At 37.7% G+C, this 72,089-nt stretch overlaps 1 protein-coding gene and 2 pseudogenes across 1 annotated transcript; all 3 read right to left on the bottom strand.

The window, feature by feature from the left end:
* Positions 1 to 24,286: 24,286 nt before the first annotated feature.
* On the bottom strand, positions 24,287 to 25,255 carry LOC126083568 (olfactory receptor 4F4-like). The gene has a single exon (XM_049897457.1). It carries the CDS (start codon positions 25,202 to 25,204, stop codon positions 24,287 to 24,289), a length of 918 nt encoding a protein of 305 aa, XP_049753414.1. The 5' UTR covers positions 25,205 to 25,255.
* Positions 25,256 to 30,985: 5,730 nt separating this feature from the next.
* Positions 30,986 to 31,918, bottom strand: LOC126083567 (olfactory receptor 4F15-like; annotated as a pseudogene).
* Positions 31,919 to 55,214: 23,296 nt separating this feature from the next.
* On the bottom strand, positions 55,215 to 57,278 carry LOC126084614 (sorcin-like; annotated as a pseudogene).
* Between the last annotated feature and the right edge of the window lie 14,811 nt (positions 57,279 to 72,089).

The following is a 72,089-nucleotide window of genomic DNA, read 5'->3' as shown; positions in this document are numbered from 1 at the left end:
ATACCAGGTCTCTGAAGTTCCACTTGGTCACTACCCAAGTGCAATTAATGTTGTTAATTAACTGTCTTTACTGTGGCAGCATTTTGTGTAACTCTTTGCACAAGGGAGAATTATGCAACAGACAGAAACATTCTGTGATTTTTTTAAAATAATTTTTATTGTGCTTTAAGTGAAAGTATCTGAGATGTTGTGACTCCCTGAAGATGTGTTGCTTTATGCCCTGAGTCAGAGGATCAAAATTTCCACTGTTCATTGTGAAGCAGTGTCAAAAATATGAGTGCACCAATGGGATTAGCCGCCTATAATGATTAGTTGAACGCAGGCCTGCAGACAGGGGTGGTCATAAGTTGGAGACTTTGTACTGCCGTTTGCTACCATGTTTTGACTTTGATTTTATTTACAATTTTTTTTACTGTAAAATAAAACACGCTGCAGAACACCACACTACACAAGTTTATAGCTGAATGAATTTTTATAAGGCAAACATTCCTGCCCCGTAATAATCACCTAGGTCAAGATGTGGAACCCAGCTATCTCAGAAGCTCTCTAATAGCTTCATCCCAATTGAAACCACCTTTCTGCTCAAAATTAATCATGATCCTGACATCGTAGTAATAATTTCCTTGTATTTCTTTTTTTTAAATTGTAATTTAGGCAAAAGTTTACAGCACAAGTTAACTTTTTGTTCAAAAATTTATACACAAATTGCTTTACGACATCAGTCGCAAGACCTGCAACATGTCAACACTCCCCCCTTTTCCCTTTCTACCTTGGGGTTCTCTGTGTCCATTCATCCAGTTTTCCTGTCCCTCCTTGCCTTCTCATCTTTGCTTTTGGGCAGGTGTTGCCCATTTGGTCTCGTATACTTGATTGAACTAAGAAGCATATTCCTCACATGTGTTATTGTTTGTTTATAGGCCTGTCTAATCTTTGGCTGAAAGATGGGCTTCAGGAATGGTTTCAGTTCTGAGTTTGCAGGGTGTCCGAGGGTCGTAGTCTCGGGAGTTCCTCCAGACTCTCTCAGACAAGTAAGTCAGGTCTTTTTATGTGAATGTGAATTTTGTTCTACATTTTACTCCTGCTCTCTCTGGGACCCTCTACTATGATCCCTGTCAGAGCAGTCAGTAGTGGTAGCCTAGACCATCTAGTTCTGGGCTCAGGCTGGTGGAGGCTGTGGTTCATGTAGTCTATTAGTCCTTTGGACTAATGTTTTCCTTGTGTCTTTGGTTTTCTCCATCTTTGCTCTGAACATGATGGGACCAACAGCTGTATTTTAGATGGCCACTCCCAATCTTTAAAGACCCCAAACACTACTCACTAAAGCAGGATGTAGAACCTTTTCTTTATGAACTACGGTTATGGTAATTGACCTAGATGTCCCCCAAGACAATGGTCCCCAGCCATTTGCCTCAGTAACTTGGTCCCTCAAGATGTTTGGAGTTTGGCTGTGTCTAGGAAGCTTCTGTGATTTTTGCCTTGGTCAAGTTGAGCTGGCTCCCCCAATATTGTGTGTTGTCTTTCCCTTCACCAAAGTTAACACTTATCTACTATCTTGTTAGTGATTTCCTCTCCCCCTCCCCCTTAACCATCAAAGATTGTTTTTTTCTCTGTGTAAATCTTTTCTTGGGTTTTTATAATAGTGGTCTTATACAATATTTGTCCTTTTGTGATTGACATTTCATTCAACATAATGCCTATCCGATTTACCCATATTGTGAGATATTTTGCAGATTTGTCATTGTTCTTTATCATTGCGTAGTATTCCATTTTGTATATTACTATATTTTTTTATCCATTTATCTGTTGATGGGCACTTAGGTTGTTTCCATCCTTTTTGGTATTGTGAATAAATCTGCAATGATCATGGATTGGTGTATATCTTATGGCTCTTATTTCTATAGACTGTATTCCTAGGAGTGGGATTGCTGGATCATATGGTAATTTTATTTCTAAATTTTTAAGGAGGTGCCGTATTGTTTTCCATATTGGCTGTACCATTTTACACTCCTACAGCAGCGCATAAGAATTCCAGTCTCCCCACAACTTCTTCAATATTCGTTATTTTCTGGTTTTTTTTGATTAGTGCCAGTAATGATGGGGCGAGATGGTATTATAGTTTTGATTTGCATTTCTCTAATGGCTAATGATTGTGAGCATTTCCTCATGTGTATCTGTTAGCCACGTGAATGTCTTCTTTGGTGAAGTGTCTGTTGATAGCTCTTGCCCATTTTTTAATTGGATTATGTGTAGAGGTGCTGGATTTTTCTATAGAAAAATCAGAGCTAAAATTTTTTTCCCAGTCTCTAGGTTCTCTTTTTACACTTTTGGTGAATTCTTTTGATGAGCCTAAGTGTTTAACTTTTAGAAGATCCCAACTATCTAGTTTATCTTCTGGTGTTTGTATATTTTAGGTATGGTTTGTATCCTATTTATGCTGTGTTTTAGGACCTCTAGCATTGACCCTATTTTTTCTTCTGTAATCTTTATAGTTTCGGGTTTTATATTTAGGCATTTGGTCCATTTTGAGTTAGTTTTCGTGTAGGGTGTGAGATATGGGTCCTGTTTCATTTTTTTATAGATGGACATCCAGTTTTGCTAGCACCATTTGTTAAAAACACTGTCTTTTCCTCATTTAATGAACTTTGTTCCTTTGTCAAAGATTTGTTTGTTTTTTCCTGCTTTTTTGTTTTATTTGGTTATATCTGGGCAGGTGGGCTGTGCGTGTTTTGTTGCTTGCTCATCGGTGAGCATGATAATTCTTACCACCTTGTCCAGGTGGGCAGGGCCAGTTGCTCAGCTATGGTGCAGCAGTGTAGGTCCAACAGGGCAGGAGGGGTGGGGATGGGTCGTCTGTGTCATGAACTGAGGCCAACAGGGTGGGGTTGGGGCCATTGTGGGGTGGTGGGCGGTGGAGGTCCAAGAGTCCTCGCCTGTACCACTTGGGGGCATGGCACTCTGTTTGTGATGCAGATAGTCAGGAGGAAAGAGAAGGGAAGTCATGTGCAGAGCAAGTGCTCTGTCTCCTGTTGGGAGCTCCGTGAAGCTGCCTTCCCATACTCTCTGTCTGACGTCCTTGGTGGTTGTAGTCCAAGATGATAAATCTGTGGCACATTAGCTGATAGAGGACCTCCACTCTAGCTCTCCTCATTCTCCTTTCTATGTCAGTTTCTTATTCCTACTGGTGCTTGATCAACTTCCTTCTCTTCACTTGGTGCTTAGGGTTCCAGGATTGGGGCTTCTGTTTTACTTTAGATTTTGGGGTCTTTCTACAGAGGGATGACATGGTACTTTTCTGTCTATAGGTCCATGTTGGCTCCGCCCAGCCACAAATACCTTTTTTCAACAATATTAATGGTGGCTGTATGCGTGTACTTAGCTGGATGGAATACACAGGAATCAAATTGACTACATCTGTGGAAAGAGATGATGGAGAAGCTGAAGAACATCAGTCAGAACAAGGCCAGGGGCTGACTGCAGAATAGACCATCATTGCTCATATGTAAGTTTAACTTGAAGCTGAGGAAAATTATATCAAGTCCATGAGAACCAAAATATGACCTAGGATATGTCCTACCTGAAATTAGAAACCATATCAAGAATAGATTTGGTGCATGGAACACTAATGATAGAAGACCAGATAGATGAGTTGTGGAATGACATCTTGGACATTATACATGAAGAAAGCAAGAGGTCATTAAAGACAGGAGAGAAAAAAAAAGCTGAAATGGATGTCACAAGATACTCTGAAACTTATACTTGAATGTAGAGTAGCTAAAGTGAAAGGAAGACATGATGAAGTAAAAGAGCTGAACAGAAGATTTCAAAGGGTTGCTTGAGAAGGTGAAGTAAAGTATTATAATGAAATGTGCAAAGAACTGCAGTTAGAAAACCAAAAGGGAAGTACATACTCGGCATTTCTCAAGCTGAAAGAACTGAAGAAAAAATTCAAGTCTCAAGTTGCAATAATGAAGGATTCTATAGGCAAAATACTGAACAAGGCAGGAAACATCAAAAGAAGATGAAAGGAATAAACAGAGTCACTGTACCAAAAAGAATTGGTTGGCGTTGAACCATTTCAAAAAGTAGCATATAATCAAGAATCAGTGGTACTGATGGAAGAAGTCCAAGCTGCACTGAAGGCATTGGTGAAAAGAAAGGCTCCAGGAATTGATAGAATACCAAGTGAGATGTTTCACCAGATGGATGTACCTCTGGAGATGCTTACTTGTCTTTGACAAGAATTTGGAGAACAGTTTCCTGGCCAACTGACTGGAAGAGATCCATATTTGTGCCCATTCCAAAGAAAGGTGAGCCATCAGAATGTGGAAATTACTGAACAGTATCATTAATATCACACACAAGTAAAAGTTTGCTGAAGATAATTCAAAAGTAGTTGCAGCAGTAAGTTTACAAAGAACTGCCAGAAATTCAAGCCAGATTCAGAAGAGGATGTAGAATGAGGGGTATTGTTGGTGATGTCAGTTGTCTCTTGGCTGACAGCAGGGAATACCAGAAAGATGTTCACCTGTGTATTATTGACTATGCAAAGGAATTCAACTGTGTGGAGCATAACAAATTATGAATAACATTTGAAGAATGGGAATTCCAGAACATTTAATTGTGCTCATGCAGAACCTGCACGTAGACTAAGAGGCAGAAGTTTGAACAGAACAAGGGGATACTGCACGGTTTAAAGTCAGGAAAGGTGTGCTTCAGGGTTGTGTCCTTTCATCTTACCTATTCCGTCTGTATGCTGAGCAAATAATCTGAGAAGCTGTACTATATGAAGAAGAAGGCAGCATCAGGATTGGAGGAAGACTTATTTACAACCTGGGATATGCAGATGACACAGCCTTGCTTGCTAAAAGTGAAGAGGACTTGAAGCACTTACTGATGAAGACCAAAGACTACAGCCTTCAGTATGGATTGCACCTCATTGTAAAGAAAACAGAAACCCTCACAACTGAACCAATAACAAATATGATAAATGGAGAAAATATTGAAGTTGTCAAGGAGATCATTTTACTTGAATCCACAATCAAGCCCATGGAAGCAGCAGTCAGGAAATCAAACAATTTATTGCATTGGGCAAATTGGCTGCATAAGACCTCTTTAAAGAGTTAAAAAGAAAAGATGTCAGCTTGAGGACTAAGTTGCACCTGCCCCAAGCTGTGGTGTTTTCAGTCACCTCGTATACATGAGAAAGCTGGACGGTGAATAAGAAAGACTTAAGTAGAATTGACACCTTTGAATTATAGTGTTGGAGAAGAAATTTGAATATACTATGGACAGACAGAAAACAAATCTGTCTTGAAAGAAGTACAGCCAGAATGCTCCTTAGAAGAAAGGATGGCAAGACTTTGGATATGTTATCAGGAGGGACCAGTACCTGGAAAAGGATATCATGCTTGGTAAAGCAGGTGGTCAGTGAAAAGAGGAAACCTTCAAGGAGATAGATTGACACAGTGGCTGCAACAATGGGCTCAAACATAATGATTGTGAGGATGGTGCAAGATTGGGGAGTATTTTGTTCTGTTGTACACAGAGTGACTATAAGTTGGAACCCACTTGGTGGCACCTAACAACCACAACACACTCTACTGAATCTATTAGTTCTGGTTGTTTTCTTGTGGAATCTTTGGGATTCTCTACATATAGAATCATATCTCTGGAAATAGGGATAGTTTTATGTCTTCCTTTCCAATTTGGATGCCTTTTTTTTCTTTTTTCTTGCCTTGTTGCTCTAGGTAGGACTCCCAGAACAATGATAAATAGGAGTGGTGATAAAGGACATCGTTGTGTTGTTCCCATTCTCAGGGGGAATGCTTTTGGTCTTTCTTCATTGAAAATGATGTTGTCTGTTGGTTTTGTATACCAAAAAACCAAACCAAACCCACTGCCATCGAGTCAATTCTGACTCATAGCGACCCAATAGGACAGAGTAGAACTGCCCAAGAGAGTTTCCAAGGAGCGCCTGGCGGATTCGAGCTGCCGACCTCTTCGCTAGCAGCCATAGCATTTAACCACTATGCAACCAGGGTTTGTATAGATACAGTTTATTATGTTGAGGAATTTCCCTTCTACTCCTATTTGATCGGGAGTTTTTATCAGGAATGGGTGTTGGACTTTATCTAATGCCTTTCAATGTCCATTGAGATGATCATTTGATCGTTTTCTTTTGTTCTGTACATGGAGTGGATTATGTTGGTTGATTTTCTGATGTTGAATCATCCTTGCATACTTGATATGAATTCCACTTGGTCATGGTTTTTTTTTTTTTTTTTATATGATGCTGAATTCTGTTGGCTAGGATTTTGTTGAGAATTTTTGCATCTGTAATCATGAGAGACAGTGGTTTGTAATTTTATTTTTTTTATTATTTTTTTTTGGTGCAGTGGTTAAGAGTTTGGCTGTTAACCAAAAGGTCAGCAGTTGAAATCCACCAGCTGCTTCTTGGAAACCCTATGGGGCAGTTCTACTCTGTCTTATATGGTTGCTATTTAGCTGGAATCGGCTCAATGACAACAGGTTTCAGTTAGGTTTGCCTGGCTTTGGTATCAGGGTTATTCTGGCTTCATAGAATGAATTCAGGAGTATTCCTTTTTTTTTTTTTTTGTGCCCTGAAATAGTTGGAGTAGTACTGGTGTGAACTCTTGCCTGAATGTTTTGTAGTATTCTCCTGTGAAGCCATCTGGGCTCTATAGTTGAGAGTTTTTTTTTTTTTTTTTAACCTCTTTAATCTTTTCTCTTGTTATGCATTTGTTCAGATTTTGTGTTTTAGCTTGTGTTAGTTTAGGTAGGTAGTGTGCTTCTAGAAATTTGTCGATTTTCTCTCGATTCTAAAATTTGTTGGAGTACAACTTTTCATAGTATTCTGTTATGATCCTTTTTATATCAGCTGGGTCTGTTGTAATGTCCCCTGTCTCATTTCTTTTTTAATTTATTTGCTTCCTTTCTGTTTTTCTTTTGTCAGTTTGGCCAGTGATTTGTCGATTTTGTTGATCTTTTCAACATTTGGTCTTCTTTATTGTATTGTTTTTCTGTTTTCTATTTCATTTATTTCTAATCTTTATTTTTTCCTTTCTTCTGGTGACTGTGGGCTTCTTTTGCTGTTCTCTTTCTATTTGCTATAGGGCTAATATTTTGAATTTGGCACATTCTTTTTTGATATGTGTGTTTTTTGCTATAAATTGACCTTTGAGCACTGCCTCTGCTGTGTGCCATTCTTTTTTGATTCTAGGAATTCATTCTCATTATGTGTTTTCATTCTCATTTGATTCTAGGAATATTTTGTTCCTTCTTTGATTTCTTCTGTTATGCATTTGTTTTTAAGTGTCCATGTATTTAATATTTTTTCATTGCACTTCCTGTTATTGATTTCTACTTCCATGGTGTTGTTATCAGAGAGAATGCTTTGTATTATTTTGATGTTTTGCATTTTACTGAGGATTGCTTGTTACCTAAAATTTGGTTTATTGTGGATAATGTTCCATGTGTGTTGGAAAAGAATGTATACTTTGCAGCTGTTGGGCGGAGTGTTCTGTATATGTCTATGAGGTCAAGTTGGTTGATTTTGGCCTTTTGATCTTCTGTAACTCTGTTGTGTTTCTTCCTAGAGAGTGATGTGTTGAAGTCTCCAACCACTATTGTGGAACCGTCTATTTCTCTTTTCAGTGCTGTTAGAGTTTGTTTTATGTATTTTGGAGCCCTTTTGTTGGGTACCTAGATATTTATTAGTGGTATGTCTTCTTGGTGGACTGTCCCTTTTAATCATTGTATAATGTCCTTCCTTGTCTTTTATGGTAGATTTTTTCTTCAAGACTATTTTATTTGTGGTTGGTATTGCCACTACTGCCCTTTTGTGGTTACTGTTTTCTCTGTATGTTTTTTTCTGTCCTTTGTTTTGAAATATATTTATGTCTTTGTATCTAAGATGTGTCTCTTGTAGACAACAGGTTGATGGGTCATGCTTTTTTATCCAATTTGCCATTCTCTGTCTCTTTACAGGTACATTTAAGCCATTTGCTTTCAGTGTGATTATTGTTTTTTTATGAGTGTATTGCTGTAATTTTGTTGTGTTTTGTGTGTGTGTGTGGTGCTGTTGTTTTCTTTGGTCCTCTTACTTTCCTGTGCACAATTCCTTTTGTCTGTGGATTTTCTTTTCTTTTGTTATTACAGATTTTGTGTTTACTGAGATTTTATTTTATTTTTTTTCTTTTGATGTATAGGTTTGTTAACTTTTTTGTGGTTACCTTGAAATTTACCCTTATCTTCCTAAGTTTGAACCAGTCTTTTTTTTACTTGATAGCGCCTTGACTTCCTCTCCATTTGACATTTCTATACTTACATCACTTATTCCCCCTTTTGTTGTTTTGACATCATCATTTACTGATTGATATCTCCGTTTTTCTGTTTTAAGTGTTTTAGCTTATTATAGAGAGTTCTTTATCTAGCTTGGTATCTGGATGATGGTCTGTGTCCTAGACTCCGGTTGTTGTCTGATGTTCTTGGTTCTCTAACCGAAAAAAAAAAAAATTTGAAGGACTGCCTTTAATATTTTATCAAGCTTGGTTGATTTTTATGAATTCCCTTTATTTCTGTTTATTTGGAAATGTCCTCATTTCACTATCATATTTTAGAGAGAGTTTTGCATCACATTATTCTTGATTAGCAGTTTTTTTTCTTTCAAGGTTTTATACATGTCATCCCATAGCCTTCCTGCCTTCATAATTTCTACTGATTAATCAGAGTTTAGTGTCATTGTTTCCCCTTTGTAAATGACTTTTCATTTTCCTAGAGCTGCTCTCAGGATACTTTGTCTTTGGTTTTGGCATGTGTAATTATGACATGGTGACTTTCTTTTAGGGCCTGTCCTATACAGGGTTTGTTACACTTCTTGGATGGTCAGCTTTTCATCTTTCATGATGTCTGGGGAGTTTTCTGCCAGCAAATCTTCAACAGTCTTCTCTGTGCTTTCCATTTTCTTTCCTTGTTCTGGAACTCCGATTATGCTTAACGTTTTGCTTCTGATTGCGTCCCATATAATTTTTGTTTTTTTTTTCATTTTTCATCATTCTTTTCTCTGATTTTTCCTCAGACAAATTGGCATCCATGGTTTTTTCTTCAGTCTCGGATTCTGTCTTCCATTGTTTCAAATTTGCTCCTAAAACCTATTCAGTTGTTCATTTCTGAAATTTCTTTTTTTCATCTTTTGGATTTCTAGTTGCTATTTTTGTATGATTTCTAATTGTTTATTTGTTTTTAAGGTTTGGTCTTGTAGTATTTTCCTTAATTTGCCTATTGCTTTGTGTTTTCTTTGATTTTGGCTATATTTTCATTGGTTTTGTCTGTATTTTCTATGATTTTGTCTATTTTTCCTTGTTTTTCATTTTTGTTGTCCTTGATCTCTTGGACAGCCCTAAATATTAATACTTTGAATTCTATATCAGGTGGTTCCACTGCCTTTTCTTCTACTGGAAGGCCATCTGACTCTTTAATTTAGTCACTTCCTGGAGTCATCTTGTCCTGCTTTTTTACGTTTTGACATTTCCTTCTGTCTCTGAGACATTAAGGTGCCATTTTATCTATTGATTGATTGTGTGTTCATCTGTTTCATCCTGCTTCTTTGTTTTGTTTTGACATGTCAGAGTGGATGGGCCAGGCATGCTTTGATGTTTGCTTGTCTAGAGGCACGATAATGCTCAGCACCTTGTCCTAGTGTGCAGGGCAGGAGTAGACAGTTTGAGCCTACCTTGCTTACACTTGTTTGGTGAGGTGGCTGATGGCAGAATTGGTGGGTGCTGTCTGGCTACTGATGTTGGTCCAACAGTGTGGGAATGTTCACAGCCCCTAGGCTGATAGGCGTGGGTGTTGAATGGGGAGTGGTATCGGCTCACTTCCTATGGTTCAGCAGCTAGTCAAGTGGCAGAATTGGAGGGACAGTGCTGGCCTGGTGTGGCAGCAGGCCTGAGCACCGGGTACACTCTAGCATGGTGGCACAGAGATGACCAGTGGGAAAGGCGGTAGCGTAGGGGACTGGGTGAGGGAGAGAAAGAAAAGAAAGAAAGAAAAAAAATGGTGGCATGGTGGGGGCCAGTGGGTGGGGGCAGGTTGGTGTGCCAGTAGCACTCTATCCTCAGTTGTGTGACAAGGTCAGGCAGGAAGTGGGGCAAGGCGTCATACTGGGCTAGGTGGGAGGGTGAAAAAGAAGTTAGAAAGAAAAAAGAAAAAAAAATGGTGTGGTAGTGATTGGTGAGTTGGAGCAGACTGGACCCGGGTGTTGGTGGAAAGGGAAAGGTAGTGACATAATGGCCTAGGTGGGAAGGCAAAAGAAAGAAAGAAGAAAAATTAAAAATGGCAGTGTGGTGGCAGCTGCAGGTGGGGGTGGGGCAGACCCAAGGCAATGGTGGGCCAGTGGCTCTCTATCTGAGGTGGCTTAGTGTGGCCTGGCAGTGAGGGGAGGGGGAGATCACATATGGGAGTAGGTGGGAGGGAGAAAGTAAGAAAAAGTAAGAAAATTATAAACAGAAAAAAGAAATGAAGTAGATGTTGGCGAGTCATGGCAGGGTCGACCCTGGGGCTTGTAGCAAGGGAAGGGATGTGATGTACTAGACTAGGTGGGAGGGAGAAAGGATGGAAAGTAAAGAAAGAAAAAAAAAGATAAAATATGGTGGCATGGTAGGGACCACAGGTTGGGGTGGGGCGGATTGGGGACAGTGGCAGGCCAGTGTACCAGTTGCTGTCTAGCTGCAACAGAATGGCAGGTTCCAGTGGAAATGGGAGGAGGTGATGTACAGGGTTAGAAGGGAGAGAGAAAGTAAAGGAGGAAAGATTAAAAAAAAAATGGTGGCAGGGCAGGATCCAGCAGGTAAGGGCATGGCGGATTGGGGAGACCAACTGCCAGTGGCTCTCTAGCCATAGTGGTGCAGTGGAGGCCAGTGGGAAGGGGTAGAGGTGGCATATGCAGCTATGTGGGAAGGAGAAGAGAAGGAAGAATCAAAAACAAAGAAAAAAAATGTGCGGTGGGAGTTGGTGGGTGGGGACAGGGTAGGTTCCATGTAGTGGTGACTCTCCAGCCAACGTGGCATGGCATGGCCTGGTGGGAAGGGGTAGAAGTGGGGTACGAGGCTAGGTGGGAGGGAGAAAGAAAAGGAAGAAAGAAAAAGAAAATGGCACAGCGGGAGCCAGCAGGTGGAGCAGGTCGGACCCAGGGTGGTGGTGGAACAGTGGCACTCTAGCCAAGGAGGTGCAGCGTGGCCCAGTGGGAAGGGGTGAAGGTAGTGTATGGGGCTATGTGGGAGGGAGAAAGAAAAAGAAGAACGGGAAAAAAATGGCACAGCAGGAGCAGGCAGGTTGGAGCAGGGCAGACCCAGGCTGGCGGTGGGCCCCTGACTGTCTAGCTAAGGCAACAGGGCATGGCCCAGTGGGAAGGAGAAGAGGTGTGGCATATGGGGCGAAAGGATGAATACCGGGAAAGTGTGTTTCTCTGGTTACTGGGTGTTCTGTCTACTCTTGGGAGCTCTGTGAAGTTGCCTTCCTGTATTCCCTGTCTGGCATCATTGCTGCCTGTGCTCCAAGATGGCGATGCTGTGCTGTGTTAGTTGGCAGGGGACTTCTACTCTGTATCTCTCCTTTATCTCTGTTTTCTTTCAGTTTCTTCTTCCATTCAGTGTTTGATTTAGTTCTTTATCCCTTAATTTGGTGCTTAGGGTTCCAGAATTGACATTGGCATCTGTTTTGTTTAGTTTTGCCGGTCTTTGCTGCAGAGGGACGGTATAGTGCAGTGCATCTGTCTACAGTGCCATGTTGGCCCCCCTTGTATATTTTAAACTTTGTTTTGCTAATGTGCATTTCAAAACACTGTATGGCCTTGTCTATGTTTTTCATCTGACATGTCTTCTAAGTATCTTCTAATGTACAGGTTTCCCTCCATCCTTTTATTTTCTTTAACAATTTATTTGTTGAAGAATGTAGGTCTTTGATTCTTAATTTCCAACTGTCTGGATTTTGTTGATTTCAAACTTATGAGGTAATTCAACATTTCTGCTGACTTCTGTATTGTATGCAGGTGGCAGCAGGGTCCAGAGGTTTGATCAGACATATTGGATCCCCATTTGGTGAGATTATAGATGATGTTGTGTTCATTCAATGAAAGGCATAATTATGTTTCCCTTTCTGATAGCAGCAGCTGTTAATGCTTTTTTCTCAAATTTGTCTTTGGTAATTTGAATTCTTCCTTTATCTCTGAGACTTCTTTATGAAGAATCTGTCTGAGAAAGAGAGAGAGAGGGAGAGACATATTGTATGTGTAATTTCATATTTTTGGTGGTAAATCTCCAGCCAAAATTCCTAAAAGAAAAATTATAGAGTCAAAGACTAATGTATATATAATTTTGTTAGATTTTGCCCAATACTGTTCCATGGGGCTTGAACTATTTTGCCTAGAGAGGAGAGAGAGGAAGAAAGAGAGAATTTGTATTCTAATCCAACCTAATGGGGTTATTCTTGCCTTCCCCATTCCATATTCATATTTCTTTTCTTCTATGATGAAAATTCTGAGTCCTGACAATATAAATATATTTATTCATTTGCTTAATCCTATGATCCACACAAAATTGTTTCAACATTGCAATATTTATACTGCTATAAAAAAACAAATCTAATAGGGTCACTATGAGTTGGAATCGATGGCAGTGGGTTTGGTTTTTTGGTTTGGTTTAATGCTAAGATTTAGCAATTATCTTGCAGTACTTACATTTTTTTATGGGGATGGTACGTAGTCAAAATATTATGTTCAAAGCTTGATTAGCTGGTTCTTTTTAACTTCAGTTTGGTTATGCTATTTTTTTGAAATATATTTGCATTCTGTTTTAGAGTCTTTCAAAAACTTATCTTCACTGGCTTAATTTTTATTTTTGAATATGTAAAAGATTAACATGGCTAAAAAGTCAAAATTATGCATAATGATATTTTAGAGTAATGCCACTTTTTCCTATACCCTTTCCATTGCATTCCCTCCCACTTCTCATAGAATATATGTCATCAGTTTATGGTGTATCTTTTCTGGGCTTCTTTTTTGAAAAAATGAGCCAATTATATTAATATTTTAATCTTTTCTTTCTTACACAAAAGTAGAGTACTGTGCATACTTTTTCACTTCATATTTTTTACTTATGAGATCATTTCAATTCAATTCATAGTTTTTAAGTTTTTTTTAAACAGCTGCATCATGTGTATGTTTCATAGCTTACTCAACCTGTATCTCCAGTACTTTCACATATATATTGTTTCCAAGATTTTTCAATCACAATTGTATTGTATATGTAATTTCATATTTTTGGTGGTGTATCTCCTAAAAGAAGAATTATAGAGTCAAACACTAATGCATATGTGGTTTTGCTAGGTTTTACTAAATAGTCTTGCATGGGCGCTGAACTATTTTGCATTCCCATCAGAGACTAGAGTCTCTCTAAGGGTGTATTGTGAAGCTTTTGAATTTTTGCTAATTTGATATGTGACAAATGGTATCTCATTGTGATTTTGATTTGCATTGTCCTTATTATAAGCGAGGTAGAGCAATTTTTTATGTTTAAGGAAAATTTTTATATCTATTTTGGAAATTGATTATTGTTTTTGGCCACTAAAAAAACTACCTTCTTTCTAGTCTTCCTTTCTCAATTTTAAGTGTTATTTATATATTTGTATTATTAGTCCTTTATCTGTGACATATGTTGCAAATATTTGCTCTTAATTTATCTTTGTATTTTGAATTTTCATCTTTTTTTTTTGTTGGGGGTTGCAATTTTTTTTATTATTTGGGTAGTCAAATTAATCATTTATAAAAAAAAAAAATGCATCTGAATTTAGTGTCATAGAAGCCTTTCCCTTAGAACCAGAGTTTTTAGGAATTCACCCATTTTTTTTCTATTATTTATATATTTTGATGTCTCACATTTATATCTGAGATCTGTTTACCATTTATTCCTATGTATGGTGTGAGAAATGTCTTGTCAGAATGGTGTGAGAAATGGAGTGTATCCACTTATTTAGGAATTTTACATTGAAATTCATGAGTAATATCTGTAATCTTTTTGTGGTGTCTTTATTAGGCTTAGGTACAATGTTTCACTAGTTTCATAAAAAATAATTTGAAAGTATTCCTTCATTTCAATACTTTGAAACAATTTTTGTTGCATCCTTGTTGGTTGCCTCTGAATGGGCTCTGACTCTTGGCAACCTTAGGTATAACAGACTGAAATATTTCTGGTTCTGCACCACGCCATCCTCACAATTGTTGGTATGTTCGAGCCCATTGTTACAACTATTGTTGCATTAAAAAAAAGCCATACCTGTTGCTGTTGAGCCGATTCTGACACATAGTGACCCTGTAGGACAGAGTAGCACTGCCCCATACGCTTTCCAAGAAGCGCCTGATGGATTCAAAATGCCGACCTTTTGGTTAACAGCCTTAACTATGCCTTAACTACGCCACCAGTGTTTCCAACTATCTAATTTCTAAAGGTTTGGTAACATTCCCCTGTGAGACCATCTGCCTCTGTGTGTGTGTGCTAATTCCCTGATAACTTTCTCTTTTTTTCCAATGGAAAGTGGTCTATTTAAGTTTTGTATCTCTGTTGGAGTCAATTGTACTAAATCGTATTTTCCTAGAAATTTGTCCATTTTATTTAGCTTTTCAAATTTATTTCCATAGGTATATGCAACATTGTTTTTAATATGTTGATTATAAATAGTTTCTTATTTTTCATTTCTTATTAAATTTTTTGCTTTGTCTTTATTCATGATCAAATTAGCTATTCATTTGTCTACTTCATAGATTCTTTTTTAAAAAATAAGATTTTTGGTTTACTGATTCAGCCTTCTGATTTCAAGTTCCTTGTTTCATTATGGCTACTCTTACCTAATTTGTTTTCTTCCTTGTGCTTTCTTTTAAGTTACTTTTTTCTTTTCCTTTTAACTTTTTGAGTTGGCAATTTAAATCATCTTTAATTCTTTCATTTTTATCAATACATATGTTTGAGGCTATGAATTTTCCTTGGATAGCTGCTTTAACTATAGCTTATATATTGTGCTGTGTACAGTTTTAATAATTTTCAGAAAATCTTGGTTTTTTGTTTGTATTTCCCTTTTACCCTAGTGTTATTTAACAGCAGGTTTTTATGTTCCCAGATGGAAGGGTCTTTTGTTTTTCAGTTTCCTTTTTAATTTCTAGTTTTACTGCATTTTTATTAGATAGTGCTTTTTGTAAATTTTCCACTTTGTGAAATGCACTGTTTTCTTTGAGAACTAATATATGATCAAATTTGTGAACATTCATTTAATGTGCACTAGAGAAGAAAAAAAATTTTTTTTTTTTTTTTGGAGAAGAAAGGTATGTTCTCTGTTATTAGAGTAGTATTAGGAAAATAACCATATTCCAACTATTTTAACACTTAATAACAGACATACTCTTTTGGTAGATACTATGACCTCCAGAACTCTTGATTCTTTCCTTGGAATCTCTTGTGGCTCCCTACGTCTCTTTGTACCCATAAGCTTGCAGTGGTGGTGGAAGTTCCAAATATAGTAACTCTGTTGGAATTTGTTGTTTATTTCTGTACACACAGATATTTAAAATTGTTAGTATTCTTTGTCTCCTAGTAATGCCAGAGCATGGTTATTTGTGGTTTTATTTGTGCTCCTTTTTAATCATACAGATTTAGATTCAAGTGGCTGCCATTACTCTAGGACCAGTCAGAACTTGAATGTTAGAAAGTTTTGTTTATGACATTTAATTCCTTAGTTTGACAGGAGTTAATTTTGGTATGCAAGTGTATGGTAAAATGCAATTTCATTTTTTTCCATATGCGTAACTATTTTTACTATTTCCATTTATTGAGAAGTTACTTCTTTTTCTACATGCCATTTTGAAATTTGTTGTAGTTTCACACATGCAATAGTTGGTTTCAGGGCTCTCGATACTATTTCATTGGTCTCTATACTGTCCTTGTTCCCACTGTCTTAATTTCCATAGTTTTATAATAAGTCCAGTTGAAAGACAGGGGCAAATTATCTTATTCTTTTGCAGAAGTGTTCTGGCTGTTCTTGAGATTTTATTCTTTTATGTACATTCTGTAATTATCTTGGAGCCCTGGATGTACAGTGGTTAAGTGCTACATCTCCTAACCAAAAGGTTGGAAGTTCGAATCCACGAGCTGCTCCTTGGAAACCATCTGGGGCAGTTCTGCTCTGCCCTGTAGGTTCTCTATGAGTCAGAATCAACTCAACAGCAACGGGTTTGGTTTTAGTGTTTTATAATCATCTTATGTTCCATGAAAGACCTTGTGATTTTGAATGGATTGCACCAATCTATAAATAACATTGAAGGAAACTGATGTCTTTACAATATCCATGAACTCAGTTTATCTCCATATTTATTTAGGTCTTCTTTTATAGCTTTGAAATATTTGTATCTTACCCCATAGAAATATGTAATATGCCTTGTTTACGTTTTCATTACTGGATATTTTCATTTATATAGTCAGTTGTGTTTTCTTTTATATCAGCTTTCTCATTTTTTACTTTTGCTACCTGATAATGCAACTGTATTTTGCATGTTAGTCTTATATCCAACCACTTTGCTAACTTCTTCTATTATTTCTAATAATTTATATATAAAACATTTTGGATTTCTTTATAAACAATGATATCATTTACCAGTGTTAATGATTTTATTTCCTCCTTACAAATCCCTATCTACTGTTATGGATTGGAGTATGTCCCCCCAAAATGTGTGTTGTAAATTCTAACCTCTATGCCTCTCGTTATAATCCCATTTGGAAATGGGTTGTCTTTGTTATGTTAATGAGGCAGGGTTAGTGCAGGGTGTATCTTGAGTCTATCTCTTTTGAGATATAAAAGAGATTAAACAAATGAGAGGAGAGATGGGGTAAGATAAATGCTGTGATGGTTAAGACTGTGTCTCAACTCCATGATTTTCAGTGATTTGGCAGTTATGTAATGATGTAATTTGGAAGTTATGCAATAATGTAGTCATCCTCCATGATGTGATAAAATTCCACCAGCCAATGAGTTGTAAGGGGTGTTTCTATGGGGGTGTGGACTGCATCCAATATATGTATGGATGTCCTGGCAGAGCTTGTTTCCTTGTTCTGGATCCTGCATCTGGCTTGACATCATCTGACCTCTGGTTCTTGGGACCTGAGCCAGCTACCTGCTACATTGCCTGCCAGGCTTGGGATTTGTCAGCTCCCACAGCCTGTGAGCCAGTAGCCTGCTGTTGTACCTGCCAGTCTTGGATTTGTTGGGCTCTGCAGCTCATGAGCCAGTGGCCTGCTGTCTAACATGTCAATCTTGGTTCATCAGCTTTTGCAGTTACATGAATCAGCTTCTCAGATTATTTGTTTAGTATACAGATTGAATAAGCAAGGTGAAAGGATACAGCCCTGCCCCTGGGTGGTGTAAGAGGCTGCTAACTGAAAGACTGGAGATTCGAGTTCACCCAGAGGCTCCTTGGAAGAAAGGCTTGGCAAGCTACTTCTGAAAGACTAGCCACTGAAAAAACTCCAGGGAGCACAGTCCTACCCTGACATACATGGAGTTGCCATAAGTCAGAATGAACTTGACAAGAACTGGTAAAACTGAGGTACATTCTATTAAATAATTGTAATCTTAAGAAAAATCAATTTCGTAAAAGATAATTTTCATTAGTTGTTCTATATTAAAGAAAACCAAGGAGGCATGACAAGCAGAGGCAAAACACAATCCCAGACTGAGTTCTATACAGAAGAACAAACAAACAAACCCCAAACCCAACAATCAATAGAGACGTTATAGGGATAATGGGTAAAACTGAAATGTGAATTGTGGATTTAATAATATTATATCATCGGCAGTCTTCTAATTTTGACTATGCCATGATTATGTAAGAGAATGCCATTTTCCTTAAAAAATACTCATTATAGTGTTTATGGGTAAGTGGGCAGAATGCTTCCAAGTTAACTCTCTAATGGTTCCATGTATCTCTATATCTCATTTTGTATCTCTATACGCATATCTATAAAGAGAAAAGAAAATGAACAGGTGGTTAATCTGGGTATGAGGAGGTCCTTGTATTTTGCTTGAGATTTTTCTGATAGTTTTTATATTAACAGGTTACAAAAATCAATATTTGTGTTAGTGAGGGTTCTCCAGAGAAACAGAACCCGTAAGCTATCTATCATCTTCTATCTTTCTACACACACACACACACATACATATATACATATATATTGTGAATTAACTCATGTGATTGTGTGGGCTAGGAAGTCCAAAATCCATTGGTCAGGTGACAGCCTGGAAACTCCAACAGTCTTGCCTTTCAAATCAGCAGGTCAGGTGGGCAGGCTGGAAACTGACAGTATGTCAATGTTACTGTCTTGAGGCAGTGTGCTTCTCCTTTGGGAAATCTGTTTTTTCTCTTAAGGTCTTTAATTGATTGAATGAGGCTCACACACATTGTGGGCAATACTTAAGGTCAACTGGGCCTCTGCTTTACCAAGCATGATGTCTTTCTCCAGGGACTGGTCCCTTCTGATAACATGCCCAAAGTGTGTGAGATGAAGTCTTGTCATCCTTATTTCTAAGGAGCATTCTGGCTGTACTTCTTCCAAGATAGATTTGTTCGTTCTTCTGGCAGTCCATGGTATATTCAATATTCTTCACCAACACCATAATTCAAAGGTATCAATTCTTCTTTGGTCTTCTTTATTTAATGTCCTGCTTTTGTATGTATTTGAGGCAATTGAAAACACCATGGCTTGGGTCGGGCGCAAATTAATCCTTAATGTGACATCTTTGCTTTTTAACACTTGAAAGAGGACTTTTGCAGCAGATTTGCCCAATGCAATGTATCATTTAATTTCTTGATTGCTTCTTTCACATGTATATATCTTCATAGCAACATATAGACAAGTGTTTGACCAAACAATTGGGCATCGTAGCCTAGCCAAGTTGACACATACAATTAACCGTCACGATATCCTTACTAGAAGCTATTTCTGTTGGACAGATTGAATAATATTAATGAACCCAGTGATTTGTATCTTAGCTTTGCTGGGATATATGTTCAGCATTATGAGACTGCTGAAAACTCCTTTCTGAATTAAGAATTGACAAATGCCTTGAGAAAAATATTGCTACAAGGAATCTAACTTTCTTCTCTGAATCTCCCTTCACTTGAAAATCTTGGCTTCTCATGTCCTTGTTGCCTCGGCAACCCTAAACTCTTGATTGTTGTCTTCTTAGCCAGATGAGATGGCCAGTAATTGAGAAATGCCCCTTGGGAAAAAATGGTATGCAGGATGTTTTTCTCCTCCCAATGAGCGTTTCTTCCTACAGCATGTTGGTTCCTCAATTCCTAGCTGTTTCTTATGTTTTCGAATATATCTCAGTTTCTTTCTCTGTCTCTCTTCTGATCTTTTGGTCTGTATTAGATACCTTGCCCTTGTCCAAACTACCTTGATTGTCTCAGAACCATTGATAACATAAAAATCGGTAGGTAACTTTATAGGCTCTCACACTTTATATAATGGTATAGAAGTTAAAAAAAAAATAGTATACTTATTAGAAAACTCTCTACATAAAATATGTGTATTTTGTTTTTTGTTTTTGTTAATGGCCTATTTTTAGAATGCTTCTGTGATCCAACAGAATGTGAAAATTATCAAACAATATCATTAATACTACATGCAGATAAAATTTTGCTGATAATTCAAAAACGGTTGCAGCACTACATCAATAGGGAACTGTCAGAAATTCAAGCCAGATTCAGAAGAGGACATGGAATGAGAGTTATCATTGCTGATGTTATATGAATCTTGGCTACTAGCAGAGAATACCGGAAAGATGTTTACCTGTGTTTTATTGACTATGTAAAGGTATTCAACCGTGTGAATCATAACAAATTATGGATAACATTGTGAAGAATGGAAATTCCAGAACATTTAATTGTGCTCATGCAGAAACTGTACATAGACCAAGAGGCAGTCATTTGAACAGAACAAGGGGATACTGTGTGGTTTAAAATCAGAAAAGGTGTGTGTCAGGGTTGTGTCTTTTCCGCATACTTAGTCTGTATGCTGAGCAAATAATCTGAGAAGCTGGACTATATAAAGAAGAACGGGGACTCAGGATTGGAGGAAGACTCCTTAACAACCTGTGATACACAGATAATACAACCTTGCTTGTTCAAAACGAAGAAGACTTGAAGCACTTACTGATGAAGATCAAAGACTACAGCCTTTAGTATAGATTACATCTCAACATAAAGAAAACAAAAATCCTCACAGCCAGACCAATAAGCAATCATCACAATAAATGGAGAAAGTATTGAAGTTTCCAAGGCTTTCATTTTACTTGACTCCACAATCAAAGCTTGTGGAAGCAGCAGTCAAGAAACCAAACGACGTATTGCATTGGGCAAAGACCTCTGTAACGTGTTAAAAATCAAAGATGTCACTTTGAGGACTAATGTGCACCTGATGCAAGCCTTGATATTTTCCGTTGCCTCAAATGCATGCCAAAGCTGGATAACAAATAAGGCAGAACAAAAAAGAATTGATGCCTTCAAATTATGGTATTGGTGAAGCATATTGAATATACCATGGACTACCAGAAGAATGAACAAACCTGTCTTGGAAGAAATCCAGCCAGAATGCTCTTTAGAAGAGAGGATGGCGAGACTTTGTCTCATGTACTTTGGACATGTTATCAGGAGGGACCAGTCCCTGAAGAAGGACATAATGCTTGGTAAAGTAGAGGGTCAATGAAAAAGAGGAAGACCCCAACAAGATGTATTGACATGGTGGCTGCAACAGCCAGTTCAAATATCGCAATGATTGTGAGGATGGAGCAGGACCAGGCAGCATTTTGTTCTGCTGTACACAGGGTTGCTATGAGTTGGACTGACTTGATGGCACCTAACAAAAACAACATTTTAGGAGCAGTTTTAGGTTTACAATAATATTGCACAGAAAGTACAGAAAATTCCCATATACCTCTCTTCTCCCTTAGTGCTGTTTCTTCTATTACTAATGTCTTATATTTACGTAATACATTTGTTAGAGTTGATGAATCAATATTAATATATTGTTATAAACTGTAGTCATTACTTTATGGTAGGGTTCACTTTTTGTGTTTTACATCACATGGGTATATAATGCCATGTGTCCACCATTATAGTACCATCCAGGATAGTTTCACTGCCCTACACATGCCCTGTGTTCCATCCATTCATCTTTTTCTTCAGCCCCCTATACCTGTGGCAATAACTGATCTTTTTGCTCTCTCTATAGTTTTGGCTCTGTAAGAATGTTGTATAGTTGTAGGTAGCATTTTCAGACTGGCTTCTTTCGCTTAGAAATATGCATTTAAATTTCCTCCATATCTTGATAGCTCATTTTTTTTTTATTGCTGTATAATGCTGCAATGTATGAATGTATTACTATTAGTTTATCAATTCACCTATTGAAGGATATCTTGGTTCCTTCCAATTTTGGCACTAATGAATAAATCAGCTACAAACAATCATGTGCAGGTTTTTGTGAACATAGGTTTCCAATCTTGATTTGTTCTTATAGCTGCTTAGTACTGCACTGTGTATAACTTAGGACAAGTAGTTCCTACTGATGGTCATTTGAGTGTTTTTCAGTCTTTTACTAGTAAAAACAATGCTTTATTGAGTAGCCTTGTGCACTGATAATTTTGTATTTTTGCCAATGTATCTTTGGGATAGAAATGGAACAAGTGGATTGGTAAAAGTTAATACCAAAAAAAAAAAAAAAAAAATACCATTGCTGTCAAGTCGATTCTGACTCACAGCGACCCTACAGGACAGATTAGAACTGCCCCATAGAGTTTCCAAGGAGTGTCTGGTGGATTCAAACTGCTGTAGCTCTTAACCACTGTACCAACAGGGTTTACAAAAGTTAATAGCATGTGAAAATTTGCTAGATATTGCCAAGAGGTTGTGCCATTTTTATTCCTACCAAGAATGCATGAGAGTATCTCTTTTTCTACAGTTTCACCAGCAGATTGTATTATTAAATTTTGAGAATTTTGCTATTCTGTCAGAAATGATATTTCAGTAAGTTTTACTTTGCATATATCTTAACATGAAAGAGCTTGAACATCTTTTAATGTATTTAAGGCTCATTTGCCTTATGAACTTTTCTATGAACTATAAGTTCATATCTTGTGCCCGTTTTTTTCATCAGGTTGTTATTTTTTGTCTAAATTTTTAGAAACTCTTTATATCAGGGCTATTAAACTTTGTAAACTTTGTAATGTCAGTTGTAATATTTTCTCCTAGCATCTCCTATATCTTCTTTTCTGCAGATTTTGCCATGCATTTAAAAAATTAATCTTATATCATCAGTTTTTCCATATGTATGGATTATAAAGACATTAACTCTTGCTTTCAATATTTGTATAGTTTTTTGTTTTTTTTTTTTTAAGGTTTAGAGCTTTAAATTATTTTATAAAATTTCTTGGCATGTGATGTGAAGAATATATCCAATACATTTTTCCCATATCACTATGCAGTAACTCCACTATCATATTAATATGTCCTGCCTTTTTCAGTTAAACATAATTTTAATTCCTTATCAATTCAAGTGACACTTTGACAAATTGCAATCTTTTCACTTAGAATATTTAATGTTATTTTTTGACTGTTAGTTATTCGCAATGAAGAGAGATTTATCAGAATTACTGGTCAAGCTCTTTTTCAACCTATATTTCCCTCTACTCCTATCCCCAATTTTTAGCATACTCTCTAGGATGGTAGAGCCCCTAAGACAGTATCACAGATCAGCAGGAAAATGAGGGACATATTAATATGATAGTAGAGTAACTGGATAACAATATGAGAAAAAAGATACTGAATCTGTTCTTCACATCATATGGCAGAACAGTTCCTAATGAGTGCATGAGTATAGGCTTGAACATAAACATACACATGCTCACTTATATCTACAATATTCCAAATGATTATCTGTTAATGATTGTGATGTATCATATTACCCAAGCATGTTGAGGTAAAAAAAAAAAAAAAAAAGATTGAGTACTTTTGGTTTTGTATTAATATATAGGATTTAAATAATAGCAATAATGAGAATACCTATATATTGAGTGCTGAATATATGTCACAAAATGTGCTATGTGATTTATATCCGTCTCATTATTCCTCATAATAATCACACACAGTTCATATCTCCTTTTCACAGCTGTGGAAACTGAAGCTTATGAAAGTTAAATAATGTGTTCACAGTCATGACTAACTCAAAAACACCCACTGCCATCTAGTCGTTTCTGACTCATACCGACCCTATAGGACAGGGTAGAACTGCCTCATAGAGTTTCCAAGGAGCCCCTCGTGGATTTGAACTGTCAACCTTTTGGTTAACAACCATAGCACTGATCCACTATGCCACCAGGGTTTCCAGTCATGACTAGTAAGGAGTAAATAGAGTTGAACCTGACTTTCTCCGATTTCAAAGCTCGTGCTCTGAAAGATGACATGGATGGATCCAAATGATATACTTCATGACAACATGTTGAGATACCTGGATCCTTCTAAATACTTTTCACTGCTTATGAGCAGTTGCTATTACAGGATGTCAGTTGCCTACAAGGCACATTTCACATGCCAGACTCCCTCTTCCCATCACTGTTCATAAAAAAAAAAAAAAAAAAAAAAATTTTTTTTTTTTTGTTCATAAAGCACTCATTAATTGTGGATTGTTATACTGATAGGAGGTGAGCTATAAATTGTTAAAATGGGAGGCTTTTTTTTAACCTTTTAAAAATTGACTTACATGTATCCTTATTACTAAACATATTTTTGGGCTAGGCATTAGGTGGTTGCTTCCTTGATGTTTTTATGCAAAATGAGTCAAATAAAGTTTTAAAACCATTTATAAGCCAGGTTGGATTTTGTCTTTTCCTCTTACCCTCAACACCACCCAAGAAGGCACAAATACTCTTGTTTTTCTGAGAATTAGGTGAGATAATATTTTGAAAGCATGGTGTTAACTTTGCATCTGTATCCAGAAATATGAAGTACAAGGTTATTTGATGATAAATTGAGGCAGTGTATGTGAAAGTTGTGTGACATTTGCTACATGGTAAAGGAAAGGAATATACAATTGTCATGAGCTTTACTAAGTACTTTTCACTGGCCAACTTTACATTATGTCATTATCTCAGACGTCTCACAAATATGGAAGATCTAAGATTTTATCCTACAATTCATAGTCCGTTTTCTCAGCCGTCTCATTGCAGCTCTCATGTCTTTGTTCCGCAGTGTATATATTATTGGATTCAAGAGAGGAGTGACCACAGAGCAAAACACAGCAAGGAATTTATCTAATGCCTCGATAGGGAATGGCCAGGCATAAATAAAGATACATGGTCCAAAGAACAAAAGAACTACTATGATGTGAGCAGTCAAAGTGGACAGAGCCTTGGATGACCTGTCTGAAGGGTGGTGCTGGATAGTCACTAGAATGATAGTATAGGAGATGATTAGGAGAACAAAAGAACACACAGTGAGCACGCCACTGTTAGCAATGACCATGATATCTAACCTGTAGGTGTCTGTGCAGGCGAGTTTTATGACCCTGGGAAGGTCACAGTAAAAGCTGTCCACCTCATTGGGGCCACAAAAGGGTAAGTTCACTGCAAAGGCCAACTGACTCACTGAGTGGAGGAAGCCAATTCCCCAAGCAGCAGCAACAATGCCCACACATACATGGCCACACATAATTGTGGTGTAGTGCAGGGGTTTACAGATTGCTATGTATCTGTCAAAAGCCATAGCTATAAGGATCACCAGCTCACCCCCACCAAAGAAGTGAAGGAGAAATATCTGACCAAGGCAGCCCTTGAAAGAGATGACTTTACGCTTACTGAAAAAATCAACAGTCATCTTGGGAGCTGTGACTGAAGACAGACATAGATCAATGAGTGAGAGGTTGGCCAGCAGGAAGTACATGGGAGAGTGAAGGTGGGAGTCAGAAGCCACAGTTATGACAATGAGAAGGTTTTCTAACACAATTCCTACATAGAATACAAAGAAGAATACAAATAGGAAAACCTGGAGTTCCTGAGAATTGGAGAGCCCCAGAAAAATAAACTCGGTCACCATGGAGTGATTCGTTTTGCTTATTGATTCATTCCAGAAAGTAGCCTCTGCAGTTACCTTGGAGAAGAGGATAAGGAGGAAGTCAGAATTATTATATGCAAATTCAAAATCTCGTAACATTCTTTTGTATGTATCTCTACCATTTTGTATCGCTCTTATAATGATTTTCTATGGTTTATTGCATAAAAGCTTTCAAAATCACAAAATCTAAACTCACCGTTTTAACCTTCACTACTGCGCTGTTGGAAACCCTGGTAGCACAGTGGTTAAGAGATACGGCTACTAACCAAAAGGTCAGCAGTTTGAATCCCCCAGGCGCCCCTTAGAAAGCCTTTGGGGCAGTTCTGCTCTGTCCTGTAGGGTTGTTATGAGTCAGAATTGACTTGACGGCAAAGGTTTGGTTTTGATTTTACTGCCCTGTTTGTGCCTTAGAGTCCAGTTATCCAAGCCTTCTTAGTGTCAACGCTTATGCTGGATTTATTCTTAACAAAATAGCTCTGTTCATGCGGTGCTGTCTGCCAGATTAAGCCTATAAATAACATCAGCCTACATTTATCTCCTTTTTTAATGAATTCCAAAACAATTTATTCTGTAGCACATAAATCTTAAATATATACAAGTGTGATCTTGTATAGGTCCTTCTTGCCAAATAGAGAGTATGTTCTCTAAGGACCAGATGTCAGTACAACAAAAGCAATTTATGGATGTGTTTCTGCAAAAGTATTCTTAGTAGTCTAGTAGTCCATCACAATAATTTTTGTGTATGGCTGTTGAAAACCCTTTCTCTATCAAACTAAAACAAAGTCTTATTTTATACCTCTGCTATATGAGACAATATAGTGCATGAGTTTTGTGTGTAGTCTGTGGACCTTGCATGCTTTAGTCATCCTGTTTAAGGGGTATTTTATCATTTTGTAAATGTGGTTAATAATTATACCCACCTCTTACGATTTTTATGACTTTCAAACAAGATAATGTGTCTGTTTCAGAGTATTTTCTATTTAGTGAGTGTTCAATAGATTTAGCTAATTATTAGTAGTAAGATTTATCACCTTCTGGTTCATAGAGAGATTGTAGTACCCCAATAATCATTAAAAAATTTTATTTGCATGCTAGAAATAGCACTCAAAATGTGATTGAATTTCAGTTCCCTGTATCCCTTTGTTTACTTGTATTTAAAATACATGTATTAGATCAGAATTTCTACTACTCTGACACTCTATGGAGGATGAGGAAGGGTCACACCTCCAAAATAATTGTCATAGTCTTTCAAAACCTTGGGTAGAAACACTTCTAAGACACTTCTCTAGAGATTAAGCATTAGGGAAATTTTAAGTTTATGATGATTCTAAAAGAGAACCTGGGAGTCATAAGGCCTTCTAGAGGATGGCATTTGTAATTACCACTGGGTGATATTAAAATGTTTAGGGAAAAACATTATGCCAAAATAAAATGAAAGATGAAAAATAGAACAATGAAAAAATAGAATAGCAGGAAAATGCAATTGAAAATGTGAGAAAAAGGTAGAATTTGGGAAATTCAAATGTGAAATGAGGAAAATGTAATAAAGTGTTCTTGGGAGAAAGCGTTAGGGGTTTAATAGGAGAGAAATTGGAAAGGGATTCTGGAAAGCCTCCTAAGGAATTTGTGTTTTATGAGGACTTGAACTATTAAAAAACCATGAGCAATTATTCAATAAATTAACTCTGGCCTCAATTTGACTTGGAAAAGGAGGAGACTGGAAATAAAGTTAAGCCTAACAAGAATTAATAAGCTGTAGGCTGTGGTTGTATGAGTAGGAAAGGGATAAGAGAGGATTTGTGAGGGCCCATCAAATAAAGCATTATAATGGTTCAGATATGAATTTGTGTGCTAGGTGGCCAGAGTTCAAGTCATGGGTATAGATACTTCAGCTGATGACCTTGGTCAGGTTACTTAACCTCTTTTAGTCTTAATTCCACATCCGATAAAAAAAAAAGGGTAGTAATAGCACTAGTTCATAGGAAAGATGGGAAGATTGAATGTTACTGTGCATATAAAGTTTCAGCACATACGAAGTGGTTAGTATATAATAGCAATTATTAAGGTAGTAATAACAGAAAACCAGTTGCCATTGAGTTGATTTTCCTCTAGGTGGAATCGAACCTCCAACCTTTTGGTTAGCAGCCAAGTGCATTAGCTGTTTGTACTGTCATGCACCTCAGAAAAAGCCCCGGAGATCTACTTCTGAAAAATCAGTCATTGAGAACCCTGTGGAGCACAGTTCTACTCTGACACACATGGGGTCGCAATGAGCCGGGATAGACTTGATGCTCAAGGGTAATTTTTTTTTAATAACAGTGAATTTGTCAACAGGATATGAGAGATGAATAAAAGTGATTCTAATGGTTTTATTCTGAGTGATTAGGAGCATTGGGTTGGATGACTTTAGCTCTGATAGTAATTATAACAAGCACTACTATAGCAACATGCAATAAACAGATCACTTTTAGGAGCAGGGATAAATTTGAAAGGAGGTAGAGAATGATGATTGTAATTGTCTAGACATATAGAAGTATTGTTGGGGCATCCTTGTAGGTTGCTTTCTGTTAGGCGAGGACCTGAAAAGTGGCTTTTGGGCATGAGTTGGAGAGCCAATTTCAATTGTGTATTGAGGCAAGAAAATAAGAGTAACTCTTTGAAGAAGTTTTGCAGCGAAGTTGAAAATAGAGTGATACCCTTAAGGGGAAGCATGGCCATGAGAATACTTTAGAATAGCATAGGAATTAATGGATAAGTAAATGTAAAAGAAAGATGTAGAAATTTTGGGATATAATTCCAGGTGAAACATGAATAGAGGGTTACTCTTGCCAAATTTTCTTTGAAGAATAATATTATTTGTTTTCTCTACTTCATAATCACATTGATTCCATGTCCCTTGGAAATTATACTTTTCTTCTCATTATCCTGAATCTTATTACTGAGCTCAATTTAGGGATTCCAAGTTTCTTCTCAAGTATAAAGAGAAGTGTAATAATAAATCGTGAACGCTGGTTTTACTTCTCTTCTGCTTAGCACAGTAATAAATATAATCATACTAAGCATTGATTATAAAGAGGATGAGATTCCTATTGCGAGGTGATGTTTGGCATGACTGATTCGTTGAGCTATTTCTTTAGAATCAAAGTATGCAATTTAGATTTGGCCTTCAAGATTTCCTAGTGTGATACCATTTCATGTCACTGAGAGAGAAGGACAAACTTGACTGTTAGATCTTCACAGGAAATATACCAAGGATGATTGTTGATCCAAGGGTCTGACCTGCAGCAAAAAGACTTTCTAACATGGTAGAAAGTAAGAATTTAGGAATGATTTTCTTCAGCAAAAGGAATTTCTTGCTTGATTAAATCATCTCATCTCCTGAGTATATGCTGCTAAGGATAGATGAAGGACATGAGATCCTGGACTACAGGGGACCCTTCACCACCATAATCCTTTCAAAGCTCATCTCTGACTTCAAATAATGATTCAAAAAGTTTTAAAAGACTTTTACTGATTCTAAGTTAAGCATTACATTTAGGCTTATTAAAGGAGTTCTACAGAATCTTCTTCATTGGTTGTAGTAACCATGAAAAGGCAGCCATAAATGAATAAGAAAATCCTTCTGCATGCTTGAAATCCAGACCTTAGAATGTTGTGTGTTTGCCTTAAACATTTTTTTTCACCTCTCTTTAAAAATAAAACAAATTAAGTATAAGTCTCACTCAGATAGAAGTTAGGAGACTTGGGTTGTAACACAAATTCACTATGCCATGTTGAGCATGTCATTCAAAATCCTTGGGCTTTAGTTTTTCTGTTTTTAAATGAAATAATTAGATAAAAAATATTCCCAAATTCCTGCAGCTCTGATACAATGATTTGCACTTTTATGTGAAAGGAATGTCCCAAATCAGATTTATTATGGTAGCAGAAAGGAGGGAAGGAGGTAAGAAAGAGAGTGCTGGTTTAGGGGAAAATGATTCCCAAATGGAGAGCAACAAGTAGTTACCCCAGGAGACTCAGGAGAAGGATCCAACAATTGTTCCTAGTGTGACACAGCAAGGGCTATCCTTGGTAACATTATTCATATTAAATCGTCCAAGTATTTAAGTCACCTTTGCAGAGTCTTTCCATTTTTCCTGAAGATAAACATGCAATTGAATTCTGCAGAATGGGTTCCTACTAATAGAAGCATCTCTTTGTCAGTTAAATGCTCCAATTTGTTTAGTTCTGCTAGTATGTTTCAGTTACGTCATTCCACTTACCTCCTTCATAACTGGAATAGAGTACGGCAATTTTCACAGTAAAGAGGAGTGCAGATATTCTTGTTATTTGTGCTGTCTCTTGATTCATAATAAATCCAAGAGAAAAATCTGTACGAACCAGCTTCCTTAGTAGACCATTTGGTTAATTAAAAGCCTTTCATGAAAGTGACCAACTGCAGATGAAGAGATCTGGGAATAGCCAGCCTGAGCTTTGAGTATTGAGACTAACTCTTATAGTCTCAGTAGTTTTCCCTTGGCCATTAAAGGAAACACACAGCAACTTCTTAAGGGCTATTGCCTTAACTTTTTTGTCCCACTTAGATATTTTATCTCGCTGAGTCTAAAGGTGAATTTTTAAGTAATATATTAAAACAAATAAGATAAAAAAAAAGTTGTAAAATAAAATTCTGATAAGTTCAACAAGACAATAAATAATAGTGCTTTAGGTTTCATAAGAAGGGACTGGCTTAAAACATTGATGCCAATTTGTGGAGATAATGTAGGAGAAAACCTTGACCAATGACAAGAAAATAACAGTTCTTATTACTTATTGAGCAGTGTTTATTTCCATACAGTAGTTAAAATTGAGCTGAGTCGCCACAATTAGTGTTTTTAAATTAATCATAGAAATACATCCATGTGATCTTTAACTTGTCCTTCTATACCACCAGGATTTCCAGAATTCACCTGAAAGGTATTGTTCAGCTGAGGAGCTTAAGAGCAGACTCATTATACATGCTTTTGAAATATTAATGGGTTACCCCCTGTAGGAAATAAGTCCCTTCATTAATTTTGGAATTGTAGGTGATATTTTATAATTAATCATCTATTCTTGAGAAATGCTTGAAGAAATGTTTTGAGGAAGAGTAAAAGGGAAGTAGAATCATACTGTTGGAAAAGTGGCACATAAACAAATTTTGCATAATGCAAATACTAGAGACTTTCTCTACAAAAATATTGTACAAAATACATTGACATATCAAAGACTGAAAACGATACTTAATTCTTGTAACTGTATTGAGCTTCCTATTAATCTAATAAAGTACTCTTAGGATGAGAATTGTTTCTTCCTCAATTTTAATGTCTGCTGGTTTATATAAACCCATATTTTATCCATTGTATCTACAAAATTTCCATAAGAGATATTTACTGGTTTCTGAAAACATAAATATAAAGCTAAATCATATGTATATGTGTGTGTGTATATGTGTGTGTATACATATATATAAAACCACATGAAAATTTAAGGTAGTTACTGCTGGTAAACTATAATTTAGGGTCATAGGTTAGATAGAAATATGTAACACTTTATTTTTTATGATTAACAAAACTTGTTAGAACATCTGAAAATAAAATTCTTAGAGTAATATCTCCTTTTCTTTAGACTTCTCAGATCTTTAAAGGGAACAGTGAAAATTTACACATTCAATAGTGTTCATGGTGATCACAGAGGTCTTTATGGTCCAGGGAATTCATCTTTTGCTTTTCCCAACAAAATCCATTATGCCATCTCCCTAGAACTTGCAACCTGTTGACTCAGTTTTCTCATTGCCACTTTCATGTCTTTGTTCCTTAAAGTATAGATGGCAAGACTTAAGACAGGGGTGACGACAAAATCCACAATGGCAAAAAAATTATCAAGTGACTTAGTAGGGAAAGGAAAAACATAGAGAAACATACAAGGAGCAAAAAACAAACCCACTACAGTGATGTGAGCAGACAAAGTGAAGAGTGCTTTGGATAAAGTATTTGAAGAATGTTTTCGAACAGTGAGCAGAATAAGTATATACGATGCAGCTAAGAAAAAGAAGGTGGCCATTGATATGAAGCCACTGTTGGCAGTGACCACAAATTCTAGTTGGTAAGTATCCATGCATGCAAGTTTAATAACCTGAGGAAAATCACAGTAGAAGCTCCCTACATTATTAGGGCCACAGAAGGGTAAGTTAATGACAAAAACAAACTGAGACACAGCATGAATCACCCCAATGACCTAAGCAGCCACTACCAAAAATACGCACATTTTGGGATTTGTAATAATTAGATAGTGAAGGGGCTTGCAGATTGCTGTGTATCTGTCATATGCCATTGCTATGAGCAGCACCATCTCAACTCCTCCCATGACGTGGATAAAGAACATTTGTATCATGCAGCTGTGGAAGGAAATGACTTTACAGTCACTGAAAAGATCAGGAATCGTCCTAGGAACTGTGGTAGATGAAAGGCCCAGGTCAATGAGTGATAGGTTGGCTAGCAGAATATACACGGGAGAGTGTAGATGAACGAAAATCACTGTGAACACAATGAAGAGGTTTCCCAGGATAATTCCCACATAGAATAAAAAGATGAAAAAAAGGAAAAACTGCATTCCCAAGGATTGTGCAAGTCCCAGCAATACAAACTCAGTCACCGCAGAGCCATTTACTTGGTCCATTGAATCAGTAAGACGGGAAGACTCTGAAAGGACCAGAAAGAAAAGAAGGAAGAAATCAACTTAAAGGCACTGAAAATAATGTTAAATTTTATCATTTTAAAGTAGTTAGCAAAGGTTTTATTTTAATTGATAGGAGACTATTTACAAAATAAGGGAAACCCAGGGTGTAAAAGTTAATGTAGTGTGGCCAAAGCTGCATGCAAAGCTGCATGCCTTAAATAGTTTAATTCAACTGTATAAATTAATGAAGCAACTCAGAAGTTAGAAAAGTATGTACAAAATAAATTCAAGGAATTCACATGAAAGAAAAGAATAAAGATTAAAAGGAAAGTAAAATCCTAGAAAATTGGTAAATTTTATACAAACATATAAAGAGTTTTTAATTAAAACTAGGCAATGTTTTAAAAAATAGTCAAGAAGAAAAAATAAGTAAAAAGTAGAAGTGAGAACAAAAATGCATAATAACAGTTAAGACACCTCTCAGGTCTGTTTCTTACATGTGCTTAAAAACAATCTACCCCAAGTCAACAAACACATGGATCAGACTTGAATTTGAAATGCTATTGAGAGACAAAAGATCTCTTCATAATATAGAGTTCAAGCCCATCAATAAAAAGTTCCACGATCTAATACACAAATGGCAAATGATATGAAAAGACAATTCAGAAATATAAATCAAATATATAGCTTCCTTAGAGATCAAAGAAACAAAATAAGATGTATTATTTTCTGGTTAAAAAAAGTTTTAAAATTATTGTCAAAACTGGCAAAGGTTCGGTAAAATGTACACTTTCGTATGTTACTGGAGAAAATATAAACCTATTCAAACCTTAAAAAGAATTGAAATCATGTGTCAAGAATCTTGAATCCATAATTTTTGGAACAGTAATACTCCTCCTGGAATTCTGTTTGTACAGAAGCTTTCAGCAAAAAAATGTTCATCATGTTTTATTTACAGTGGTAAAACCTTGAAGGAATTTAAATGGCAAACATTAGGTTTATGTATATTGTCGTATATGTGCATGATGGACTCCAATACAGTCATTAAAATAAACGTTAATGGCAGCGTTTACAATGGTATTAGATTTTTCTTTATAATACTATAAATAAATATAATAACATAAATAAATAAAAGTAAATAAATTGTATAGTGCTAAAATTTTAAGTATCAGTGGTTGTTTTCAATTTTTAGAACTATTCAATATCCTTTTAGGTTTTAAAATATCTTTCAATCTTTCAAAAGTGTTCTTTTCGCTGGGGGCCAAGATGGTGGACTAGGGAGACGCTACCCCGGATCCCTCTTGTGACAAAGACTCGGAAAAACAAGTGAATCAATCAAGTACATAACAATCTACGAACCCTGAACAACAAACACAGATTTAGAGACGGAAAACAAACAAATACGGGGAAGCAGTGATTGTTTTCGGAGCCTGGAGCCAGCGTCCCAGTCAGGTAACCTTTGGCACCCGATTTAGGGCAAAGCCCAGGGGAGCTGACGGCGCAAACAAGGGGCCCAGCCCTACCCCCCTGAACTCACCCCGGGAGGGGACCCAGCCGGTTCGTGCAGGCGGTGTGGTGACGCAGCCGGGGGGAGAAGTCCCTGGGAGGCAGTGACTGGTCTTGGAGCTGGGAGAGCAGCGTCCCAGCCGGGGAACCATCCCGCCAGGATTTTGACTGGGCGCTGGCACAGCACAAGCATGGAGAGCTGCTCCACTCCCCTGAACTAACCCCGGGAGGGGCCCAGCCAGTCCGCGGGGGGAGCGCGGTGACGGCTGGCGGGACGTCTGACCGTGGCTTCAGTGGGCCAGATCCCCGGGGGGCAATCTCCACACAGCCAGCACACATAGGCGACACACCCCACGGGAATCTCAGATATAATAGTCATTCCAAGCAAGACAAGCAACTCTGGCTATATTCTGAGGTGCAACTCTCCTATCTCTCTGATCCCTTCCCCACCCTTGCCAGGCGGCTTCATTAACATTGGAATTGCCTGAGCCAGAGGGAGAACGGCTCCAGCTCCGGCTCCGGCTCCGCGGCAGCTTTGCTTTTCCCCCTTTTTCTTTTCTTTTGGTCTTTTCCTAACCCACTCTTTCGGCCTGAGAGAAGGAACAAAAAAAAAAAAAAAAAGCCCAGGGACCAAAAATCCACCCCTAATTGGACTAAAAACACAGAACCAGCTACAGCCAAGCATATATAATCCAAATCTCAGATTTTCATCCTTACAAGGAACAAGGTGGTGGTTATAACCCAAAGGCAATTCTGATAGGGATCCGACTGCATTTTTTTTTAGCGGATTTTCTGGGAAAACTAGTTTCCCAGTAATGGCTCGGAGACAACAGTCCATATCAAACCACATAAAGAAGCAGACCATGACAGCTTCTACAACCCCCCAAACAAAAGAATCCAAATCTTTCCCAAATGAAGATACAATCCTGGAATTATCAGATACAGAATATAAAAAACTAATTTACAGAATGCTTCAAGACATCAGAAATGAAATAAGGCAAACTGCAGAAAAAGCCAAGGAACACACCGATAAAAATGTTGAAGAACTCAAAAAGATTATTCAAGAACATAGTGGAAAAATCAATAAGTTGCAAGAATCCATAGAGAGCCAGCATGTAGAAATCCAAAAGATTAACAATAAAATTACCGAATTAGACAACGCAATAGGAAGTCAGAGGAGCAGACTCGAGCAATTAGAATGCAGACTGGGACATCTGGAGGACCAGGGAATTAACACCAACATAGCTGAAAAAAAATCAGATAAAAGAATTAAAAAAAATGAAGAAACCCTAAGAATCATGTGGGACTCTATCAAGAAGGATAACTTGCGAGTGATTGGAGTCCCAGAACAGGGAGGGGGGACAGAAAACACAGAGAAAATAGTTGAAGAACTCCTGACACAAAACTTCCCTGACATCATGAAAGACGAAAGGATATCTATCCAAGATGCTCATCGAACCCCATTTCAGATTGATCCAAAAAGAAAAACACCAAGACATATTATCATCAAACTCACCAAAACCAAAGATAAACAGAAAATTTTAAAAGCAGCCAGGGAGAAAAGAAAGGTTTCCTTCAAGGCAGAATCAATAAGTTCAGACTACTCAGCAGAAACCATGCAGGCAAGAAGGGAATGGGACGGCATATACAGAGCACTGAAGGAGAAAAACTGCCAGCCAAGGATCATATATCCAGCAAAACTCTCTCTGAAATATGAAGGCGAAATAAAGATATTTACAGATAAACACAAGTTTAGAGAATTTGCAAAAACCAAACCAAAGCTACAAGAAATACTAAAGGATATTGTTTGGTCAGAAAACCAATAATATCAGATACCAGCACAACACAAGGTCACAAAACAGAACGTCCTGATATCAACTCAAATAGGGAAATCACAAAAACAAATTAAGATTAATTAAAAAAAAAATACTCACAATAGGGAATCACGGAAGTCAATATGTAAAAGATCACAATAATCAAGAAGAGGGACTAAATACAGGAGGTAGAGAACTGCCATATGGAGAGTGATACAAGGCAATATAGAACAATACAAGTTAGGTTTTTACTTAGAAAAATAGGGGTAAATAATAAGGTAACCACAAAGAGGTATAATAACTCCATAACTCAAGTTAAAAGCCAAGAAAAACGTAATGACTCAACAAACATAAAGTCAAACACTACGAAAATGAGGATCTCACAATTTAATAAGAAAAACGTCTCAGCACAAAAAAGTAAGTGGAAAAATGAAATTGTCAACAACACACATAAAAAGGCATCAAAATGACAACACTAAACACTTATTTATCTATAATTACGCTGAATGTAAATGGACTAAATGCACCAATTAAGAGACAGAGAGTCTCGGACTGGATAAAGAAACACGATCCGTCTATATGCTGCCTACAAGAGACACACCTTAGACTTAGAGACACAAACAAACTAATACTCAAAGGATGGAAAAAATATATCAAGCAAACAATAAGCAAAAAAGAAGAGGAGTAGCAATATTAATTTCTGACAAAATAGACTTTAGACTTAAATCCACCACAAAGGATAAAGAAGGACACTACATAATGATAAAAGGGACAATTGATCAGGAAGACATAACCATATTAAATATATATGCATCCTAACCATATTAAATATATATGCATCCAATGACAGGGCTGCAAGATACATAAATCAAATTTTAACAGAATTGAAAAGTGAGATAGACACCTCCACAATTATAGTAGGAGTCTTCAACACACCACTTTTGGAGAAGGACAGGACATCCAGTAAGAAACTCAATAGAGACACGGAAGACCTAATTACAACAATCAACCAACATTGACTTATACGGAACTCTCCACCCAACTGCTGCAAAGTATACTTTTTTTTCTAGCGCACATGGAACATTCTCTAGAATAGACCACATATTAGGTCATAAAACAAACCTTTGCAGAATCCAAAACATTGAAATATTACAAAGCATCTTCTCAGACCACAAGGCAATAAAACTAGAAATCAATAACAGAAAAACTAGGGAAAAGAAATCAAATACTTGGAAAATGAACAATACCCTCCTGCACATAGACCGGGTTATAGAAGACATCAAGGAGGGAATAAGGAAATTCATAGAATGCAACGAGAATGAAAATACTTCCTATCAAAACCTCTGGGACACAGCAAAAGCAGTGCTCAAAGGCCAATTTATATCGATAAATGCACACATACAAAAGGAAGAAAGAGCCAAAATCAGAGAACTGTCCCTACAACTTGAACAAATAGAAAGTGAGCAACAAAAGAATCCATCAGGCACCAGAAGAAAACAAATAATAAAAATTAGAGCTGAACTAAATGAATTAGAGAACAGAAAAACAATTGAAAGAATTCACAAAGCCAAAAGCTGGTTCTCTGAAAAAATTAACAAAATTGATAAACCATTGGCTAGACTGACTAAAGAAATACAGGAAAGGACGCAAATAACCGGAATAAGAAAGGAAAAGGACCACATCACAACAGAACCAACTGAAATTAAAAGAATCATATCAGATTATTATGAAAAATTGTACTCTAACAAATTTGCAAACCTAGAAGAAATGGATGAATTCCTGGAAAAACACTACCTACCTAAACTAACACATTCAGAAGTAGAACAACTAAATAGACCCATAACAAAAAAAGAGATTGAAACGGTAATCAAAAAACTCCCAAGAAAAAAAAAGCCCTGGCCCGGACGGCTTCACTACAGAGTCCTACCAAACCTTCAGAGAAGAATTAACCCCACTACTATGGAAGGTATTTCAAAGCATAGAAAATGACAGAATACTACCCAACTCATTCTATGAAGCCTCCATCTTCCTGATACCAAAACCAGGTAAAGACATTACAAAAAAAGAAAATTACAGACCTATATCCCTCATGAACATAGATACAAAAATCCTCAACAAAATTCTAGCCAATAGAATACAACAACATATCAAAAAAATAATTCACCCTGATCAAGTGGGATTTATACCAGGTATGCAAGGCTGGTTTAATATCAGAAGAACCATTAATGGAATCCATCACATAAATAAAACAAAAGACAAAAACCACATGATCTTATCAATGGATGCAGAAAAGGCATTTGACAAAGTCCAACACCCATTTATGATAAAAACTCTCACCAAAATAGGAATTGAAGGAAAATTCCTCAATATAATAAAGGGCATCTATGCAAAGCCAACAGCCAATATCACTCTAAATGGAGAGAACCTGAAAGCATTTCCCTGGAGAATGGGAACCAGACAAGGATGCCCTTTATCACTGCTCTTATTCAACATCGTGCTAGAAGTCCTAGCCAGAGCAGTTAGGCTAGACAAAGAAATAAAAGGCATCCGGATTGGCAAGGAGGAAGTAAAATTATCTCTATTTGCAGATGAAATGATCTTATACACAGAAAACCCTAAGGAATCCTCCAGAAAACTACTGAAACTAATAGAAGAGTTTGGCAGTCTCAGGTTATAAAATAAACATACAAAAATCACTTGGATTCCTCTACATCAACAAAAAGAACACTGAAGAGGAAATAACCAAATCAATACCATTCACAGTAGCCACCAAGAAGATAAAATACTTAGGAATAAATCTTACCAAGGATGTAAAAGACCTCTACAAAGAAAACTACAAAGCTCTACTACAAGAAATTAAAAAGGACATACTTAAGTGGAAAAACATACCTTGCTCATGGATAGGAAGACTTAACATAGTAAAAATGTCTATTCTACCAAAAGCCATCTATACATACAATGCACTTCCGATCCAAATTCCAATATCATTTTTTAAGGTGATAGAGAAACAAATCACCAATTTCATATGGAAGGGAAAGAAGCCTCAGATAAGCAAAGCATTACTGAAAAAGAAGAAGAAAGTGGGAGGCCTCACTCTACCTGATTTCAGAAGCTATTATACAGCCACAGTAGTCAAAACAGCCTGGTACTGGTACAACAACAGGCACACAGACCAATGGAACAGAATTGAGAACCCAGATATAAATCCATCCACATATGAGCAGCTGATATTTGACAAAGGCCCAGTGTCAGTTAATTGGGGAAAAGATAGTCTTTTTAACAAATGGTGCTGGCATAACTGGATATCCATTTGCAAAAAAATGAAACAAGACCCATACCTCACACCATGCACAAAAACTAACTCCAAGTGGATCAAAGACCTAAACATAAAGACTAAATTGATAAAGATCATGGAAGAAAAAATAGGGACAACTCTAGGAGCCCTAATACAAGGCATAAACAGAATACAAAACATTACCAAAAATGACGAAGAGAAACCCGATAACTGGGAGCTCCTAAAAATCAAACACCTATGCTCATCTAAACACTTCACCAAAAGAGTAAAAAGACCACCGACAGACTGGGAAAGAATTTTCAGCTATGACATCTCCGACCAGCGCCTGATCTCTAAAATCTACATGATTCTGTCAAAACTCAACCACGAAAAGACAAACAACCCAATCAAGAAGTGGGCAAAGGATATGAACACACACTTCACTAAAGAAGATATTCAGGCAGCTAACAGATACATGAGAAAATGCTCTCGATCATTATCCATTAGAGAAATGCAAATGAAAACTACGATGAGATTCCATCTCACTCCAACAAGGCTGGCATTAATCCAAAAAACACAAAACAATAAATGTTGGAGAGGCTGCGGAGAGATTGGAACTCTCATACACTGCTGGTGGGAATGTAAAATGGTACAACCACTTTGGAAATCTATCTGGCGTTATCTTAAACAGTTAGAAATAGAACTACCATACAACCCAGAAATCCCACTCCTCGGAATATACCCTAGAGAAACAAGAGCCTTCACACAAACAGATATATGCACACCCATGTTTATTGCAGCTCTGTTTGCAATAGCAAAAAGCTGGAAGCAACCAAGGTGTCCATCAACGGATGAATGGTTAAATAAATTGTGGTATATTCACACAATGGAATACTACGCATCGATAAAGAACAGTGACGAATCTGTGAAACATTTCATAACATGGAGGAACCTGGAAGGCATTATGCTGAGCGAAATTAGTCAGAGGCAAAAGGACAAATATTGTATAAGACCACTATTATAAGATCTTGAGAATTAGTATAAACTGAGAAGAACATATACTTTTGTGGTTACGAGGGGGGGAGGGAGGGAGGGAGGGAGAGGGTTTTTTACTGATTAATTCGTGGATAAGAACTGCTTTAGGTGAAGGGAAAGACAACACTCAATAAATGGAAGGTCAGCTCAATTGGACTGGACCAAAAGCAAAGAAGTTTCCGGGATAAACTGAATGCTTCAAAGGTCAGTGGAGCAAGGGCGGGGGTTTGGGGACCATGGTTTAAGGGGACTTCTAAGTCAATTGGCAAAATAATTCTATTATGAAAACATTCGGCATTCCACTTTGAAATGTGGCATCTGGGGTCTTAAGTGCTAACAAGCGGCCATCTAAGATGCATCAATTGGTCTCAACCCACCTGGATCAAAGGAGAATGAAGAACACCAAGGTCACATGACAACTAAGAGCCCAAGAGACAGAAAGGGGCACATGAACTAGAGACCTACATCATCCTGAGACCAGAAGAACTAGATGGTTCCCGGCCACAACCGATGACTGCCCTGACAGGGAGCACAGCAGAGAACCCCTGAGGCTGCAGGAGATCAGTGGGATGCAGACCCCAAATTCTCATAAAAAGACCATACTTAATGGTCTGAAACTAGAGAAATCCTGGCGGCCAGGGTCCCCAGACCTTCTGTCGGCACAGGACAGGAACCATCCCCAAAGACAAGTCATCAGACATGAAAGGAACTGGACAGTGAGTGGGAGAGAGATGCTGATGAAGAGCGAGCTTATTATATCAGGTGGACACTTGAGATTGCATTGGCATCTCATGTCTGGAGGGTAGATGGGAGGATAGAGAGAGTGGGAAGCTGGTAAAATTGTCACAAAAGGAGAGACTGGAAGGGTTGACTCATTAGGGGGAGAGCAAGTGGGAGTACGGAGTAAGATGTATGTAAACTTATATGTGACAGACTGACTTGATTTGTAAATGTTCACTTGAAGCTCAATAAAAGTTAATAAAAAAAGTGTTCTTTTCAACCTATAATTATTTTTTAATTATATTAGATTTTTGAAATAAAAATATCAAAATTGCATAGAGATTTGAAGGAAAGAATGATGTATAAAATGTGTTCGAAAATCAGAATTGACTCATAATAATTAGAACATAAACCAGCTGAGGAAATAAAGGACTCTAATACTTCCCTCATGTAATAAACCATTTTCATAAACTGCCAGGAATAGATTCATAGGTGAGATTAACAAGGCAAGAATATAGCTAAACAAGTAAAGTCCTGATTAAATTTCTTGTAGTTTGTATAGAACTATCATGAAATTAAACTTCTTGGAGGCCTTCCATCAAGACAACTGACAAAGCATCTTCCCTGCTTCACTTTTGACCAAGGTTGGCCGCTCTGAATGAATTCTGGTAAGTATGAAATAAATGTAAGGAAAATAGATGTTTTGATAATCTCATCCAGTTCAAAGTGAGCAAGGTTGGTGATGTTGCTTTGGAAAGTACTAAGAGAAACAGAACAAATGGCCCAATAAATAGGGGAAAAATAAGGTGCAAAAGGATGAGAGAGGTAATAATAGAGGAAGAATATTAGATGGAGACATACAGGCTTGATTCCTTCCCTATTTCTTTAATATGCAATTATTTTTGCTGTCTTTCAGTCAGTTTCTGCATTGTTTCCTCCTTTCTTCAACCTCGTTGTTCTCCTAAATATTCTTTCTAGCATTTTTGGGGGTGAATTTCACCCTTTTATTTTTTTTTACTATTTTTACCATTTTCAATTTGTTCATACTCCTGTTACTCAACTCCTCACACATATTTAAATCATCCTGGCCCAGGGGCATAAGGACTAAGGGATTTTGGAAGAGGAATTCAATCTGAGAAGGTAAGCAATACAGAGTAAACAGGATCATCCCTAGAAAGTTTTATGGTGGTACTCTCTACCCTGCTGACAAAAAGACTTTGATGACTTCCTAAGCTCATCATTCAATTCTGTGTCTTTGGAGGAAACAAAACAAAACTTGAAGCTGAAGGATCTTGTTGACTGCTTAAGATCAAATGTTTATCCTATTAAACTAAGGTAAAACATCTAAATTAAGCACTCCAAAACTCATCAGCATGCTTCATCTTAAGCAGTAATAGAGTAATTAAGCAATTAAAGTCTCTGAATTACTTTGTCAGATTTGGAGTTTGCTGTTATTGTTGGGTTAGTACTGCTAAATGGTGTTTGTCTTGGAGTAAAAGTGATAACTAAGTTTTTTTGAAGAGGAAAATCTCACAGTACATGAACCTATTGACTCAAAAATTCCATTGATAGTATGTAGTTTAATTTATTCACAATCTTTAATCATTCTAAAATGACACAATCATAATCCAAAATATGGACCAATGAATGTAGTCAACATGGTGGAATAATGTCAGAGCCAATGGCATGTCCAAGGAAAAGGCAGGAGAAAAGACCTAAAGGAAGAGAAATGAAGATAGAATGGGAAGGGTGTAGGAGAATAACAGGAGGGACAGGAGAAGGAACAAGAAAGAATACTAAAGAGAGAACCAAGGAGGATAAAATGATGATCAAAAGAGGGATTGGAGGAACTTTTTGCATCTTTGCTGAGGCTACCTGTCATGGTTTAGTCAACAAACATTGATGCATTATTGCAACAGAGTGTGAATTTACTTGGATTTTCATGTACCGTTTTAGGTATATTTTGACTAGAAGAATAGAGATAATAGTAAAGCTGTAGAGAAAGTAGTCATTAATACAGAGAAAAGTAGAGTCCAAATATATGAGTGAATAGATGTGGTAGTGAGGTGTGGGTGGGAGGAGTGGGTAGTTGGAGATCACTTGTGTGGTTTAACTGACTAGCGGGTGAGTCACCTAAAGAAAACAGGAAGGAGCTATCAAAAGCATGCCTTTAACCTCTTGGCAGTATTTTACTTACTCTAGTTCCAATTTTTAAAGCTTTTCATAAATGTAAAATTAAAGTACATGAATGCAGGGACCCTTTCTACTTTATTCAGTTCTGTGTTACCTGCTTAAAACAGTGCCTAAACCAAACCCATTGCTGTCCAGTGGATTCTGCCTCATAGCAACCCTGTTGGACAGGGTAGAACTACCCCATAGAATTTCCAAGGAATAGCTGGTGAATTCAAACTGCTGATCTTTTGGTTAGCAGCCTGAGCTCTTAACCACTGCACCACCAGGGCTCCTAAAACAGTGCCTAGCACATTTGAAAAATCTCAAGAACGATTTAATGAATGAGTAATAGGTACCAAATTGTTCATATCAGAAACAAAATAGAAGCCCCCACAAATACATAGGAAACTTGCACTTAAAAATAATACCTTCTTCACAAGCTTGTACTTCCTGGTATATCCTGGTTATATATAAAAAGTAGTAGAGATGCAAAATAATTACCACCTTTTCTGTACAAATATCTTGAATTAGAGTGTGTCATTGTTGAAGAAATCCTGATGACCTGAGAGAATTTGTTTGCATAAGGAGACCATTTGTTTTATTCCTCTGCCTTCTTAGGAAACACTGAAGAGCTCCCAGGAGTTCTTAAGAAACCAATTCCCCGGTAGAGTTTGTCATCTTTCCCTATTGGAGATTTAAAACTTGTCAGTTATTCAGGGCCTGGGGAGACACATCTTGTAAACAAAATAAAGGATTATTAAAATTGTAGGTTTTTTATAGAAGTAGAAAAGAACTTTGAGATGAACTTGTCTAATCACTTAGTTCTACAGGTAGAGAAACAGTTGGGCTTAAATGGCTAGCCAGTGTATTCAAAACAATACATTCACAAAGCCAGAGCCAGAAGTCAGAGCTCCTAAATTCCAGTCTAGTGATCTTCATCAATAATACTCTACACCTGCTAAATAGGAAAGAGCCATAAAAAAAGCTAAAATTCTTTATACTTTGATAGGATTGCTCTAACCTAATCGGAAGGGCCCTCTTATTATTTCTTCTAAAATAAAATTAACCTTCCTGAAACAAGATTTCCTTTCTTTTACTGAATATTAATCTTTCTAGCCCTCTTTCTTATTTCTTCCAACAGTCTGGCTCATTGCTGAACAGTTGCATTTCAGAATTTATAGCCACCAGCTCCTCTGTACTGTTCATTGGCGTGCAACCATGTTCCTTTTGAATCTGAACAGAACCTTACAGCTGAGGCATTGCTGTAGCCTTCAAATGTGGGGGAAAGTAATACCCAATAAACGAAACCACATCAGAATCTGGGAGATCAAGGCCTGAGATTCCCTTCTTCTGGTTTAAAACAGAATCTGGTCCTCAAATAGGAGGAAAATACCTGACACCAGATGTCTGCTTTGCACAATGGAAAATAAAGTTTAAAATGAGTGGGGGAGCACAAAGGTCAGAAACACATGAAATATTTTCACACTAAGGAAATGAATTAAAAATATTGAGGAAGGTGTTGTCAAATAAATTCTACAAGGTATAGCATGATTCAATGGTTGAAATTTGAGAATAGGAGAGATGGTGAAGAATAAAAGGACAAATATTTCTGAAAGGAGAAAATTCCTGATGAATATTTTATACAAGAGCAGAAATTGGAAGGGAGTTGGACGAGAGGGTAAAGAGAGGGAAGCGGCCACGATGAGGTGTCTTGTAATTCAAACGCATCTCTCCTACCTGCCTGTTCAATCACAAGATGCACATTTTTAAAAGGAAAAATTCAGAGAGCTTAGTCTATTGCTGTAAATAATCATCCAAATGACAAAGCTATATATAAAGGTTCTTCCTAATGGGAAAGAAACAAATTAGCTGCCCAGGAGAATGACCCACTGATGCTGCTGAGACAGCCAACACCCAGCCCACTACTAATTTCCCTTAGAGACTAGGTCTTTGAGTCACATTGGTTTCCCCAAGAGAGAAGTATCGGAAGAATTGCCTGGTAATGAAAGATAGGGGAAGAAGAAATGTTTTGAGGTAATATGCAGGTTAGTATAAAATAATCCCCATAAAAAGTGGTTGATTTGAAGGTAAGAATTTCTTGGAATGACTGAGAAGGGAGTGAAAATATGTCCCGGATGGACAGACGTCACTTCTATCATGGTACCAAGAATGATATTGGAAGACATAAAGAACCCTGATATGTAAAGACAATGCCTATAATCAATAACATGAGAATAAACTGTCCTGTCTCCTGTTATCAGTTATAGGGAATATTTACCTGTGAATGTCTACATGTCCTCCCAAGCACTGAAGTCTTTCGGATGCAAGTCTGCTTAAGAGCTTTTGACCTTTATACTTTCTGAGTCAAGTGGATACAAGTAAAACATATCTTTTATTACATCAATTTGCTCAGAAGTGTTGGGAAAACAAACAAAAAAAAAAAGAAAAAAATCTAGCAGGTAATTTTGAGTTGTCTGTAATTGTAAGGTCACTAAAGTTGGAATCTACTCAATGGCAACAGGCTTTTGGTTTTGGTAACAGGAGCATTTTACCTGAGAGAGAGAATCATTCAAAAGGACCTATGATAAGCCATAAAGACTAATGGATTTTTTTTTTGGTGGGGGGGGGGAGTTTGGCTTTATCATTGATGTATAGATAGAGAATTTGATCCCCAGGTTATCATGGAGGCCTGAAAGTATCAAGGCTCTGTCTTTGTTTAGTAGAGCTGTATTTAATTTTCACCTGTTAAGAAACAATAGAAAACATTTTCTCAAGAATAGCAGTAGAATGAAGAGTGTTAGGTTGGTCTCAACTTAATTTTTTTGAAAATCTTGACATCCCTAAAATTCATAAGTAAGAATAAAAAGTAGAGAATAATGCAGGCAAAAATATTTTAAAAAAGGACAGGGATGCATGGTCGATTACATGAATCATAGTGTCCATAAGATAATGTAAAAACAACTCGCTTAGGAGAAGCGCACCTACTCTGAAATGAGATGTTTTTTTCTGTTGGCCCACAAAGGGCCCTTCTGAAACACAGTGAACAGTGCATAGCCCTACAGGTCATTCTACCATGCTGTCTTAGTCATGTAGTGCTGCTATAACAAAAATATCACAAATGGATGGTTTTAATAAAGAGAAGCTTATTTTCTCACAGTAAAGTTGGATAAAAGTCCAAATTCAGGGTATCAGCTTCCGGGCATGTCTTTCTGTTGGCTCTAGAGCAAAGTCTTTCTTGGCAATCTTCCCCTAGGCTAGGAGCTTCTCTGCGCAGGAACCCTGAGTCTAAAGGATGCGCTCTGCTCCAGGTGCTGCTTTCTTGGTGGTACGAGGTCGCCAACTCCCTGCTTGCTTTCCTTTCCTTTTTATCTCTTGAGAGATAAAAGGTGGTGCAAGCCACACCCCAGGGAAACCCTCTTTACATTGGATCAGGGATGTAATCTGGGTAAGGGTGTTACGATCCCACCCTAATGCTCTTTAACATAAAATTACAATCACAAAATGGAGGACAACTGCACAATGCTGGAAAGCATGGTCCAGCCAAATTTATACACACCTTATGTGGGGGATGTAATTCAATCCATGACACATGCCAAGTACTTCTGCCCTGGGTGTGCCTTTGCTCTTAATGGGAGACTGAAGTACCAGGCAAAACAGCATATTAAGACGAAGGAGGGAGAATCTAGACAGAAATAAAGTTCTAGGAGTTGGCCAGCTAGGCATAGACCTTGCTGTTATTTGAGGACTATCCCCTGGGGCATGTATCATGGATTTGTTTGGCAGGATAGAAAGGTCCTAGACCAAGAGAGAAACAGGAGTTCTTAATGTAGAGTTCATCAGACCTGGGAGCACCATAGATGGATGAGACCAATGATTTAGAGGCAGCTTTTTGGAAACCCTGGTGGTGTAGTTGCTAAGAGCTACGTCTGCTTACCAAAAAGTCAGCAGTTCGAATCCACCAGGCACTCCTTGGAAACTCTATGGGGCAGTTCTACTCTGTCCTATAGGGTCGCCCTATGAGTCTGACTTGACGGGAATGGTTTTTTTTTTTTTTTCCAGCTGAGATTGGCTCAAGATTTGAATTGGCCTAAGCCTGTAAATGGGGCTCATCAGTGGATTTAGCTGCAGGGAATTGAGGAGGGTAGAGGAAGAGAAAATTAATAGAAGAAAGAAAAGGGAGAGTATTTTAAATATGTGCCCTTTGATCAAATGTAAAAAGAAGGCCAGACACTATCCAATAGATTATTCTTATTACAAAATTTTTACTCTTTGTTAGATTTATTTATTTATTTAATGACAAGTATTTGAGCACTTTCTGTAATGTTGTTATTGATATTATAGCAGTAAGCATGACAGATATAGCCCCGATCACGTGGAACTTGCAGTGTAATGAGGACGACATAGATTAAATAAGATACAATATAATTAATGTTACAAAATTGGTTACAGGAAGTGCTATGGTAATACATAATGAAAGGAGCTCTTGTAGACCTAGGTTCAGGGAAAGCTTTCCTGCTAAAATGATGCTGCAACGGAATTCTGAAGAATGTTATTAGGCAAAGCGTGAAGGTCGAATGTTTTAGACAGAATGATTAGCCAGTGTAAAGCCCCAGAGGCTAGAGAGTTTGAAGTTTTCAGGCAAGTGAAAGAAAAAAAAAAAAAATTGACTGTGGCATTGCAGGGAGAGAGCATATAGTTATCTGAGATTGGTTGGGGAAGTCTTGGATAAACCCTGGTAAGGAGTTAGTATTTTCATTTGAGGGCAGTTGTAAGCATGTGAAGAGTCTTAAGCAAGAGAATTACACGCTCAGATTTACGTGTTTAAAAATCTCTGTTACTGAAGTACAGACAATGAGAATTAAGGCAAACAAGATTTGAAATGGAAAGACCGCATAGGTGATTTACTTAATATTCTATCCCAAAAATGTCTTAGCAATGATATTGATGTTTAAGAAGAAAGTAAAGGGATTATGTTCAAGAGGTGTTTAGAAGGTAGAATTAATAGGACTTGCTGAATTAGTTAATACTGGGAATCAGAGTGAGGGAGGAGTCCATTATGACTTCCAGATTTTTGGCTGAGCAACTTGAAAATGGTGGTATCATTTACTGAGGCTGGGTACCCTGAAATAATTGCAGTTTGAGGAGGAGATGATGAGTTTAGTTTCCGACTTGATGAATAGAAGGTGCCTATGAAGCATCCAAGTAAGTAAGCAGTTAGATCTGAAGTTCAAGAAATAGAACCAGGTTTGTTTTTTGTTCCTTTAGTGTTTAGATGATGACTAAAGCTATGGGAATTGATGGTATTACCTAATGGCAAAACATATATTGAGAACAGGCCAAAAATGAAATTCTGAGGTACACCAGTGTTGGTGGCTGAGCAGATGAGGGAAATTCAACAAAGGCCACTGGGAAGGATTTGCTCAAGATATAGGAGGAAAGTAGGAGAGTAGTGTTTTAGAACTCCAGGAGAATATTTGGTGGAAGGAATGGTGAGCAATGACTAAGAGAAAAAATTCCCATCCAGATGAATAACAAAGCAACAGAAAGCAATAAAATTGATTTATTTACACAGAAGAAGCCAGAGACGTTATTGGAAAGGTTCCTGGAGAACCAGAGCACATTAACATAGGCATTAGTTTCTTTTTATTGAGCTGCTTTGATTTACAGAGCAGGGGGAACAGATATATGAATATGTTATATGTAACTTCAATAAAGCTTTTTCTTCCAAATGTAGAAATCCTCAAATTGAATATGCCTCATCATTTTTGGCTCTACACTTACCCAAGACTATCAACTACAGCTGTATACATTCTGGGGGATCTTTGCCTGACCCGGGAACCATATTCAAAGAAACCAGGATCTCTAAACATACATCCTTGGATGATTAATCCCCTCTGAAACAGCTATGATTCTTATGCCTTTTTTTTTTTAGAATAAAAATAATTTGTGTATTGGGAAGTCCTCATTTTTAGAATTATAGAGAAGCAGGTTCCCAGAGAACCACAGAGCAAAATAATATAGATATTAGTCTGCAAAGGTGCAAACAGCTCTGCTCTGTTTCTATCTAAAGTATTGATAGTGTTGAAGAAATTTTCTACCTTCGATCACTCAAATTTAAACAAAAAAAAAAAAAAATGAAAATAACATCCTGAAGCAACTAAGCTCAAGATAAAATCAAGTCTGAGGTTTTCTCCTAATTTAAGTTGAAATTAAAATAGAATTAAAAAATACTTTATTGATTTATGAATAAGAATTTTTTATTCTTTTAAGCTTATATTGTTTTAATTCTAATTTTATTTTATTTTGAACATTTTATTGTGATTTGGGTAAAAGTTTACAAAGTAAATTAGTTTCCCATTCAAAAGGTTATACACATTTTGTTTTGTGACATTATTTGCTATCTGCTCAACGTGAGGGCACTCTACCCCTTCCTCCCTGGGTTCCCCATTTCCCTTCTCCCATTTTTCCTGCCTTCTGAACTTTGTTTTTGGGCAAATGCTGCCCTTTTGGTCTCGTACGGTTGATTGCTCTGAGGAGCACACTCCTCTAAGCTTACATTTTATCTACTAGACCCATAAGTTTACTAAGAGAAATATTTACTCACTTTATGAATTATTACCAACAGAGGCTAATTACAATTAGTAAGTCCAGAAAAATATCACCCAGAAAAGATATTCAAATATTAGGTTTGTCGTTGTTGTTGTTAGGGGCCTGCGAGTCGGTACCGATTCATAGCGACCCTATGCACAACAGAACGAAACACTGCCCGGTCCTGAGCCATCCTCACAATCATTGTTATGCTTGAGCTCATTGTTGCAGCCACTGTGTCAATCCACCTCGTTGAGGGTCTTCCTCATTTCTGCTGACACTGTACTATGCCAAGCATGATGCCCTTCTCCAGAGACTGATCCCTCCTGACAGTATGTCCAAAGTATGTAAGATGCAGTCTGGCCATCCTTGCTTCTAAGGAGCATTCTGGTCGCACTTATTCCAAGACAGATTTGTTCATTCTTTTGGCAGTCATGGTATATTCAATATTCTTCACCAACACCACAATTCAAAGGTGTCAATTCTCCTTTGGTCTTCCTTATTCATTGTCCAGCTTTCACATGCATATGATGCGATTGAAAATACCATAGCTTGGGTCAGGTGCACCTTAGTCTTCAAGGTGACGTCTTTGATCTTCAAAACTAAAGAGGCCCTTTGCAGAGGATTTACCAAATGCAAAGCGTGTTTTGATTTCTTGACTGCTGCTTCCATGGCTATTGATTGTGGATCCAAGTAAAATGAAATCCTTGACAACTTCAGTCTTTTCTCTGTTTATCATGCTGTTGCTCATTGGTCCAGTTGTGAGGATTTTTGATTCCTTAAAAAAAAAAAAAAATTTTTTTTTTTTTTTTTTTTTGGTTGAGGTGCAATCCAAACTGAAGGCTGTGGTCTTTGATCTTCATTAGTGCTTCAAGTCTTCTTCACTTACAGCAAGCAAGGTTGTGTCATCTGCATGTTGCAGGTTGTTAATGAGTATTCCTCCCATCCCGATGCCCTGTTCTTCTCCATATAGTCCAGCTTCTCGGATTATTTGCTCAGTATACAGATTGAATAGGAATGGTGAAAGAATACAACCCTGATGCACACTTTTCCTGACTTTAAACCAATCAGTATCCCCTTGTTCTATCCGAACAACCGCTTCTTGATCTATGTAAAGGTTCCTCATGAGTACAATTAAATGTTCTGGAATTCCTATTCTTCGCAATGTATTCCATAGTCTGTTATGACCCACAGAGTCGAATGCCTTTGCATATTCAATAAAACACAGGTAAACATCCTTCTGGTATTCTCTATGTTCAGCCAGGATCCATCTGACAGCAGCAATGATATCCCTGGTTCCATGCCCTCTTCTGTAACTGGCCTGAATTTCTGCCAGTTCCCTGTCAATATACTACTGCAGCCGTTTTTGAATGATCTTCAGCAAAATTTTGCTTCCATGTGATATTAACGATATTGTTCTATAATTTGCACATTCAGTTGGATCACCTTTCTTGGGAATAGGCATAAATATGGATTTCTTCCAGTCAGTTGGCCAGGAAGCTGTCTTCCATACTTCTTGGCATAGACGAGTGAGCACCTCCAGCGCTGCATCTGTTTGTTGAAATATCTCAATTGATATTCCATCAATTCCTGGAGCCTTGTTTTTTGTCAATGCCTTCAGAGCAGCTTGGACTTCTTCCTTCAGTACCATCGGTTCCTGATCATATGCCACCTCTTGAAATGGTTGAACATCAACTAATTCTTTTTGGTATGATGACTCTGTGTTTTCCTTCCATCTTCTTTTGATGCTTCCTGCATCATTTAATATTTTCCCCATGGAATCCTTCACTTTTGCAACTCAAAGCTTGAATTTTTTGTTCAGTTCGTTCAACTTGAGAAACCCAGAGAGTGTTCTTCCCTTTTGGTTTTCCATCTCCATCTCTTTGCACATGTCATTATAATACTTTACCTTGTCTTCTCGAGTGGCCCTTTGTAATCTTCTGTTCAGTTCTTTTACTTCATCAGTTCTTCCTTTTGCTTTAGCTACTTGAATGTTGAAAGCAAGTTTCAGAGTCTCCTCTGACATCCATCTTGGTCTTTTCTTTCTTTTCAATGACCTCTTGCTTTCTTCATGTATGATGTCCTTGATGTCATTCCACAACTCATCTGGTCTTTGGTCACAAGTGTCGAATGCATCAAATCTGTTCTTCAGATGGTCTCTAAATGCAGGTGGGATATACTCAAGGTCATATTTTGGCTCTCGTGGACTTGCTCTGATTTTCTTCAGTTCCAGCTTGAACTTGCATATGAGCAATTGATGATCGGTTCCACAGTCGGCCACTGGCCTTGTTCTGACTGATGATATTGAGCTTTTCCATCATCTCTTTCCACAGATGTAGTCAATTTGATTTCTGTGCATTCCATCTGGCAAGGTCCATGTGTATAGTCCCCGTTTATGTTGGTGAAAGAAGGTATTTGCAATGAAGAAGTTGTTGGTCTTGCAAAATTCTGTCATTCGATCTCCAGCATTGTTTCTATCACCAAGGCCTTATTTTCCAACTACTGATCCTTCTTCTTTGTTTCCAACTTTCTCATTCCAATATCCAGTAATTATCAATGCATCTTGATTGCATGTTTGATCAATTGCAGACTGTAGCAGCTGATAAAAATCTTCTATTTCTTCATCTTTGGCCCTAGTGATTGGTGCGTAAATTTGAATAATAGTCGTATTAACTGGTCTTCCTTGTAGGCGTATGGATATTATCCTATCACTGACGGTGTTATACTTCAGGATAGATCTTGAAATGTTCTTTTTGACAATGAATGCAACAGTATTTCTCTTTGAGTCGTCATTCCCGGCATAATAGACTATATGATTGTCTGATTCAAAATGGGCAGTACCAGTCCATTTCAGGTCACTAATGCCTAGGATATCAATGTTTATGCATTCCATTTCATTTTTGACAATTTCAATTTTTCCTAGATTCACACTTCGCAATTTCCAGGTTCTGATAATTAATGGATGTTTGCAGCTGTTTCTTCTCATTTTGAGTTGTGCCACATCAGCAAATGAAGGTCCCAAAAGCTTTACTCCATCCACGTCATTAAGGTCGACTGTACTTTGAGGAGGCAGCTCTTCCCCAGTCATCTTTTGAGTGCCTGCCAACCTGGGGAGCTCATCTTCCAGCACTACATCAGACAATGTTCCACTGCTGTGTGGAAGGTTTTCACTGGCTAATGCTCTTCAGAAGTAGACTGCCGGGTCCTTCTTCCTAGTTTGTCTTAGTCTGGAAACTCAGCTGAAACCTGTCCTTCATGGGTGGCCCTGCTGGCATCTGAATACCAGTGGCATAGCTCCAGCTTCCCAGCAACACGCAAGCCCCCACAGTACGACAAACTGACAGACACGTGGGGGATATCAGGTTTACTACCGGAAATTAGCTCAGTTTTTTATTCTCATCTCTTTTCTCAGTGGAAGGAAATGAAATCAACCTGTTCTCTGTGACTGGCAAATTGAATTCACCTCTGATTTGACTATCAGTTTCTGCAGGTACACCTCTGTGGTGCTGTCTACCCAAGTAGTGGTTCTTACATAGTAATGATGACAGTCGTGTGACTCTCTGTGTTCTTGGTGAGCCTGAAGTATCTTGTACCCTTGGTCTGCACCATTCATTACGAAATCCCAGTTGATCCTGCAGTCTCTTTTCCCAGTCTTCTCATGGCCACTTTCATCTTTTTGTCTCTCTCTCTCTTTTTTTTTTTTTTTTGCTTAGAAAATGTTTTATTTTTTGCTGGTTGACAACTAATCAATCATTTATTTGTTTTATAACTTTCATATCGCACCTGGAAATAATACAGATATTCTGTGGGCCAGGAGACAATTGGCTAATTCCATTTTTATCTGTTAAACTTTCTTGGAAAAGAAGACAAACCAAGCCAGTTTTAAATTTAAGAAACAGACGTTGTTGGCACTCGTTATACCAGCACACTTTAATATTCACAACTACTCCCTGGGTATTATCTCCTTTTCACAGACGAGGAAACTGAGGCTCTGAGATTACATAAAATGAGCAAGATCACATATTTAACAAGAGGCACAACCTGGATTTGAATCCAGATGTTACATTGAAGCCCATGATTTTTAAAGAAAAAAATTATTTCATCCATTATAAAACCATTATAAAAGTACAAAAACCCTGGTGGCATAGTGGTTAAGTGCTACGGCTGCTAACCAAGAGGTCAGCAGTTCGAATCCACCAGGTGCTTCTTGGAAACTCTATTGGGCAGTTCTACTCCATCCTATAGGGTCTCTATGAGTCGGAATCAACTCGATGGCAGTGGGTGGGATAAAAGTATACCTGCTTACTAGGGAAATTTTAGAAGAGTAGCAAGAAGGAAGAAAAGAACTCAAGATCCTGAATTCTGCTGGCAACCACATCAAAATTTTGGTGAACTCTTTCCAGCCCTTTTGCAATATATATATTTTTTAACAAAAATGTGAGTAAGTGGCATATACAAAGTGTACGTATTAATATTATCAAAATTAACATCTTCTGACTTTAAAAGGACATGTACACGTTATATTTCAGAGAACTTGGAAAATACTGAAATATATAAAGGAAATTAATGTCACCTAGAATCTCATTAACCAAAAATAAACATAGTTAATATTTTCACATATTCCCTTAGTCTTTTTCTATCAATTTTCTTTTCTATATAGGTAAGCTCATGTTGAATAAGTATGGTGAGCAAATAATCTGAGAAGCTGGATTATATGAAGAACACCGTGGCATCAGGATTGGAGGAAGACTCATTAACAGCATGCAATATGCAGATGACACAACCTTGCTTACTGAAGGGACTTGAAGCACTTACTGAGGAAGATCAAAGACTACAGCCTTCAGTATGGATTACACATCAACATAATGAAAACAAAAATCCTTACAACTGGACCAATAAGCAACATCATGATGAATGGAGAAAAGATTGAAATTGTCAAGGATTTCATTTTACTTGGATCTACAATCAACAGCCATGGAAGCAGCAGTCAAGAAATCAAAAGACACATTGCATTTGGGTAAATCTGCTGCAAAGGACCTCTTTAAAGTTTTGAAGAGCAAAGATGTCACTTTGAGGACTAAGGTGTACCTGACCCAAGCCGTGGTGTTTTCAGTTGCCTCATATGGATGCAAAAGCTGGACAATTAAGAAGGAAGACCAGAGATGAATTGATGCCTTTGGAATATGGTATTGGTGAAGAATATTGAATATGCCATGGACTGTCAAAAAAATGAACAAATCTGTCTTGGAAGTACAGCCGGAATGCTCCTTGGAAGCAAGGATAGTGAGACTTTGTCTCACATAATTTGGACATGTTATCAGGAGGAACCAGTCCCTAGAAGAGGACATCATGCTTAGTAAAGCAAAGGATCAGTGAAAAAGAGGAAGACCTTTAAGGAAATGGATTGACACAGTGGCTGTAACAGGACTCGGCAGTGTTTCATTCTGTTGGACATGGACATAGGGTCTCTATGAGTTGAAATCAACTCGACAGCAACTAACAACAGCAAAAAAGTTCATATTGAACAGGAATTTTTCAGTATATTTAACAAAGGTCTACATGACAAAGAGGGAGCTGGTAACAGTATTTACCATTCAGTGGTAACAAAGAGTATTTACCACTGCTTTAAAGAGGCAGAAAATAATCACTTAAATTCCCTGTCCATTCATATACCCGAAAACAAACCTGTTGCCATTGAGTAGATTCCGACTCATAGCTGTCAAAATATCTGTCAGCCTTAAAACATGTTCTTTTTATATCTAAGGGAGTCTAAATCATGTACATATGAATGCTCTGTATGTTAAAACTTTCAATACCATGTACAAGTCCCTCTGGGAGAAGACAACATCTATCATCTGAGTAAAGTTTTTAGTGTCTTACAATGAAAAATATATAATTCATCTTAATCATTTGCACAAAAGTGAGTTAGCAAGAAAATAAGGCACAATTGACAATGGCTTGTAGAAGCTCTAAATCATTTAATAGTCCAGATAATATATTATTAAAATTCTGGAGAATTTATTATCAAAACTAAATGGAAAACTTTAGCTGTACATAAAGTAATAAGCATTTACGACAAGCTGTTAAGGGTAAGTGGCAATGTAGTTTACACACAGTACTGAAGGCAGAGTAGGAGCAGAGAACCCAAGGAGGAATGTCAATTATGTTCACATAGCTTCCTCTTGATTTAAACATTCATTACACAATAAATGAAATCATCATATGGGAAGTTCACAACACCTAGCTGACCAGTATCTATCTTCAAAAGCTGTCTGTGAGAGACCTCAGTTTGATGCAGCAGGCGATGCAATCATCAAAGGTGATCTTTCCATTGGTGCTGTACCTCTTTGCAATTGAATTCAAAGCCTGAGGACTCAACCTAAATCCCATAGTGGTAAGGGCCTTCTGTAATTTTTGAAGACCCACTGTTCCACTTCTGTAGCTGTCAAAACTGATGAAATGCTGTCTCCAGCCATTCAGTACAGCCCAGGGTTCTTTAAATTCATTGAAACCCATTGTGCCAGACATGCTGCTATCCAGCATTGAAATGATAAGCTGACAAGTCTCCAGGTTAAAAGGTTTGTACCCTCCGACAATCCCTGACTGTCAGACATCTCTGCAGCTCATCGGCATCTATTTGCCTATCCTGCCTAGCTACAGGAGCAAAGTAACCATGCAGTGGATCCTGAGTTTGGGAAGGGCAGGCCCTCCGGGAGTCCCTCACCTGGGTAGGAGCCGCCTCTGGAGTTAGGGTGCCCCAGGGAGGCCGTGGTGCTGACCTCAAGTCTTTGTTTCTTAACATATAGATGGCAGAATTCAAAACAGGAGTGAAAGCAAAGTCGACAATGAGTACATAGTTATCCAATGATGTTGTAGGGAAAGGCCAAAGGTAAAGAAACATGTGGCATAAAAAACAAAATCACCACCACAGTGATGTGAGTTGATAACATGAGAAATGCTTTGAATAAGTCCCCTGATGAACATTTCCCATGGTAACCAAAATGAAAATATGTGATTAAAAAGAAGAAGGTGGCCATGGATATAAGCCTTCTTTTAGCAATGATTAGAAACTCTAGCTTGTTTCTACACAAGCCAGTTTCATGACCTGAGAAAAATCACAATAAAAACTATCTACATTATTAGGGCCACAAAAAAGACAAATTTATGACAAAAACAAACTGAGATACAGCATGGATTATCCCCAGAATACAGGCGGCCGCTACAAAGGAAACACACATTTTGAGGCTCATGACGGTCATGAAACCAGACCAACACGTCTGTGCTGTGCATGCAAAAGTCAAACGTTCAGGAGCTGGTTTTGTGAGGATGAAAGAGTTTACTTCCCAGGCTAGCAAGTGGGAACTCAGAGTTATCAACCTCAGGTTGATGTCTCTGATCTGCGTGAGCAATGTACAATTTATACATATTCATTTAGGGGTGGAGGGAAACTGTAGGCAGGGTCAGAGGTTTCACCTATTCACAGTTTCTACAGAAGTGGCTGACGGACCAAACGCTTTCAAAATGGGCTTGACTGCTGTCGATGATGCATTTCTGGTGATTTTGGTTCCTTGGCATGAGTCTTTTGGTTCCTTGACGTAAGTTCTCTTGCATTATCAAGCATGCGTGGCAGCCCGGGGTTGTTTGTTGATCATGGTCATGGTGGTCTTCTCTGCCCATGTCAGGCTACTCTGAGTTGGTTGGATCTGGATTTTTCCAGGGCTCTCAGGAGGGTCTGAAAAACAACTCAGAGGAAGTGAGTGACGTGGTGGGGAGGTGACTGCGAGTGTCCTGATACCTGGTTGGATACTAATTAATTAGGTGTCTTCAGTGTGTTCAGCCTCCAGAGTACCCTAACAGTCAGAGAGTACAGAAGCTTACAGATTGCAGTGTATCTGTCATATGCCATGGCTATGAACAGCACCATCTCAATTCCACCCATGACAGGAATAAATATATCTGTATTATACATTTTGGAAAGAAATGGCATAATCAATGAGAAGTTCAGAGATCGTTTTGGGGACTATAGTGAGGAAAAAACCAGATCAAGAAGAGAGAGGTTGGCCTGTAGGAAGTGCATGGGGGAGCGTAAATGAGAGTCAATAATTACTGTGAACACAAGGAGGAGGTTTTCCAGGATAATTTCCACATAGAACACAGAGAAGAACCAAAAGAGGGAAAGCTGCATCTCCCGAGACGCTGAAAAGCCAATCAGTATGAATTCAGATACCACAGAGTCATTTCCTTCATCCATTGAGTCAATCAGTGGAGAAGCTAAAGTATCCGGAAGGCAGAAAATAAACAAGAATTTAGAAATATAGACACTAAACATTGTTTGCTCATTAATGGTTTTGTGTGGAATAAGTTACAAGAGCTGAAATGTGAAGTTAGAAAACACAGAGAGATGGAAGGCGAAAGAAAGATAAATGAATAGTAGAAATTGGATAATCAGAAGGTAGAAAAGAGAGACAATGAAAGAATACACATGGAAATATATCAGGTAGTGAGAAGGAATTACGGCACAAAGGGGCTTATATCACAGAACGTTCCCCCAGCAGTGTGTTTCCTTACTATGCTTATTGGTCAGCCATACTTAGAATGTTCATATTCTTAGCCATATGTGTGAGCATATACTCTTAGAGCGCATACTCTCCAATCATTTTTTACTTCACACCTGAGAAATCTCAGGCACTGATCATACATAGAGTAGGTTTATTATTCTGATATTTTCTAATACTTATAATCCCAACCAGTCACATGTTGGAGAATTAAGACTCGTTTTAAATGAAGTGAAACCCTATACCCCAAAGAAAGAGTATCAGAAAGCTCAGAAAGAGGGCTTTTCAGAACGTTGCTAGGATTGAAAGAGTTTTGGTGCTGTTGAGAGCTCTGTTCTAGCATTAGTGACTTTTTGTAATTCAAACATGAAACTGAGAAATAATGGTGTGTTCACCGAAGCAAAATATTTAATCATGATTCACTAAGAGCATGTAAAAATTGCTGGCCTCAAGAAATTTGTAAAGCTAAAGGTCATGATAACTAGTCTTCAAATATTTGTAGCTTAAGGTGGAAAATTGCTGTTTCAAGATGAGTAAAATTGCTATAACCAAATTTTAGACAGCATATTTGTTATTACCACTGTATATAAGAAGAAAGGTTGCAGAAGTCTATAACATGTATTTAAATCCATTCATGTTTAATCTAAAATGAAAAATTAAAGTATATTTAAGAGAGATGTATTTATCTAATAAGCTGTATCTAATTTTTTTCCTTTTTGCGTTATTTATTGATTTTCTCAGATCTTACAATCTGGTAGATACCCTGGTGGCACAGTGTTTAAGAGCTATAGCTGCTAACCAAAAGGTCAGCAGTTCAAATCTACCAGGTGCTCCTTGGAAACCCTATGGGACAGTTCTACTCTGTCCTATAGGATCGCTATGAGTTGGAATCAACTCTATGGGAACACATTTGGATAGATGCATAAAGGGGAAAATTAAGATCCATACAAAAGCAATGTGGTCATTATAGATTATGCAAATTTAGATTTGTTGACATGCCTACTACAAGTTATTGACAAAAATTGATTACATAGAAGTATGTCTTATATGTTTGTTATGTGTATACACTGTTCTAGATCTTAAGTATATACATCAGTATCTCAAGAAAATTACTTTAGTTAATTACATTTTGGGTAATTTTTAAAATTAAAAAAGGTTACCATCTATATTTGTATATCAGTTATTCTATATTGACCATGTATGATATTTTTGATAAAAATGGTGAAAAGGAAATGTACAGGAAGCAACAGGAAAGAAAGGGGGGCAAGGAAAGGGAAAAGTATACTGTGTGATTTATAGAGGAATGGAATACCCATATAAGAGGTAGATAAAAATGGACTATTTCTTCTTGGCACCAGTTCCACAGTTTTATTGTTGTTGTTGTTAGGTGCTGTGGAGTTGGTTCTGACTCATAGCCACCGGTGTCCTATGCTATCCTCAGTTTCCTTGCCACGTTTGAGCCCATTGTTGCAGCCACTGTGTCAATCCATCTCCTTGAGGGTCTTCCTCTTTTTTGCTGACCCTCTACCAAGCATGATATCCTTCTCCAGGGACTGGTCTCTCCTTATAACATGCCCAAAGTACATGAGACGAAGTCTCATCATCCTTGCTTCTAAGGAGCATTCCATCTGTTTTTCTTCCAAGACAGATTTGTTCATTCTTCTGGCAGTCCATTGTATACTGAATATTCTTTAACAACACCATAATTCAAAGGCATGAATTCTTCTTCAGTCTTCCTTTTTCATTGTCCAGTTTTCACATGCATTTGGGGTGGTTGAAAATACCATCGCTTGGGTCAGGCGCACCTTAGTCCTCAAGGTGACATCTTTGCTTTTTAAAATTTAAAGAGGACTTTTGCAGCAGATTTGCCCAATGCAGTATGTCATTTGATTTCTTGAGTGTTGCTTCCATGGGCATTGATTGTGGATCCAAGTAAAAAGAAATCCTTGACAACTTCAATCTTTTCTCTATTTATTGTGATGATGATTATTGGTCTAGTTGTGAGGATTTTTGTTATCTTTATGTTGATCTGTAATCCATACAGAAGGCTGTAGTCTTTGATCTTCATCAGTAAAATGCTTCAAGTTTCTTCTTTTTCTGCAAGCAAGGTTGTGTCACCTGCATATTGCATATTGTTAATGAGTCTTTATTCCTGATGATGTTGTGTTCTTCCTCATGTAGCCCAGTGTCTGGGATTTGTTCAATATATAGATTGAGTAAGTATGGTGAAAGGATAGAACCCTGACACACACCTTTCCTGATTTTAAGCCATACAGCATCTCCTTGTTCTGTTGGAACAACTGCACCTTGGTCTATGTACAGGTTCCTCACGTGCACAATTAAGTGTTCTGGAATTCACATTCTTTGCAAAGTTATCCATAATTTGTTATGATCCACACAGTTGATTGCCTTTGCATAGTCAGTAAAACACAGGTGAATATCTTCATGGTATTATCTGCTTTCAGCCAGGATTCCTCTGACATCAGCAATGATATCCCTTCTTCCATGTCCTTTTCTGAGTCTGGCTTGAATTCTGGCACTTTGCTGTTGAAGTACTGCTGCAACCATTTTTAAATTATATTCAGGATAATTTTACTTGTGTGTGATATTAATGGTATTGTTCAATAATTTCCACAATCTGTTGCATAACTTCTCATTGGAATGGGTACAAATATGGACCTTTTCCAGGAGGTTGGCCAGGTAGCTGTTTTCCAAATTTCTTGGCATAGATGAGTGAGTGCTTCCAGCATTGCATCCATTTGTTGAAACATCTCAATGGGTATTCTGTCAATTCCTGGAGCCCTGTTTTTCACCAATGCCTTCAGTGCAGCTTGGGCTTCGTCCTTCAATACCATCAGTTTTGATCATATGCTACCTTCTGAAATGGTTGAATGTTGACCAATTCTTTTTGGTACAGTGTGTATTCTTTCCATCTTCTTTTGATGCTTCCTGAGTCTGAATATTTTGTCCACAGAATATTTTAATATTGCAACACAAGACTTGAATTTTTCTTCAGTTCTTTCAGCTTGAGAAATGTCAAGTGTGTCCTTCCCTTTTGGTTTCCTAACTCCAGGACTTTGCACATTTCATTATAATACTTTCCTTGTCTTCACAATCTGCCCTTTGAAATCATCTGTTCAGCATTTTTACTTAATCATTTATTCCATTTGCTTTAGCTACTCTACATTCAAAAGCAACTTTCAGTCTTTCCTGACATCCATTTTGGCCTTTTCTTTCTTTGTCTTTTTAATGATCTCTTGCTTTCTTAACGTATAATGTCCTTGATGTCATCTCACAACTTGTCTGGTCTTTGGTCATTTGTGTTCAATGCATCAAATTTACTCTTGAGCTAGCCTCTAAAATTCAAGTGGGACATACTCAAGCTCATACTTTGGCTCTCCTGGACTTGTTTCAATTTTCTACAGCTTCAAACTGACCTTGCAAATGAGAAATTGATGGTCTGTTCCAAAGTCAGCCCCTAGCCGTGTTCTGACTGGTGATATTGAGCTTCTCCATCATCTCCTTCCACAAATGTAGTCGATTTGATTCCTGTGTATTCCATCTGGTGAGGTCCACATGTAGAGTCACTGTTTATGTTGTTGAAAAACTATTTGCAATGAATAGCTCCTTAATCTTGCAAAATTCTATCATGTGATCTCCAGCGTTGTTTCTGTCACCATGGTCATATTTTCCAACTACCGATCCTTCTTTGTTTCCAACTTTCTCATTCTAATCACCAGTAATTATCAATGCCTATTGATCGCATGTTTGATCAACTTCAGGCTGCAGAATTTGGTATAAATCTTCAATTTTTTCATCTTTGGCATTAGTGGTTAGTGCATACACTTGAAAAATAGTCCTCTTAACTGGTCTTCCTTGTAAGCGTATGGATATTTTCCTATCACTGACAATGTTGTACTTCAGAATAGATTTTGAAATGTTCTTTTTGATGATGAATGCAACACCATTCCTTTTCAATTTGTCATTCCTGGCATAGTATAGCAATTCAAAATGACCAATACCAGTTCATTTCAGCTCACTGATGCCTAGGATATTTATCTTCAAGCATTCCATTTAATTTTTGTCAACTTCCAATTTTTCTAGGTTCATACTTTGCACTTTCCACGTTCTGATTAGTAATGGATGTTTGCCACTGTTCCTTCTTATTCTGAGTCATGCCACATCAGCAGATGAAGGTCCCAAAAGCTTGACTCCATCCACGTCATTAAGGTTGACTCTACTTTGAGGAGGCAGCTCTTCCCCATTTGTGTTTTGAGTGCCTTCCAACCTATGGGTTTCATTTTCTGGCACTATATCAGACAGTGTTCCACTGCTATCTATAAGGTTTTCACTGGCCAATTTTTTAGAAGTAGATTGCCAGGTCCTTATTCCTAGCCTGTCTTGCTCTGGAAGCTCTTCTGAAACCTGTCTACCATGGTTGACCCTGTAGGTATTTGAAATACATGGTGTCATAGCTTCCAGAATCATGGCAACATGAAAGCCATTGCAGTATGACAAACCGACAGATGAGTGGTGGACCAGGCCTATAGAAACTGGGAAAGATAAGGACTGAATTTTCTCCTAGAGCTTCCAGATGGAATGTAGCCCTGCCAATGCATTTTGGGCTGTGATTCCAGAAGTGTAAGATAATAAATCTGTGTTGTTCTAAACCATTAATTTTTTTGATAATTTATTTTAGCAACAATCAAAAAAATAGAGAGCTAATATACCAAGTGTATGGTAGAATCTGTTAAAGGCCGCAAAGGATCTCTCACTCCCTGCCTCTCTTTGTTAAATTTCTGGTTAGTCTGCCAGTCTGTTTTTTTGTGTCTATCAGAATCACAATTGCAGGCTAGCTTTGATGTTGGTCTTCATATTTTGGCCTCAGAGATTAATATTTTTTCCAATAGCACCCAGAGACATGTTTTTTTCTACACTCCAAACCAAGTCAACCCATTTGGCAGTGAGAGTGAAGCTTCTGCTTTTAATGATCTTTCTTGCCCTGTTAAAACTACCTACCACACCAATAGAGCTGGGGTGGGGGGTGGTATATTGGGAGCAGCCTCAGGCTAAAACTCCACAGACTTCCACTGTTTTAATCCAAGGTTCAGTAGTTTTATGTGGGTAAACACGTCTCAATTTGTTGTGCTCCTTTAGTCAATTTTCAGAGTCCTGAAATGGTTATTTTATGCAATTGTTCACTTTTATCATTGTTTTTAAGGGAGAGGATTTGCTCCTTACTCTGCTATTCTGACTCATTTGTAATTTTAATACCCCAAATTATTTGATGTTAATATGGAAAAACTATTTTTTTTTTTAATCACAGTATGTTCATGGATTGAAAATTATACTAAGATGGTGTGTTTTCCAGTCACCACTGATTTAGGCAATAATATTGGAGTCATCATTCCTTGTCTATGAGCATAGAGAATGTGACCCAGCTGGGGCTGGACTTACAGGGACTCACAAGGACACATCAACTGTGCCCTGAGACATAAAGACAAAGACAATAGCTAAGACAATCTTGGAAAATATTTTAGGGAACCTTTTACAAAAACCAATCAAACAGAACCGCAAAAGACTTTTCACTCTTATCTTTCTCTATTAGCATTTTAAAAAAATTAGCGAATAGAAAATTTGTTAGACCCGTGAAGACCCTCCTGACTGTCCTTACTTAAACTTGTACCAATGATTATTAAGAAAGATGATCCAAAATGTAGAATCACATTGATCTAGCAGTTTTTAGCCAATTGGTGAAAAGGTAAAACTTTCAATGATTTTACCCATTTGTGACATTAATATATACTGATGATTCTCTGGCAGCATGCTTGTCTGCCTCTCACTTTTGCCTTTTTGAATATATGCTGAATAGAATTTTCTTTTTGCTTTACTAAACTTTGTAATGTGTTTTTCCTCTACAACACTGCAAACCAATGAACAGAGTGAGCAACCTAGGTCTTCAGTATAGATCTGCATTGAATTCCATCTGTGTAGCTATTGCTTTTTGACTCTTTAGTGAGAGAAACTTTGATTTTTCTTTAAAGAAAAGAGAAACTACTTTATTAAATATTATCATAATTATTCCACTTAGAAATACCAAACAACAAAAAAAAGTGCCACTCTGTGGATATGCTGGTATATGATGCATTACCTATACCAAAAACAAAACAAAACAAAAACCAGTCGCTGTTGAGTTGGTTCTGACTTATGGTGACTCTATGTGTGTCAGAGTAGAACTGTGCTCCATAAGATTTTCAATGGCAGATTTTTCAGACGTAGATTTCCAGGCCTTTCTTCTTAGATGCCTGTGGCTTGAATCAAACCTCCAACCTTTCAGTTAGCAGCAAAGCACGTTAATCATTTGCACCACCAAGGGACTCCTATACTTGACCAAAATTATAGGAAGAAGCAATTGGTTCTTAGTGCCTGATTAGTTCAGAAACATGGAAGCTTGGGCTCATACATTTATGTTGAATCAAAAAATCCTATACTTTTTACTCCCATTTTATAGCATTAACTTATCCTGGAGCACAATAAGTTCATACTTCTAATTCCTTCCATCGCTATGTCATTATAATATGAGGGTTGTGTGCTAAGTACTGTTCTGAGGAGATAGGGTGTGCTATAGGAGCCTGTGGGAAAGGCAATTAACTCGTACAAGATAAATTGCTTCTGAAGAATATCCATTTTATTTATAACTTTCAATATGTATTCCTTTTATTAATTTTCTTTCCTTATTTTACTTGTTAGGTCCTTCATTAAAATGTAAAATAGAAGTAGTTATGGGGAGACCGTAGACTTATTTCTGATCTCAGGGAAATCTCTCAATATTTCACATTACCTACAATGTGTCTTGCCTGAATGAGTTTCCTTCTGTATTAGTTTCTAGGGCTACTATAAGAAATTACCATAAACTTGATGTCTTGAAACAACAGGAATTTATTCTCTCACACTTCTAGAGCCCAGAATTTTGAAATAAGGGGTTCATAAGACTACACATCCTTCTAAGACACTAGGGGAGAATCTTTCCTTACCTCTTCCAGCTCCTCATGACTATTAGCATAACTCCAATCTCTGCCTCCATCTTCACATGGCCTTCTTCTGTGGGTCTCTGTGTATCCTCTTTTGTCTCTTATAAGGACACTCTCAAGGATTTAGGGCCCACTCTAATCAGTATGATCTTACCTTGATCCTTACCTAAATTACATCTGCGATGACCCTATTTCCAAACGAGACCACATTCTGAGGTTCTGGGTGGACATGAGTTTTTTTTTGGTGGGGGGGATGGGGGACATTATTCAACTCACCTTACCTTTTATGCCTAGTTTGCTAAGAGATGTATTGTGAGTGAATATTGGATTCTATCAGACACTTTTTCTGTGTCTATCAAGATGTTTATGTGATTTTTATTCCTCGTATCCTTAACGTGGTAAATTTCATTGACTGATTTCCAAATGTTAAAACAACCTTGGATCGCAGGAATAAAACCAATGTATCAGGATGTGTCACCCTCCTTATATATCGCCATATTTGGTTTGTTACATTTTTTTTTAGATTTTTTAATCTGTTTTCAAGAGAAAATTGGCTTGCAATTTTTATTTTTTATAATATTCCTGTCTTTTTTAAATAAATATTCTGCTTGTTGGAAGGAAAGGATTCGTGACTGGTTTGTAACCCATCTTCTGTTCCATGGTAATCCAGAGAGAGAGAGAAGGAGAATAACAGGAAGGAATGACCTATTCAAATCTCCATGAAAACATGCAAATTGGACCACCTCCTAATAGTATTTATGAAAAGATAGGTAATGGAGAGCCCTTAACTATGAGACATTGTTAGTAGGATATACATGGTTGTCCTAGTTTGCTTATGTTAAACAAACCCAGAGTTTATGCTATATGAGGCACAACCCACAGGGAATTATCAATGTATGTTCTGTAACACTGGAGTATAAAAATGGAGGAATTTTATGATCAAATAGCTCCCTTTTGTAAGTGATATCCTCATGCGTCATTAGAGCCCTCATGTTCTATCTGAACCAGAGAGCATCCTAATGCAATAAGGAAGGATCTGGACGTCTTAGAATAAAAGAATTAGATTCCTAACAGAATTATGTTGGCGTTCTTAGACTTCTGCTTTACTTGTGTGCTGCAGTAACCTGTATCCTTTAAATTATAAAAGTATGAACTAAGAATTCTGATTCTTGTATTTGATTTGACACTTAGGCCTTTAATTTTTAAAAATGTTTTTCTGTAATTTCTTTTTAAAGCATTATATCAGTATTATAATTCAAGAATCTAATCTAAATGTTAAATACTTGACACCTGAGTATGGAATGGAAAAAGCTTTCCAAAAAAACCCATCAAATATATTATCTCCAAATACCCAAATAATGAATCATTTTTGCAGGCCTTTTGTTGAGTGGAATTGTAAACAAAGAAGTAAAGATTTATTGCTGTGAAGACAAATCTGTAATACAATAGTATGAATCCTGGTACTAAGCGTAATCAGTTCAATCAAGTTAAGAAGTTGAACATATAATAAGAAATGTGTGTGTAAGTCTATAAGTCAATTGACTCAAGAGCAACTGAGATATCTAACTTGTTCAGCTGAGAACAGACACTATGTTAAATCTTAATTTTTTAGAAGGCTATTAAAAATTAAAATTTCAGCATTTCACGAACCAGGTAAAATCATTCAAAGAAATTAAATTGATATTCAAAGAGCCATGTTAGCTCAATTTTAATACCACAAGGGAAACAAAACAAACAAAAAATCATTCCTGACTATCACAGATGAAAACAAAATATCACTGAAATCGGTTATTTTTCAAAACTGAGTTAAAAAATCTACATAGAAATATGATACAATACTGGAACACATTGTACGTCTCATTGTTCTGATTTAATTTCCTTTAAATCACGTTTAAAATAGTTTTTTTTAATTTTTATTGCACTTTAAGTGAAAGTTTAAAAATCAAGCCAGCCTCTCACACAAAAACTTGTATACACCTTGCTACATACTCCCGATTGTTCTCCCCCTAATGAGACAACACGCTCCCTCCCTCCACTCTCTCTTTTCATGTGAATTTCCTCTGCTTCTAACCCCCTCTACCCTCTCATTTCCCTTCCAGGGAGGAGATGCCAACATAGTCTCAAGTGTCAACCTGATCCAAGAAGCTCATTCCTCACCAGCATCCCTCTCCAACCCATTGTCCAGTCCAATCCCTGTCTGAAGAGTTGGCTTTGGGAATGGTTCCTGCCCTGGGCCAAAAGAAGGTCTGGGGGCCATGGCCACCGGAGTCTCTCTAGTCTCAGTCAGACCATTAAGTCTGGTCTTTTTACGAGAAATTGGGGTCTGCATACCACTCCTCTCCTGCTCTCCCTCAGGGGTTCTCTGTTGTGTTCCCTGTCAGGGCAGTCAGCGGTTGTAGCCAGGCACCATCTAGATCTTCTGGTCTCAGGCTGACGTAGTCTCTGATTAATGTGGCCCTTTCTATCTCTTGAGCTTGTAATTACCTTGTGTCCTTGGCGTTCTTCATTTTCCTTTGATCCAGGTGGGTTGAGACCAATTGATGTATCTTAGATGGCCGCTTGCTAGCGTTTAAGACCCCAGACGCCTCTCTCCAATGTGGGATGCAGAATGTTTTCTTAATAGATTTTGTTATGCCAATTGACTTAGATGTCCCCTGAAACTATGGTCCCCAAACCCCTGCCCATGCTACGCTGGCCTTCGAATAATTCAGTTTATTCAGGAAACTTCTTTGCTTTTTGTCCAGTCCAGTTGAGCTGACCTTCCCGGTATTGAGTATTGTCCTTCATTCACCTAAAGTAGTTCTTATCTACTAACTAATCAGTAAATAACCCTCTCCCACCCTCCCTCCCTCCCCCCTCTCGTAACCACAAAAGAATGTGTTCTTCTCAGTTTAAACTATTTCTCAAGGTCTTATAATAGTGGTCTTATACAATATTTGTCCTTTTGCATCTGACTAATTTCACTCAGCATAATGCCTTCCAGGTTCCTCAAATGTTATGAAATGTTTCACAGATTCCTCGCTGTTCTTTATCGATGCATAGTATTCCATTGTGTGAATATACCATAATTTATTTATCCGTTCATCCGTTGATGCACACCTTGGTTGTTGTTGTTCTTGTTAGGTGCTGTCGAGTCGGTTCCGACATAGCGACCCTATGCACAACAGAATGAAACACTGCCAGGTCCTGCGCCATCCATACAATCATTGTTATGCTTGAGCGCATTGTTGCAGCCACTGTGTCAATCCACCTTGTTGAGGGTCTTCCTCTTTTCTGCTGACCCCGTACTCTGCCGAGCATGATGTCCTTCTCCAGGGACTGATCCCTCCTGACAACATGTCCAAAGCATGTAAGATGCAGTCTTGTCATCCTTGCCTCTAAGGAGCATTCTGGCCGCACTTCTTCCAAGACAGATTTGTTCGTTCTTTTGGCCGTCCATGGTATAGTCAATATTCTTCGCCAACACCTCAATTCAAAGGCGTCAACTCTTCTTCGGTCTTCCATATTCATTGTCCAACTATGACATGCATATGCTGTGACTGAAAATACCATGGCTGGTGTTAGGCGCACCTTAGTCTTCAAGGTAATATCCTTGCTCTTCAACACTTTGAAGAGGTCCTTTTTAACAGATTTGACCAATGCAATGCATCTTTTGATTTCTTGATTTCTGCTTTCATGGCTGTTGATTGTGGATCCAAGTAAAACGAAATCCTTGACAACTTCAATCTTTTCTCCGTTTATCATGATGTCGCTCATTGGTCCAGTTGTGAGGATTTCTGTTTTCTTTATGTTGAGGTGTAATCCATACTAAAGGCTGTGGTCTTTGATCTTCATTAGTAAGTGCTTCAAGTCCTCTTCACTTTCAGCAAGCAAGGTTGTGTCATCCGCATAATGCAGGTTGTTAATGAGTCTTCCTCCAATCCTGATGCCCCATTCTTCTTCATGTAGTCCAGCTTCTCATTTTATTTGTTCAATATACAGATTAAATAGGTATGGTGAAAGAATACAACCCTAACACACACCTTTCCTGACTTTAAACCAATCCGAACAACTGCCTCTTGATCCATGTAAAGGTTCTTCATGAGCACAATTAAGTGTTCTGGAATTCCCATTCTTCTCAGTGTTATCCATAGTTTGTTATGATCCACACAGTCAAATGCCTTTGCATAGTCAATAAAGCACAGGTAAACATTCTTCTGGTATTCTCTGCTTTCAGCCAGGATCCATCTGACATCAGCAATGATATCCCTGGTTCCATGTCCTCTTCTAAAACCAGCCTGAATTTTTGGCACTTCCACGTCGATATACTGCTGCAGCCGTTTTTGAATGATCTTCAGCAAAATTTTGCTTGCGTGTGACATTAACAATATTTTTCTATAATTTCCACGTTCGGTTGGATCACCTTTTTTGTGAATAGGCATAAATATGGATCATCTTCCAGTAAGTTGGCCAGGAAGCTGTCATCCATATTTCTTGGCATAGACAAATGAGCACATCCAGCACTGCATCTGTTTGTTGAAATATTTCAGTTGATATTCCATTAATTTCTGGAGCCTTGTTTTTCATCAATGCCTTCAGAGCAGCTTGGACTTCTTCCTTCAGTACCATTGGTCTCTGATCATATGCCATCTCTTGAAATGGTTGAATATGAACTAATTCTTTTTGGTATAATGACTCTGTGTATTCCTTCCATCTTATTTTGATGCTTCCTGCATCATTTAATATTTTCCCCATGGAATCCTTCACTATTGCAACTCGAGGCTTGAATTTTTTCTTGAATTCTTTCAGCTTGAGAAACGCCAAGCGTGTTCTTCCCTTTTGTTTTTCTATCTCCAGCTCTTTGTGCATGTCATTATAATACTTTACTTTGTCTCCTCGAGAGGCCCTTTGAAATCTTCCATTCAGTTTTTTTACTTCATGAATTCTTCCTTTTGCTTTAGCTGTTCGATGCTCAAGAGCAAGTTTTAGAATCTCCTCTTACATCCATCTTGGTCTTTTCTTTCTTTCCTGTCTTTCCAGTGACCTCTTGCTTTTTTCATGGATGATGTCCTTGATGTCATTCCACAACTCGTGTGGTCTGTGGACACTAGTGTTCAGTGCATCAAATCTATTCTTCAGATGGCCTCTAAATTCAGGTGGGATATACTCAAGGTCATATTTTGGCTCTCGTGGGCTTGCTCTGATTTTCTTCAGTTTCAGCTTGAACTTGCATATGAGCAATTGATGATCTGTTCCACAGTCAGCCCCTGGCCTTGTTCTGACTGATGATATTGAGCTTTTCCATCGTCTCTTTCCACAGATGTAGTCAATTTGATTTCTGTGAGTTCCATCTGGCGAGGTCCATGTGTATACTTGCCTTTTATGTTGGTGAAAGAAGGTATTTGCAATGAAGAAGTCTTTGGTCTTGCAAAATTCTATCATTGGATCTCTGGCATTTTTTCTATCCCCAAGGTCATATTTTCCAACTACTGATCCTTCTTCTTTGTTTCCAACTTTCTCATTCCAATCTCCAGTAATTATCAATGCATGTTGATTGCATGTTTGATCAATTGCAGACTGTAGCAGCTGATAAAAATCTTCTATTCGTCTTTGGCCCTGGTGGTTAGTGTGTAAATTTGAATAATAGTCGTATTAACTGGTCTTCCTTATAGGCGTATGGATATTATCCTATCACTGACAAGGTTGTACTTCAGGATAGATTTCGAAACGTTCTTTTTGACAATGAGTGCAACACCATTCCTCTTCAAGTTGTCATTCCTAGCATAGTAGATTATATGTTTGTCTGATTCAAAATGGCCAATACCATTCCATTTCAGCTCACTAATGCCTAGGATATCAATGTTTATGCATTCCCTTTCTTTTTTGACTATTTCCAATTTTCCTAGATTTATACTTCATACTTTCCAGGTTCCGATTATTAATGGATGTTTGCAGCTGTTTCTTCTCATTTTGAGTCGTGCCACATCAGCAAATGAAGGCCCCGGAAGCTTTACTCCATCCACGTCATTAAGGTCAACTCTACTTTGAGGGAGCAGCTCTTCCCCAGTCATCTTTTGAGTGCCTTCCAACCTGAGGGGCTCACCGCCCAGCACTATATCAGACAATGTTCCCCTGCTATTCTTAAGGTTTTCACTGGCTAATGCTTTTTGGAAGTAGACTGCCGGGTCCTTCCTAGTCTGTCTTAGTCTGGAAGCTCAGCTGAAACCTGTCCTCCATGGGTGACCCTGCTGGTTTCTGAATACCAATGGCATAGCTTCTAGCATCACAGCAACACACAAGCCCCCACAGTAAGACAACTGACAGACACGTGGGGACGCACCTTGGTTGCTTCCATCTTTTTGCTATTGAAAACTGCTGCAATGAACATGGGTGTGCATTTATCTGTTTGTGTAAAGGCTCTTATTTCTCTAGGATATATTCCAAGGAGTGGGATTGCTGGATCGTATGGTAGTTCTATTTCTAGCTTTCTAAGGAAGGGCCAGATCAATTTCCAAAATGGTCGTACCATTTTACATTCCCACCAGCAGTGTTAAGTGTTCCAATCTCTCCACAGCCTCTCCAACATTTATTATTTTGTGATTTTTGGATTCATGCCAGCCTTTTTGGAGTGAGATGGAATCTTGTAGTTTTGATTTGTATTTCTCTAAAAAATAAATAAATAAATAAATAAAATTTTTTTTAATGGCTAATGATCGTGAGCATTTCCTCATGTTATCTGTTAGCTACCTGAATATCTTCTTTAGTGAAGTGTCTTGTCTGTTCATATCTTTTGCCCAATTTTTAATTGGGTTATTTGTCTTTTTGCAGTTGAGTTTTTGCAGTATCATATAGGTTTTAGAGATCAGGTGCTGGTCGGAAATGTCATAGCTAAAAACTTTTTCCAGTCTGTAGGTAATCTTTTTACTCCTTGGTAAAGTCTTTGGATGAGCATAGGTGTTTGATTTTCAGGAGCTCCCAGTTATCTAGTTTTTCTTCTATACTCTTAATAATGTTTGTATACTGTTTATGCCATGTATTAGGGCTCCTAACCTTTTCCCCATTTTTTCTTCCATGACCTTTACTGTTTTAGATTTTCTATTTAGGTCTTTGATCCATTTTGAGCTCGTTTTTGTTCATAGAGTGAGGTATGAGTCTTATTTCATTTTTTTGCAGATGGATATCCAGTTATGCCAGCACCATTTGTTAAAAAGAGAGTCTTTTCCCCATTTAACTGTTTTGGGGTCTTTGTTAAATATCAACTGCTCATACCTGGTTGGATGTATGTCTGGAATCTCATTTCTGTCTCATTGGTCTATGTGTCTGTTGTTATTCCAGTACCAGGCTGTTTTGACCACTGTGGTGGTGTAATAGGTTCTAAAATCAGGTAGAGTAAGGTCTCCCACTGTGTTCTTCTTTTTCAGTAATGCTTTACTTACCTGGGGCCTCTTTCCCTTCCATATGAAGTTGGTGATTTGTTTCTCCATCTCATTAAAGAAT

Source organism: Elephas maximus, chromosome 10, assembly GCF_024166365.1.
Source record: "Elephas maximus indicus isolate mEleMax1 chromosome 10, mEleMax1 primary haplotype, whole genome shotgun sequence".
NCBI lineage: Eukaryota > Metazoa > Chordata > Mammalia > Proboscidea > Elephantidae > Elephas > Elephas maximus.
Note: the sequence above shows the minus strand (reverse complement) of the source record. Positions and strands in the feature narration are given on the sequence as shown.

Excerpts from the sequence above, each read along its gene's own strand:
- LOC126083568 (XM_049897457.1), bottom strand. The coding sequence starts at position 25,204 with ATGGTGACCGAGTTTATTTTTCTGGGGCTCTCCAATTCTCAGGAACTC.